Source organism: Limanda limanda, chromosome 20 (assembly GCF_963576545.1).
Source record: "Limanda limanda chromosome 20, fLimLim1.1, whole genome shotgun sequence".
Lineage (NCBI taxonomy): Eukaryota > Metazoa > Chordata > Actinopteri > Pleuronectiformes > Pleuronectidae > Limanda > Limanda limanda.
In genome coordinates this window covers 18,064,157-18,136,245 of record NC_083655.1, presented here as the reverse complement: position 1 = coordinate 18,136,245, position 72,089 = coordinate 18,064,157, and the positions used below count along the sequence as shown (strand labels likewise).

The window sequence follows — 72,089 nt, the reverse complement described above, 5'->3', positions numbered from 1 at the left end:
AAAATGAGTAATATCTTAATTTTTGTGTCTCAGTGCAGCCCTGCTCCTGTGTCTGCCCTGCTGATAAGCTTTTTAAAGCTGACAGCGCAGGATCACAGCTATCTGTTAAATGGAAATGCGATGAAAGCTACCCACACTCAGTGGATTGCTTTGGCTTGCATCACTTCGCATCCTTGGCTGAATTAGTGCTTACTAGGTGGTAATAAAACAACCACGAGCAGCTATGTGGAGTTCAGGGTGAAGACGGAACAGTGTAGACCTCTGCAGAATGAGCCCATAGGCATGTTCACAGGTCCCGGCCAAGGCCTGACAGGGTATTATGTTCGTCAGATTCAGACCTGTCCTGGTTTTAATTTACTGCATCCTGGAAAAGAGCACAGAACATCACCTGCTTCTGGTTTGCACTGAAAAATCAAACCCAGTTGTGGAGGGAGGGCACGGAGTGAAACAAAATAGGCACATAAATCTTTTTTTTTGGGATGGTAGGAGTTTACAGGTTTTAAACATATATTTATGTGTTCTGGCTCAGAGGGTCTGAGGATAAATCACAGCGGTGATCAGCCACAGGCCACAGATAGGGTTAGCACAACAGGCCAGGTAGCAGGACCCACGGAGCAGACAGGAGGTCAGTGAGGACAGAGAGGGAGTGGACAGGATCGGGTTTAGGCCATAGTCAGTGTATATATTTCACAGAACTGCAGCGGGTGCGGAAAGTGAAAGACGAAACGTCATTCGATTTCTTAACTGTCAATACAGTGGATGTTGTTTTTATAGACAGTCAATGCGGTGACAATGAGAAGTGCATGTTACTGTAATCAGAACATGATGTGATAAACACTGTGGAGCGTTCAGGGACATGATGACTTCATTTGACGAGCACTGAGCGTTACGAGCTTCAGACCAGCTCTTGAGTTGAAGTGTGTGGGAAACTGAGAGTGAGGCTTTACTTTTTGCAGAAAATAGTTTACAAGAGCTCCAGTGTCAAAGTATGTACATCAAAATTCAATTAAATTGTATTTGTATTGCAACGAATCCCAACATCCATTATAACCCCATTTTACATTGTAAGGTCGAGACCCTATGAAGAGAAACCCAACAGCTCCCACAATGAGCAAACACTTTGGCAACTGGGGGGAGAAAAGATGGCCTCTTTAACTTGAATAAACCTGCAGCAGAACCAGAGTCGGTGTGGGCGGACGTCTGCCTCGACCGGTTGGGGTGAGCAGAGGAAAATGGGGGAAAAGAGGAGAGGTGGCTGGAAAAGAGGGGACAGAGAGAGAGAGAGAGAGAGAGAGAGGGCTCAGTGCATGATGGGAGTTCCCTCAGCAATCTTGGCCTATAGCAGCGCGGATGGTTCAGGGCTCACCTGATCCAGTGCTAACAAATGAACAACGGCGAGCTAGTTCTGGCAGGCAACTCGAGCTGCGCTGCGCCAATCATGTGACATACATCATGTGACATACATCATGTGACATACATCATGTGACATACATCATGTGACATACATCATGTGACATACATCATGTGACATACCTCACTCTCCACAACCATCTATAATACACACCCACCTTATCAGGTGGTCTATTTAACCAGAGAGACATTTCCCATCAACCCCTCTTGCTCGCACTGCTGCTGCAGCATTGCCGCCTGTTGCTTCAGTCCCTCCACCACCTCAGCATCCACCTGTAGGCTCCAACGGGGGGTTACAAGTATTTGCTCATCACTCCCATCATTCCTGTGTACCATATGGGGGAGTGATTAAGTTGGAGCCTAGATACCAATTACTAAATCTGTTGTAATAAATATATTACATGTTCTAACGTGAGTTGTCGGACTGAAATGTTCTCATATGGTCATTCAAGAACCTAGATGAGAAGTAAGCGTACTTTTTTTACATCACATAAAATCTGAATCATTAGATATGTATCATTAAACACCAATATAATCTCCTGGTTCTAACAGCTCTGAATAAACTGTTTTCACAACTTTTTGAGGACAGGTGTAGGTCACACATTTTATCAGTGTGATCAGACGCTGCTGATCCTCTGACTCAGTTCATTTAGCTATTGACTTCTGAAAGTAGGCCCTTATTAGCCTCTGTTATTATACTATAATTATGCTGGAGACAGCAGCCAATTGTTTGAAGACTGCAGCTCTCCCTCCTGGTGGTGTGCTTATGTCTGTGTGTGTGCGTGTGTGTGTATGTTTGTGTGTGTGTTTGAGACCTGTGCCATAGCTGTAAATGTGATGTTTAGGGCCCAGGAACTTTCAGCTTGTCTGCCCATCACTCAGAGCGAGCAGTTAGATCAGGACACACATCCCAACTGGAGCTGAACTAAAGAGAGAAGCAGTGTTTTTGTTTCCCCCGCTTTGGGTTTTGGAGCACAACAGCCAGCGAGCGACTCCCGAGCCTGAGTCACTCTCTCCTCTTGGTTACGCCACTTTTTGTGTTTTTGCTTGGATCCTTGTGCGTCTCAAATTATACACCTGACCCGCCTCCTTTCCCCTGCGAACGCACACCAGCTTTTGATGTGAAGCTCATTTAAGCTCTGACCAGCACATGTTTTCTACATGACACAGGAAACCTCTTCCTGCTTTGCAAATCCAAAAATCCACCTATGGCTTACTAGTCTATCAGAAAATAACTTCTGCAGCGAGCTGGTGAACGGAAAACAACCACAAGCTTCACATGAACCATGTCAGTGGAACTCCGCTGTAATTTCAGCAAAGTGCCCCAGCCCCCTCTTCACTAAACCTCCAAATCCTCCGCCACCACCCAGCTTGCTGTCTGCAGAGGAGCAGTCGTGTCTGCTCTCATCGTCACCCACCTGGTTAGCAGCACCCTCCCCCATAGTCCCCACCGAAAAAACACCAAGTAGTCTGCTCTCCACAGCAGGCTGCCAGGCCCGGGGCTGTGCCACAGGATGGAGGGATGGAGGGGAGGATGGATGGAGGAGAGGGGTAGGGAGGGAGGGAGGGAGGTGAGTGTGTTTGTTGGTGTTGATTAGAGGATCAGAGCCTCTAATGATGCCAGGTGGCAGGAGGAGGGCAGTCGCTCGACTCCAGTCCAAAGGGCCTCGAACACACACACACACACACACACACACACACGCACACACACACACACGCACAGTTCGTGGCAGGGGAGCTCCTCTAAAAGGCTAAGATACTTTTGATTGATTCTGTGATTGGCAGATTCTTGAAGCAGCAGTTTCCTTCTTCAGGCTGAATGGAGAAAATAATTTGACCCCAAGCTGCTGCTTTGAACAGTCATTTAAATTCCACAGTAAATACTCAATGTACTTGAATATGTTGATAAAGTGTACAGAACTTAACCCGAACCCTGAACAATTCCACATCCAAGACCCAGCTTTTGAGTTATGTGGATAAAATGAGGGCGATGTGGCCCTTTAAATATATAAAGACCAAAGTTTGGCACACGATACCTGTAACTGCACAAATACGTTAAGGTTCAGTGTGTTAGATTTAAGTGAAGGGATCTATTGGCAGAAATTAATATAAAACCGGACTTTTTTGTTTGTCTGGTCATGAATAATACACCTGTGTATCGATTTTTTTGAAGATCGGTCAATGTGAACACGTTCCGGGGGTCTCGGGGGGCACCGTTGAGCCATTTTGCGACGCCCATTGAAAATTCCTCCAGAAAATGTAAATTTTCACCACTTTCTAACTTTCTGCAAATTTTGGTAGGAATTTATGCATGTTAAAGCCCTCAGCCAATTAATTTGCCTGAATAATAGTAATTATAATAAAAATCCTTACAATTTCAATAGGGCCTCACCTGTCAGTGCTCGGGCCCTAATAATCTTAGTGATGTTTTCACTATTGTGTTTCATCTAAATTATATGACTTGTTGTTTTTTTTACCCTGGGATGTAGCCTTTATATTTAAATACTTATTATTTACATGAGGAACAGGGCCTCTCTACGGAGGTCGCCATGTTTTTTACAGTAGCCTAAACTGGACAAACTGAAAACCTTTTGAGTTTTCACGACGACTGAAGGCTACCACAGGTTCTCTTTCATGTTTGGAAGGGGAGGGTGAGGTGAAGGGTATTCAGCTGCAACATGACACTTTACCACTAGATGTCACTAAATTCGAAACACTGAACCTTTAAGCTACCTGCTTGCTTAGTAATGAATCAACTTAATTACTCATAGGGAGAAAAAGTGAATAATTGTTGAGAATCAGTACGACACTTTTATTTAAATGTACAATTGTCAAAAATTTGTTGATTCCAACTTTTGACGTGAGGACTTTTTTGAGTTTTGTTGTATCCAAACAAACTTGATTGAGTTTGTGGGACGAACAAAACAAGCAACCAAGACAGTTTTATTTTTGTTTTTGTTTTATAATCATAATGAAGATACTTACTTAATGTGAAGGTTCATTGCAAAGTAAGTCATCAGTGATTTACAAGGTTTTCTTTATGGTCTTCGGCAGGGGTGGACTGGGACAAAAATTCAGCCCTGGCATTGTCTGTCCAGACCAGCCCATAGAAGTCCACAAATCTCGCGGCGTCTTCTCTCATGCATACTACTGTTACCACCTAGCTTAAAGATGGCAACAAGAAGGGAGGCCACACACAAACCTGTCAAGCCCAAAGTAAATTTATTTAACTCCAAATCAAGATAGCTCTAACTACGTAGTGGGATGTGTAAAATATGTTACGCGTCAGTGGTGTTAACAGTGTTTGGATGTGTGAAAATAAGGTGTGATGTATGTTGTAAGGTAAAGAAGCAAAGAAAAATGTGTCTGCCCAAGAACATTAATAAACCACAGTATAACCACTATACTATAGGCACACAAAATAAGACACTATCTCTTATCCTATTCTAGAGGAAGTAAAAGTCGTAACAAGATTTCTGAAGGTGAACCTGCGGAGGGATAGACCAACCTCTCGCGCTGCACCCCCCCCAACGGCAAACACGCCACCGGACCTGCACATCTCAGGAGGGAGGGGGCAGCGAGTGAGAGAGAGAGAGAGAGAGAGAGAGAGAGAGAGAGAGAGAGAGAGAGAGAGAGTGAGAGAGAGAGAGAGAGAGAGAGGTGCGCCGTGGGTAGAGGCGTGCGACGCCAACCTCCGCTGCTCAAGTAACGAGCCAGTATTGAGAATGTATTGAAAATTGAAAATGCGCGCTCACATGTCTGCCTCCACTCGCTCATCATTGTCGAGTCCTCCTCGCTCGTCTCCCGGCGCACCTGCTGCTGCTGGGCTGGTGAACCCGGCACCACATAGGTCCGTCAGTTTGGCACATTTAGCAGCCTCCACCTCCAGAGACTTCAGCTTTTTTTCCCGATGCTTCTCAGCGCCACCCGGGCGTTTTTTACTCTTATTATCCATTAAGTTAAGTTTCTGTCTCAGCAGCAGCCAGTCCCGCGACTCCCCCCGCCAATGCCATGAGGTCCCGCCCCCCCCACCCTGGTTTGTGTTGTGATTGACAGCACTGTCAGGGCTCTCTGAGCCTGTCAGCCCATGATTGATTGACAATGACAAACAATAGACCAATAATATGTGTCGATGCTGGCAACACACTGCTAGCCCTCTGTAGCCAATTGGCCGGCCCAATTGGAGGGAATTTAGAGAGGAAGAAGAGAAAAAAAACAAAACAACAACATAGCGGACCAGACCGGCCCACATTGGGTCAACGGCCCACCGGGATTATGCCCGGTATGCCAGATGGCCAGTCCACCCCTGGTCTTCGGTAGATTGGGTAAAGCCTGATTTTACAGGTCTGTAATTTCCTGACAATTTCCAGTCAAGCTTCCTGGATGGTAAAACTCAACATGTTTGTAATTATAAGAAAAAGAGAACCAGATCTCAGTCAGGACAGTTCAAGTTAATTACTTCTAATTAATTGGCAGCATTACCTAAACCCTCAAAGTCTTTTGTCAGAGCACAGCGGTCAAGTGAACAAATATTTGTCTGAGAGACAGCATACACACACACACACAGATATGTACACAAACAAAAGAATAGTTTCCAACAATAAATGAGTCATGAATGAATTTGAACTTTGGATGAAAAGAGGTTGAATATTTAAAAAGAATTTATCCATTTTACACGGTTCTAAACATATTAAAAATGTGTGAGGTTTCTGATAAATAAGTAAAACCGTTCAGGACACTAGAGACATTACATTGGAAGTTTTTCTCTTGGTATTGTCCTTATTTGGGAAGAGACTTTAACCCCTTCATTGTCCTGATGGCTGCTCACTAAATATACTAAAGATGTGTGTGTAGCAAGTGTTTTTTTATAAATGAACATCTGTGTAAAAAAAGTAGTTTTTAGGAAACTCCCCAATGGTTCTGTTTAGTTCAAGCTGACATCTGAATGTGTTCATGCACATTCAGATGGAACAGGCTCAGATTCTAATGCAGGGCGTGTGAGTGGACCTTGAGTTAAGATTATTTTCTCATAAAAGAATCATTAGGCCCACCCTCATCTTACTCCCTTCTTTATATCTTTCCATCGAAAAGTCTAAGTGGCTGCAGAGGAAGAAGGTTAATTCCATCATAAACCTGTGGAATAAAGTCTAAACTCCAGTTCCAGTTCAAACTGAAGTGTGTGGTCTCCGTCTCCCTCCAGCTTCGGGTGGTGCAGAGCCTCCATCCAGGTCGCAGCTGGACTGGGATCAGGAAAGACACAGCCAGTGAGGGGGACCTGAGGCACGTGGCTGCGCTCCACATTATATAAATCCACACCACTTTTACGGGCTCCATCAGGGTACAGATCTAAATCTGGGTTAACAAGCGTAGCTTACCACTAAAAGCCCAGGGCACCAGAAAAGAGAAAAAAACTTTTCTTTCTGAAATTCATTTCCCATAAATCATCTCAGCCCCGAGTCTTTGAAGTGGCTTAGACCTTGGACAGGAAGTGTTGAGCTTAGAGCTTTTTTCCAACCTGGGGAGAGGAGAGGAGTGGAGGAGTGGAGGAGAGGAGGAGAGGTGAGGTGAGGAGAGGAGGAAAGGAGAGGAGGAAAGGAGGATAGGAAGAGGAGGAGAGGAGGAGAGGAGGAGAGGAGGAGAGGAGGAGAGGAGGATATCAGGAGGAGAGGAGGGGAGAAGAGAATAATAGGAGAGGAGAATAGGAGGATAGGGGGATATGAAGAGGAGAGGAAGATAAGTGAGGAGGGGAGGATAGGAGGAGGGGAGGAGGAAAGGAGGAGAGGAGAGGAGAGGAGAGGAGAGGAGAGGAGAGGAGAGGAGAGAGGAGAGGAGAGGAGAGGAGAGGAGAGGAGAGGAGAGGAGAGGAGAGGAGAAGCGAAGAACACATAGCTCTATTGTGAAGCCGGGAGCGAATGATAATCCACACATAAATAGAAACTGTGAACAAAAAGGAAACACAGCATGCAGAAGAATATGTGCTAAGCCTTATTTGGACTCTCATTGTTCGCTGCTTGTCATCTTCTGTGGATGGAGGAGAGGGGGAGGCGAGGGGAGGAGCGCTGCTGAGCAGGCACGCCGCCAAATGCAAATATTGTGGAATAAACGGCGGTGAAGCTCAACTGTGCCACTTTGCACCTAAGCCTGTGTTGAATTAACACTGTTATCATAAACAAAACATTATGTTAGTGGGCTGCACGCGGGCAGATGGTTAAGAGCATTAGGGAGATACCTGCCAGAGGCCACTCCTCACCCCTGTGCGAGCTATTAGAAGTCACAGCGAGTCATGACTGCGAAAGCACCCGTGGCATATGGCCCGGTAAATATTGACAGATATTATAATTACCCCTCGCATAATCTAATAATTAATCACAAACACCACAGTTTCCCCTTTGGCCCGCACTCTGTGGACGCTCAGGATGAAGCACTGTTCTGATCACAAGTGTACAAGTGTGTTTCTATTCTCTGTGTTTTTATATTTCTGTCCAACTTTCATTCATCTCCATGGCACAATAGAAGAAGATCTCAGATACTTGTTTGAGCAATGAGGAATGAAGTGCTGTATTATTAGTCATCAGGTGGAAAACCTCTTTTATGGTGTTATATCATTATTTTATATCATTCGGGAGTGTACTTCACCTTTTTTACTCCTTTATATACTGTTGGGCTGGTAAGTCATATTATATTTTACGAGATGAGCTTACATGTTGACTGTAAAATCCACAAAAATCCAAAGTAGATCCATTTGCACACCCTACTATTTTTATAAATGTTTTATGTTTTGGTGGTGGAGGGAGCTATATTAAGCTCTGATGATATCATCACAGTTACAGACTTAGTGTGTACTTTACATGGGCGTTTGTGGAGGGTCAACACATTTTGCGATTGGTTCCCAGGGACTGACGGTCAGGATTTTCTTGACTCAGTCTCTAAATCTATGGAAGTGCAATGCTAAATCCCGGAAGTAGTTCCTAAAGATTCCCTCTGATGTTTCCGACCAGTTGCCGCATCATAGAGCAAGGACAGTGCCATCCACATCCTTTTATCAGTTTGCCGTTATTTCACAGATCAGCCGTTAGTGGCAGTAATGTGGCAGTAAACCCAACAATGTGCCAAAACCAGCAAGACACTATACAGCAACTGGGATACAATGATCCATGACTTGAAATGAATGTGGGTTGGGGGTGTAAAGTGTGGGTCCTCTTCCTGTATAAACCCCCTAGTTATGGTGTCCATGCCCAAATTTGAGTTTGGCCTTCATTTTGAACTCAAGTACACATCAGTAAAGTTTTAGTGACTGTATCTCGTATGGATGTGATACTATTGTGGTGGCAGACAGACGTATAAACACCTGTCAAAGTACTTAAAACCACCTCAGTGGAAGTTCCCCTGTCTCCGGGACCACATTCTGTCACGACGACACACACCCACAGACTCACAAGGTGAAAACAGCACCAGCCGTGCGGTCACAGCTGCTGTAGAAATACCTGGTCGCTGATTACAGTACTGTCTGAGCTCTCATGTCATCAGGTGGTGGTTTTCTATCCGTACCTTGAATATCATCCAAATCTGCCGGGGATGGTTTTCATCACTTTGTTCCTGGAAGAAAGTGGCTGATAACCTGAGCTCTCACAAGTGTGTTCACATTCAAAATCAAACTGTAAACTGTTTTCACAAAGTTAAAATCACGTGTGGTTGTGGTTTATTTCTTCGGGATGGATGTGGGTAAGGTAGGTGTTTCCATATGCTTTTCCATTCAAGCACATGTATTTTACTTGTAACTTAATGCCCTATATGCAATTGTGTTGCCTATAGCTGCCTCAATTATAGAAATATAAAAACAGACAGAATTTCCCTCTGAAATGTGGAAGAATAGAACATAGCATGCAAAGCAAATAAGTACATATCTCAAAACACTTCCCTACTAATCTAGTAAAAACATCCAAGTTTAACATTAAACTTCACTTGTTTTCTCATCAAAACTGCCTCCAGCATTTGAAACAGATGTTATTTAGATGGACGACATGACTGCGCCAAAAAAGTGAAGCCAAAGCTCTCCCATGTCCTATGGATGCAATTTGGTCCGATATAAGTCAAAGTAAAAATCAAATCATTTTTTCTCAAAGATAGTTTCTGTCATTTTAAGGTAGTCCAAGAATACATCTTTCTGGTAAGCTTGGTATTAATCAGTTCTTTGCTGTTATAAAAACAGTGAAACATCATAACTCGATCCCCTGATTGCTACTGCACAGATTCTGGCTAAAAGGTTCATATCTGGAATAATTTGGTATCATTTTTGAATGGTGGGAAGAAGTGGAGATGCGTCGTCCATCTTAATATTCAGTCTATGATTTAAAAGCTATGTCAGTGTTAATGTCTTCTGCCGAAGTTAGCATGCTAACCAGCTAACCCCCGGCCCCGCTTATATATCACCCACAATCAAACACGAGAAGATGAGGCCTTACATCAACCTCTTTTTTGGTGAATGCCACTATGATCAAAGTTAACAGCTCTTGAATCTAACGCCGTTGCGATTGCAAAAACGTACACGCTGCACCTTTAAAGAGTTGGTATGTAAATACATGCATCCCTCCATCGGCAGACAAACTCCTTCAAACTATTTCACAAAAGGTGCCTGTGAGCGGTGAAATTAACTGCAGCAGTGTTTTACTCTGCTTTATGTGACACATAAAAGTTTACAAGGGGATTATTGAAATTATTTGAACCAAGTAATAAAATGTCCTGTCTCAGGGGGAATTTATGGCAAAATGGAAATACTTAAGTAAAGGAGGTATAGTCCCTTTGCAAACAGTCGATACAGATTTTTATTTTTTTAAATGTACTTCTCAATGCTGCTACAATTAGGTATTACGAGTATTACTGTTTGGAATTTAACATTGAGTCAGTCAGAAGAGGACAGAGAAAAATACAAAAAATTACTTTCCGTCAAACAAATGCAAATAGATTTGGCTGACCTCGACTTCCCTTTCTATTCTTTTATTGCTTTCATTTCATCTACTGTAAACATAGGAATATAAAAGCAGCTACTGTGTGTATGTGTGAGTGTATAAACAGATTGTTGTGTACAGGAATGTGTGTGTGTGTCAAGGTGTTTTGCATCCATGTCTTTGCATCCGGTAAAAGGGATTGTATCAAAAGAAAAGCTGGTTGGAGCTCAGCATGGAAACTGGGCTCCGAGTCAAAAAACCGGGTTCAGAGATACTACACAACACCTGGCAGTGTGTGTGTGTGTGTGTGTGTGTGTGTGTGTGTGTGTGTGTGTGTGTGTGTGTGTGTGTGTGTTGAGCAACGCAACTGTACATCCTACTGTCTTCCTGGAGACAGAGAGCGCAGGGATGGAGAGTGTTGGGAGGGAGGGAGGGGTGGAAGGTGGAGGGATGGAGGGAGGCTTGGAGCTTGTTGCACCGGTGTGCGGGTGTGGACGAGTGGGTGGGAGCGGAAACGCACTGTGTCGCACATCAAAACTCCTCGAAGGCCGGAGGAGGGGTTCAGAGGAGCCATGTGTAACGGAGTAATCCAGCACAGGCTCGGCATCCAACAACTTAGCATGAAAGAGAGGGCGAGCAGATGAGAAACAGAGAGCACCACGCAGCTGCTTGCCAACCTCCTCCTCTGAAAAAGGCAGCAGCAGCTTCTTCTCTCTCGCTTGTTGCTGTTTCAGAGCGGGCTGTCAGCAAGGTTGTGAAAATATTGAGCAACACTCGAGCAACAGTTGGATGGACAGGAACCCGCTGTGTATATTGTTCTACTGTGATTGCATGAAACTCCCCTCTAATTGCTCTTGTTCCTCGACACAGGCCAACGGCTGATATTGAGAACATCTGAGAGGTTTCAGTGCAAGTGTGTGTGTGTGCGTGTGTGTGTGTGTGTGTGTGTGTGTGTGTGTGTGTGTGTGTGTGTGTGTGTGTGTGTGTGTGTGTGTGTGTGTGTGCGTGTGTGTATATGTGTAATGTTGGAGGAGGGCCTGGAAAAATGAGGCCGTGAGGTTTAATGGCTGATTGCAGCTTTCACCTGTGTGTGTGTGTGTGTGTGTGTGTACGACTTCACGTAGGTAACTGAGCTTTTAACAGAATTCATAAAGCTGCCATATGGAGAGAGCACACACACACATACACACACACACAAACACACACACACAAACTAAATGTAGGTTGTTAACCGCATATCAAAACCCAAAGGAGCGCCGGTGATCACAGCCACTGTCAAGAGGTAATAAGAGTGTAACATCAACACGTAGTGACTTTTTAATTACAGTTTCCAGTATTAATGCATGATTCCATGTCCTCCTGTGCCAAAGTCACTACATTTACACACAGTGGGTTTTTCCCTGGGGTTCACTGCCTCAACCAGCAGCTCCCAAACCCCCCTCAGTCACTTTCTTCTGTGAAATCTTAACATATTCTCCACTCCCTGACGTGCTGGGTAAACTACTTACATTTTATTAACTGCTAACATTGGTAAAGACAGATAGCAGGGTTCAAATTATTGCTTTTGTCCCAACATCTGCCTCATGAGGTTCTGTTGTGCAAATAAAGAAGAAGAGGCTGCCAGTTTTCAGAAGTAGTCGTTTTTAGTAGAAGTCCACTTTTAGTTTTGTAGTAGTATGCATCTTGTTAAATATTCCCCTATTTGTAGTGATGTGAAAGTATAAAGTAGAGCAATTCATGGAACTACTCAAGTACAATAACTTCCACTTCATACTCAAGTAAATCTACTTTGTTACATTTAACCTTATTTTAAATTCACAAGGCTCTGCCACAACACTTTAAGGATCAGACAGACTTCATATTTGTTCCTCTAGATAATGTATCATCTAAATAATTCCCACTGGTGTGACAGCCTCGCTAGCATCAGAGCAATGTTGTTTCTTTATCGTTTTCCTTTTTGACAAAGTGAATTTATGACACCTGTGCAGCTGGATTCCGGGTAGCAGCTTAAGTTTCAGGAGGCTGGTACAGTGCATTGTCATAACTTACACTGGAACAGAACACATTATAATAATATTGATAATAATATAAAAGACGAACTATCGTCTTTGAAAAGCCCTATAAATCTGATGAATTCTACTTTCATTCCGCTCCAGGCTTTTACTCTATGATCAGGCGGGTCTGGTGGTGATCCCTGCCCCCAGTTTGGGAACCATGATCAAATCAGTATTTTATTTCCTAAAGAGGTTGACAGAAAATAACACTTTTCCTTGCAGAATGTCCTGGTCAAGGGACAAATTACATCAACATCATCCCTAAGAGGCAAAGACATCTTGTAACCTACTTTTTTGGCTTCTGGCCCAAAGAGCGATTTTTTCACGGTTTAATTCTATTTAAGAGGAATAAATTCATCGTAGACTCAAGTAATTCAGGTAAAATCCCTCAGTACTTTAGAAGAAAACAAGGAAAGAGGAAAGTTTGGAAAATGAGGCATAATTTAATTCACCGGGACTTTTTTGTCCTGCTTACCTATTCTATTCATCCCCATTTCCTCACAGTTGAACTCCATCTGGACAATTTATTTAAAAATGAAACTGTCGAACATTGAAACCAAACTCCACGTCTAAATGTCTTAAGAAAACATATGTAAACATGTGCTCCAGGTTATTGACCGTTATGTGATGCAACTTAAACATGTCATGTAACCCACTGTCTGAAGTTTTGCAGCTGTCATGTATTCAGTTGGTAAAAATAGACCTATAGCGCCCTCTACTGGGTTAAAGCTGATGATGCTGATGCTACAACACCACTAAGAAAACAGCAAACTGTGTTAAATAATGACCAACACAAGCTTTTCACATATCCAACTTTCAGGGTTTATTTCTCTAATATATCTTTATATCACAAAGAGTCTTCAAAATGCAGACTATGACCTGTATATAAACTGTACACAAAGCAAGGCACTATACACTGTGGTACTTTAAAATCAAATATCACTCTTTTCCTTAAATCAAGCCTGTATCCTTTTTACTATAAGTGAGACAACAATGACACTAAATGCATCCAGATAAAGCTGCATCATTTGATCTGTAAATGGCAAACGGTGAAATGTACAGCAAGTTTCTCTAATATCCAGTATTTATTAACATATGACACAAACCTCCCCCCAACACGTTCATTATACACTTTATCACTTTAGTTCAGTAAATATTCATGAAGGCTTTAAAAATCCTTTATAGATTTGATATAAATATAAATTATTTGTAATGCATTAACATACATACAGAGGGTGATGTGAAGTGTGTTGAACAGGCTGACAGACCTGCTCCCACTCCAGCACATGGCTGCATTGCTGATAATGTAAGGGCACTGGTTGTCCTGCGTATTGTACATATGTACAAACATTAACAAAGAATACATCTAAACAAAATCGATTGACACATTCACTCGTACGTGCATCTGCTTACATTTGACAAACGAAATAAACAACACAAGAAGCAGATGAGAGGGAAATCTGCTGCACCGCTTTCGAACCCCCCCCCCCCCCTACTCCAGGCCTCGGTTGTGCGCAGACGTAAACAAATAAAAGAGACGAAACAACATCTTGGTGGTTTTTGTGACGTCTTCACGTCGCCTCCTCTGTTTCAGCGATCTAGAAAAGTCCTTTGGCTTTCTTCAATTTCACTTGTTTCCAGACGGGCAAACTCCCATAATCCTCTCTGGTCATCTCCAAGCCTTTCTGTGGGACGAGCCACACACACACACACACTATCAGGGTGAAGCACACAACACTGTACCAGCAGTTACATTGTAGTTTACACATTGTTCAGGGTTTCAAACCACAAACATCCTGCAGCTTAGTAAGAACTGGGCAACCTCTCAACACACTCATGCATCAGTGAGATTAAGAGCAAACAATATTCTTGTATTCCAGTAAAATACCATCTGTGTCACGTTTGTGTAAAATCGCATATCTCCAGGTGTCCACGCCAACTTGTAGATTGTGAGTGAACAACATGCTGATCAAATAAATCTTTAAAAAAATAAGAAAAACAGTAGTGAAGCCGAGTTGGGGGTGAAAGAGCAGAATAAGAAGTGAGGAGGCTGTAGTCAGTAGTGTAAAGAGTCCGGGCCGTTCCATGCTCAACTCAGACCACTCACCTTCCCATAAGCCCCTACACCCTGAAGAGTGGAATGAATGAAAAAGCAAAGTTCACAAAGAGACGAGAGGATTGAGAGAAGATGACAGAACATAGATAGAAAAAGCAAAGGAGAGGCATGAACGAAGAGAGGAATCTTAATAGACTCAATAATCAACTAACAGCAAACATATACAAAATTCCTGACTTTTATGGGAAAGGTCAAATCATAATTCCGAAAGACGATTAGGCTCAGATGTGGGTCCAAATTTAGTTGGTAAGGCGAAAAATAGGGCAAAAAGTCTCGAAGTGTGAACATTACCCGAAACAAAACCCAGCCTTACCCTAACTACAAAACCTGAAATTGTATATTCATGATTCTTTTCAAAAGATTTCTATCTCTAATAGGAACCAATGGGCTTGAGGCTGAGAGCCACAGACAGAACGGGAAAGTCAGAAAGTTTGAGAGTTTTCGAGACATGGACCAAGACATTGTGTTTGTCTTTTTATGAGAATTGTGTACTGCTGCACATTAAAATCTTAAGTAAAACCTACATATACAAAATTCAAATTGTGGCATTTTACTTTATTGGCCGCTATATACAGGGTTCATACACATTTTGACCAATGGATTTCCATGACTTTTCCATGACTTTTCCATGACTTTAAACCAAATTTCCATGACCGAACATTGCGTGAAATCTCGGTGTATACGCGAAAAAGTGACAAAATGTAGTATTCAAACTAACAATGAGAATTCCAAGGCATACAGCACACCTTAAATGACACAAACCAAAGTATGCCTGCTTATATTTTGAGCATATTTCTTTAAAAATGTATGAATTATTTAAAACTCAGCGTAAATGAACTAGGGATGGGCATTCGATTAAATTGTCTTAATCGATCGTCGGAAGAATTAACGATCAATTTTTCGATTAATCATTCATATTTTTATATTAAAATTCACTATTTATAGCCTATATTAAAATGCAGTGAAAATAGAAAAAACAGCGTGTTTCCTCATTGAGATCTTTATTACAAGATTAACAACTCTTGTTGCAGTTAAACGGGATCCGTTCAATGTTACACTTGTAAATAAGCGCTGCTGTCCTCCTAAGCCCCGCTGAGAGAGCAGCTAGCCGCTGAGAGCTAGCTCGATCTGACGGCTCTCGACCTCTCAGTCCGGTCGTTGTAACGCCCTCACTCCCGGAACCCCTCACCCAGACCCGGGTCTGTCCGGGTTACCCTCCGCGTGGACTGAGGGTCCGTGTGCGGACATGAAGCCGAGCCGCGGAGGCTTAGCTCCGGGCTGCTTCCTCCAGCTGCTAACAGACACGCTGTGCTGCGTTCAGGGCAACTCGGATATTCCGACCTCCTGCCACATAGCGAACATGCAATAGTTTATCGATGAAAACATGTCATCAATGAAATTCTTAATGATCAATTAATCAATAGTCGAGTATTTATGCCCATCCCTAAAACGAACGACATGAAAATAAGAATATAACAAATTTCCATGACTTTTCCAAAACTTTTGGGAAATTATTTTTTTCCATGACTTTTCCAGGCCTGGAAAAACACATTTTAAAATTCCATGACTTTTCCAGGTTTTCCATGACCGTACGAACCCTGTATATATCTTAAAGCTTTATGCATCTTTCCAGTGACATTAGTCTGTAGCCATCGGGTTCCTACCTCAAAGTCCTCCTCCGACAGGTAGACCTCCAGCCGAAGAGGGTCGACTCCCTCAGGCAGCGGCCGGGCCAGGATGTCTGCCAGTGGGTAGGTGGTTTTACACAGCCTGGCCAACACGTCCTCCACCAGGATGATCTGGTTACACACCTCTGCCTCCTGAAAGCACACAACACACTGGATTGATCATTTCAACCCAGAGAGCTGGAAATTAAATAATCAATTTACCGGGATAATGGTGTTTTTTGTACAATAAGAGCATGTACTTTAGTATATGAGAGGACAATGACGTCTACACTGTGAGCTTCATATCAGATAATGTATCTGGTAGTAATCAGATAAAGTGATTCGATCCACGCACCCTCTCAGTGATCTCAGCGATGTCCTCTCTGTGCTCCCAGCTGGGGAACATGTTGGTGAAGGTGAGCGGCTCCAGACCAGCGTGGATCAGATACGCTTTGGGAGGCTTCTTCTCATTCTTTTCTGAGGATATAAAGAAAGAATGGCTCACTGGAAATCAGGTTACAAGCATTTATTGCAATTTTGGTTTTCTACTACACTGAATACATGGCCCAGAGTGGTAATAGAGACAGATCATGTATTGGATATTCACTATGTATGGTTAACAGAATAAGGTGTTAACACAAAGTATATACCAAATACAATGGAAACATATATGATTTCTCTTTTGGTTGGTGGATTCTACTATTTTCTGGGCAGCAACAACAATATGTATCCCTACAGTGAATCTGTGGTGTGTGTCCTCCATCACAGACTCAACACATCAGTTAAACATTATCCCAAAATAAACATTTCTGTACATGACCTTAATCTTATCATTCCATTTTATTCTTACAATAATATAGCCTATAATTCTTCATTCTTTTAAGTTGCATATAATCCATGCTTCCAATATCCATTTAGCCAAATGCCTACCAGCGACAGTCCAACAAGAAACATGGCCTCGATATAAATAAATTCATTCCTCGCTATGACCACTCAAAAATATTATATCCATCAGTGTTGGACAGATGTTGTGATATGTACAGACATAATAAGAATGAAGTGGGATACCTCTGGAGTACTGCAGCACAGTCTCCATGGCACACTTCCTGTCCGAGTCCCAGCGGATCTGGGCTGAGCCGGTGCTTTCACTGTCTTGAGGCCACCAGCCCTGCCACAGATACACCTCGTGGTGGTTGTCCACCAGGAACAGGGCTGCACACAAGAGACAATACAGGGCACTTACACTTCACTCACAGTACAGTAAACATTTCTCAGAGGTGACTTCACAAACACTAATCACTGGACTCATGTTTTTGTTTAATGTTTTTTCTTTGCACTCGGAAGATGTTAAACACATTCCAGGCTAATTTTGTGTGCTCTTGAATTTTTTTGGGGTCAAGTCGCTTCTCAATTGTTTTTCAGGAAAGCAAAGTTAGTATTTGGTTTTATGGAAATGTTAGAGCTTAAGAAATTAGTCTATTAATATTATTTACCAGGCAAAAATATATTCCATCCTTTTGTTCAAGCTTCTCTATCATGAGGATTTGTAGCTTCTCTTTTTTAAGTTATTATCCTGAATATTATTGGGCTTTGTTATTTAATTAGAATGAGTAAAGTTGATGTGGAAAATAATCGTAGTCGTAGCAATGGTAAGAATAAAGTGCTGAAGAAATACTAAACATAATTAGGCAATATAGAACAATATCGTAAATCATAAGTGTTTCATCTCATAATTTACCTCCTTAATGTAACTGAATAGCATTTGTGTGTTTGTGCGTGCGTGCGTGCGTGTGTGTGTGTACCTGGCTGGGAAGCTGCATAAAGGTCCTCCTGTAGGAAGGGCATGGAGTTGACCTGTTTGGGGTCTCTGGCTGGGTAGAGGAACTCCACGGCTGCAAACTCCCCTGAGCTGCTGCTCAACTGGTAGAGACGCGGAGTGAAGTTAAACCTGCCAGGGTCTGAGGGTCAAAGGTCAAAAAGAGCACACAAAAAAACAAGGACATCAGTTAAATGCAATATAAACACCCTGCGTCTATTTATTATAAAGAAAAGCAGAGAGTCAGGTTCTGAGCTCTGACGTTCCCCCACCTTGCAGCATGCAGTCGTACGCTTTCCTGTCCCTCCTCCCGAGGGCTTCCCAGAATCCTGTGGGCTCTGATCCCTCGTCACACTCCCGGATGCTCACCTTGCTGCTGCTGTGGAGGCCTGCTTCCAGGGGACAACTGCACAAAGACAACAGTGTCACAGCGGCAGATGATAGCACCAATATTGCAGCAAATCAGAAATGGCTACTTGTAAGTATGGTTCAACAGATATTGGAAGTGATCTCTAAGTAATAAAAGTATCCCCTCACTGTTCTTTGATTCTGTTGGCGGCGGTGCGTGCCACCTCCCGTGTGTGTGTCTGAGACTTGCAGCCGTGCCACAGGTAGATGACGGCTTGGCTGACGCTCAGCATCACCATGGAGACTCTGGAGCGCAGGCTGCTGCAGTGACAGGCCACCTCCAGCAGGTGGCCCTCCACCTCCACCTCTCCCCGCACGCAATAGAGACGCCAGTCATCTGAGAAGGACACGAGCACAATGAGGAGGAGAGGCACACACACAAGGTAGAAAAAAAGGTTTTACCTTCTAGGCATTTAACTGAAACTACAAAAGACAAAAACTTCTGAGCTTAAGTGAGACTTTCGACAAACGCTTTGGTTGATTATCCTCTGATTCCTTTTTTAACATCTAAATCTTCTCTAAGCTACAATTGCTGTTCTCCTATATATGAGGACATGACTGCTTTACAGGCAAACTTGATATATTTGTTTTTCTTGACTAATGACTGAATGAAAACTTACTTTGTGAGTTTTCCGCCTCCTCTTCTCTCTTCCCTGAGTGAACCACCATCCCTCCTTTAAAACACTGCAGGAAACATGGAGGCTCCTTCCCCTGCTGGACTTGAACCTGGACGAAGGTGAGACGGGAGAAGTTATGCTCTTTGTCCACACAAAGTGCTGACTACATGAAAACAAATGCACACAAATGGTACGGTACCTGTGCTCCTCGCTCTTCATCCAGCTCCACAGTCATCAGTGCTGACGTTCCTTTCTCGCTGACGGTGGAGTTGCGGCCCTGCCAGAAGAAGTAGCAGCACTTCTCTTTCCCCGGCCCTGCCGTCTTCACCTGATCTGGGTTCTGTCTCTTCCCAACTGATGGAATAATGGTTTAGAAATGGTAAGAAAGTAATGTAGGGGTATGGCACACTACAAGCCTGGAAAACTGTTAAATGTAGAATATTGCAAAAATTTTGTAATTCTGTAACCCAACACTAACCTGCAGTGCTGACCATGTACTTCCACTTCACCACGTAGGTGTCGCCCTCGTGGAACTGGCCGATGCTCTGGTGCGGCTGACGGCTGTAGTCGAACTCCAGGATGTGCCACACCTCCACCGCTTGAGTGCTGATCTTGTAGCTCCGCCAGTCCTCTGCCTCCACCAGGCCGTAGCCCCGGCCCACATTGAAGCCATCCAGTTTGGAGCAGACCGGTGCCTCATGGGGATGCAGCATCAGGGAGGCGTCATACGCGTGGCGATGATCGGCGGCTGACGGCTCCTGCGGCGAGGAGAGGAGGGATGACAGAGGTACAGATTTGGTATCATCCTCTATGTCACATTAAAGACATGATTCATGCTTTAGAGTAAAGTACTTTTGGTACCTTCTGATCAGTGACATGGTTGTTGGTGTTTCTTGTGGGGCTGGGGGTTTTCCTGGAGTCGCTCCAGTCCACAAACTTTTCTTTGAACAGAGTGGTTTCATTGTGTTGAGTCAGCCTGCCGAACACTGCCCAGTCAGGTCGACCCTGACCTTTCCTACAGGAGAGGAGGAGACAGTGAATCAATGACACAATACCAGAGCTTCAATCAGCAAAAATGTTCTCAGTATCCATTCATTATTCACAGTATTCAGAGCATTAAGGGAGTTTAGAAAATAAATTCAGACTAGTCACACTCTTATTGATGGATTAGAAGTTTATCCAACTACTGCATTTGTGCATTTTTTGTCATTACTGCCAAATGTCAAATTGTGACAAATTGCATTGCAGGTTTAATATATTTTTAAGAATTAACGGTCAGTGACAAACCTCTGTCATTAAAGGCGTAGAGGAGACTACTTGTTACTATCTGGTATTTCAACTTTAGATACAAACACACTGACCAAAATCATGAACAAGAAAGGATGTTTTCTTCTACGTTTGTTGGTTTGTTAGCAGTTATACACAAAAATAACAGAGTAGATAACCACTTGATAAAAGGATGAGGTATCGATCAGAAACATTTGGTGCAGATCCGAATCAGGGGGCGGATACAGTATTTTCCCTTTGAACTCTTTGTTTATTTATCAGAGAATGGTTCTTGGATCTTGATGAAAAAAATCTGGAATTTTAAGAGGAATGATACTTATCAGTGTGTGCAATTTGGTGCAGGTCCAATAAAAATTTGAATCTAGTGAGTTTAAATATGGTTTATGTGGACGGAGAAATGCGCTCTATTGAGCATCATTCTAGTTTGTGTTTTTATAGTTCTGCAAAGGCAACAATGACGGTGTGCAATTTAACATCCAGTCAAACTCTAAGTCTATTCTGAGCTGTGGTGTGTGTTTCCGTACTTGGGTATGAGTGGGTTGCACTCTCCTGGGTCCAGCGGGTTGATGTCACAGTTCGTGAAGTCAAAGGTGCCGTTCCACAGGTGCTTGGCCAGCTGGAACGCCACCTTCCTCTGTGCAAGCGTCACTTCCTTCCCGTGCCATATGTACATCTCACTGCCAAAGTCAAACACCAAAACCTGCGCAGGAAAGAGTTTTATTTGTATGACCACTGGGGGGAAGCATTTCAACATTTTAAAACACACATACGGACTTTAAATAGTTTTGATTTACATGTCCACCTATTTTAAATGTTTAGGGTAATCTATGTTGTCTGACCTCCTTGGGTTCGAGGAGGGAACATCGAGGCATCTTGGCCCAAAAATCATCGTCTGGGACCAGTTTGTCGTCCATCAGGCGGTAAATACAGTTTGTCTCCACGATGGCGCCCTCGTACAACTCATCTTCATCTGGTGTTCCTGCAGCTGCAAGGAGAAGGATGTTGCATTTCAGTAATTCAAGTCCGGTTTTCTCCAGTTTCAACCCACGTCTGATATGAATCCTTACACTGATAAGTCGACTGTCCTCCCAGAATCTTCCAGAACTCCTTGGCAGCGTGGCTCTGAGTGTTGACAGCCTCCTCGATGAACTGCACATGGTTGGCACGACAACCCAAATCTCTCTTGCTCTGGATGAAGTTGGCCAACTCTGCAGCCTGAGAGGAGAAAAATAGAAAAACATAATAAGTTTGTTTCATACGTTTATGATGGATGTCTTCCTGTTGAAGCAAATATAAAATCTTCAACATGGCCCCAAGAGGAAACTATTTGTTCAATTCTCTCAAGAATTAAACTTTTGTCCCTAATATGAACTAAACTCTAAACAAAAGCTTTCCTCTCCTTCAGATTGAGGTCAGTGCTCTGCTCAGCCAAGGTCATCAGTCGGTCTGGGACAAACAATTGTCTTGTGTCAGTTTCCTGCCACAACCCCACGATACACACACGCACACAGACACACACACATTAACGCTCTGCCCTGACACACTTCTTCCTCCCACAGCTGCGTTTACATCCTGCAAGTGAACGCTGCGACACATCACCACAGCCTCGCCCCACTTACTTATTGATGTGACTCTAATGAAGCGTGATCAAACCAGCCTGTTTTCCAATGTTTTGTGACCAACCTTGTTCCTCTCGATGACGTTGGCAAACTCTCCCGTCCAGATGAAGCAGTGGTGCGGCGTGATGAGCAGGAAACAGTCGCCGCTATTCAGGGAGGACGCTCTGGGCTCCACTAGCCGGGTCTGGACGTGTCTTCGGCCTGGTTTTACACCAACACACAGACCGGTGGCTCATTAGTGACAGCTCAGACGATCACTGTCACCGTGACTGGGTTATTATAATAGTGTGAGCCAGCCATCACCGTGTATGAATGTCAACGCATCTGCTTTGTCATGTACCCACCAGTTTGTGTTAAAAACATCTTAATATGAAACTGCCAAATGTTCAAATATACAAATGTACTCTGAAGTAAAAGTGCTACAATCGACCTCCTAGCACATGTGGCCTCCCCTGTTTACCATGGATTTGTTCCGGGTTACACGCTGTGGTGTTTGGGAGGAGAGGATCAGTCCAGGAGGGTGTGAGGTGACCCAGGGGGAATGATTTAGAGCCACAGCTGTCACCACCACACTTGCAGAGGAGGCGCACAGACACAGAAATAGACCCACTCTTGTTACTTATTTTAGATATCCTCTGGAAAGGACGGCCTTCGAGCACCATTTGAGTAAAACACTCACTGTCTGGTTTTCCGTATACTCGAGCAACTGAATAGAATCACTAGAAACCAATTCACACATACTGCACATGTCAACAAAAAAACAAGGTAGTACTGAAGAGAAGCTGCATCCTAAAACCTGTCTATTCATGGTGGGTGCCCTCAGGACTTGGAGGATTGCAGTATTTCTTACAGTACAGCATGACAACCTCTAAATGTGGTCTCTGAGTTGTGATTTCACCTTTGTCCATTTGTTTGTTAGGCAACATTACACAAAAACAACAGGATGGATTTCTATGAATCTTGCTGAAAGGATGTGGTATGGGGATAAGGGAAGAACTCATCAGGGGGCGGATCGGTTTAAAAGAAATACATTTTGGTTGATTTCTCAGGGAATAATTCATGGAACTAGAAGAAAAAAAAGCAGGCACGTTTAAGGCACTTATATCTATGTGTACGAAATTTGGACCAGCTTATTTTATTTGGAGGGTCTGTTGGGCCTTGGTGGAGGTATGAGCTCTACTGAGTGTCTAGTTCAGACATGGGCAAAGTACGGCCCGCGGGCCGTATATGGCCCGTTGGGCTTCTTAATCCGGCCCGCCGAACTTGTCCAAATAATAATTAAAAAAAAAAAATAATAATTTAAAATTATTATTTTTTTGAAACTAACAATTTTGAACACTTAAATGACACGTACTTATAGAACTTTGTAGTTTTGCTTTATTTTTGAAGAAATCTTACTTTCTTGATTTTTGTTGTTCTGGGTTTGAACCCTGGGGGTTGAATGCACTTATTGTAAGTCGCTTTGGATAAAAGCGTCAGCTTAATTAAATTTGCCTGGGAGTGTGGTGTATAGTGCGCGAAAGGGCACATGATCTCCCTTCACTTTTTCCCTTTGCCCTGTGAGCCCTTCTGTAAAATGAGAGGATCAAGGAAACGAAAAGTGGACAATGAGTGCAGAGGGTTTAACACAGAGTCGACAACAAAATACTTTTTCACTGATGTCCAATCGAAGGCTGTATGCCTGATATGCCGAAAAACTGTCGCAGTTTTCATGGAGTACAACATCAGCTGTCACTTTGCTACGAAGCATGCTAACTACGCTAGCAAGCAGTCAACGCAAGAATGGGTGGCTGCAGCTCAGAGGTTGGCAACTAATTTACAGACTCAGCAACATTTTTTTTCACAGATAAACTGCGATTAAAGAGTCATCTACCAAGGCATGTTTTTTGGGGAGCATTCGAAATAGCAAAGGCTAGCAAGCCTTTCTCTGAAGGCGTTTTTTTGTTAAATTTCCTTGCAAATAAGGGCTTTGCTACTTGGTAAAGGCCAAATCCTTTCATGTAATGATACTTCCATGTCATTTATATTAGTTCACAAAAACACTCCATCCATCTGTTCCTGGCCCGGCCCCTCTGTCAAATTTTGGAACCCATTGTGGCCCGCGAGTCAAAAAGTTTGCCCACCCCTGGTCTAGTTTCTTCATTTTGTGAATTGAAATGTAATGTTAGCACAGGAGTTAGCGCTGTCTCTTCAAAACAAGAAGAACATTGGATTCAAATCCACTCTCAAGCCTAAATTTAGACATGGACCCTGAGGTTAGACTTTGGCTGGTTCCTGTTATCTTTGAACTCCAACAGCTCATTATCTCTTTTCATCCAATCACAGCCTGACACCCTCTACTTGAGCCAATCACCTGCAAGCTGTCAAAGTTGAAAACACACTCTCTCCCTCCTCTCATTCAGCTGTGAATTCAGTACCAGGATCAACGAGTGACCCACCTCAACTCTAGTCATCTACTTCAAACCATCCAATCAGGAGCCTTCATGGAACTTCATGCTTCATCCCTCATCACCAACCCTAGTGTCATGGCTCTGCTTCCACGCGATATACTTCCCTGCTGGTGTCTAGGCACCAACGTTTATTGTTCTGTTAACAAATGTAATTTCAATCTAATTTACTCACTCTCACTTGTTTCTCTACAAGTCTCCCCTGATTGAAATACCTCTCTCTCTACTAGTCAATGCCCAGAATAACTTTGCTTTAATCTAATATAGACCATCCCCAAACTACAGATACTAAAAGACCAGTGTGGTGAGTGCAGATGCACCTGTTACATACTATAGAAGAAGGCTGCCCATGCAAGCAACTGACCTTTGACCTGCAGCAGCATGAGCTTCTTGTAAGGCACAGCGCTGTTGTTGGACATCTGCTCGGAGATGCTGACACTGCGCAGGTTGACATTGCTGAAGTTCTCCTTGCTGGCGAGACCAGCCAGAGCCACCTCAGAGAAACCAGAGTTTTTATTCACTGAATGGAACAAGACAAAGGGAGAGACAGGGGGGACAAGAGACAGAGAGAAGGGTCATAACACAGAACATTAAATCTTTATATTTAGCCCATACACAGTTAAGTCAAAAATAAAACAACACTTTCTGTCAGGCATGACAATAAAGGTCTAAATGTGAAAGCAACAAATAATACAGTGATAGTTTGAGTGTCTCCCCCCCCCAAAAAACACATGCAGCTCAAAAACAACCCTGATCCTATGAGGACTGCTCTGCACAATGACAGGAAACAGTCTGTGGGTCAGTTTTAGAGCCAGTTTTCAGTGGATTCATTTACAGCACAGAGAGACTATTTATAGATTGAATAATACAGTCAGGCATAAAAAAGACCAATCAGTTTTTTTTTTTATCTCTATCCTTCAATTATTATTTTTATTCCTTTTCTCCGTACTTTTTTATTCTTGTCTCACTAACTTTTCAACATATAATTTCCTCATTCGTATTTTGCTCTGAAACCACCACTTCCCCCATCTTTTCCATCATTAAAGTAACTCATCTTTACCCACAATGATTTCTTCTATACTGCGCTCCATCATGACTGTTCACCAAACGTCCATATTTCTGATTGATTGTCTGTCCTGTCTGTTTCCACCCTTTCTATCTATATATGTTAATATACAGCAGCTGTGGCTCAGAGGGTAGAGCGGTCGCCCTCTAACTCGAAGGTCTGGGGTGTGATCCCAGTCTTTCCCATTCAGGCAAGATATCAAGGCCCAAAATTGCCACTCACTCTTCTCAGCCTTCATCCTCTTGCTCTCCAGCAGGCCCACGTTGAGCCTCTGCTCCGTGTACTCGTGTCGGATGTCCTCCCGGGCAGCCAGCATCTTCAGAGGGTTCCTGGACGACGGGACATTACGCGTCGGGCGCACCGCTCGCTTGTGCTGCTCCATCTCCGAGGTCAGCCTGGGAGGGGGTCAGAGGTGAAGGGTCACGATTGACAGGAAGGAACCTCAGACTCATGGCTTAGTCAGGGTTTCTACTTAAAATTGACGTCTGGCAGCGAGAGCTTACGTTGGCACCTGCGGACCAAAGATGGCATCAAAGTCGTCGTCTATCTCCACCTTGTTGGTGACCGAGGGGAACTCCTCCACATGGCGGTAGAACTTGGAGAATGTTTCATCCTCGAGGGTCATCACTTCCTTCACCTTCTTCTGTGTCACTGAGATGGTAGCTTCTGGCAGGCCACACACTGGGAGGGGACAAGACTGGGTCAGGATCATAATTATCACTTCATCAATTCACTTTAGTTACTGCTGCAGAACATATGTTGAAGCCTGTGCAAACATCACATAGCAAATTAATAAGATCTATTATTGTTTTGATGGTCCCTTAATGTAACTAGTAATAGATAGTATAGATAGTAAGTATCTTACTTCTGTGAATGCATTAAAACATGTTTTAATTATAATCAGTGAGTCTTTTTTAGGGTTTCTGTAGTTTCCTAGAATTACTGAAACTTCCCCGTAATAAAAAACAAGATGTATCAGCCTAGTAGATAATAACCCTCAAAATGCTACATTATCTCTAAAACTACAGGTTAGCAATCTGTTATCAGTTCCATATTGATTCTGTTTGTAGTTTTATAACAGTGAGCTAATATCTGAATCCTTGAGGAAGTTGACGTTTCGCTGTAAAACAAAATAAAGAAAACTATTTAGTTAATTTTAGAAGTAACATTGAATAAACATTAACATTTAGACTTACCTTAATGCATAGGACCTATAATGCATTATAAGACCTAGCATGCGTTATGTTAACTTTGTAAGTAATAAATTCGGATTATTATATGTAAGACTTGTTGAATCCCCTGTGGAAACCCTGCTTTTTCTGCACAGACTTTAAATCGTCAACAAACAACCAGTGGATTTGCAGGAAATGAGTTACATGTACCGGTCACAATGTGGAGGACAAAAGCTGGTGCATGTCATGTAATGGAGAGGTTGTACGGAAGTCCAGCTGTTGTTTACTTCCCTACTTCTACAGAATTAGTAACAGAGTGCACTCAAGGGGTTTTATTTAGACCTGACGGGACCGTTAAAGAAAGAGTGAGATGATCACATGATATTTAGAATCTGATGTAAGAGAGGGAGCCTAGAGTTAAAGCGCACTCACATAAAAGAAAAAAAAGATTTTTGGTCTCAGCATCACTGATGAACTTGAAAACTTATTTTGCAGTTGGAGCTCTAATTAGTTAAACTCTGCTGGAATATTAACCAATGGACAATGATAGGACATTAATATATTTTCATAACAAGGTTTCTTACCTGAAAATGTCATTCATTCATAAGCAGGGACTCTTATATACTTATTATTTAAATAAGCAAAATATGAAGTCATGCAATATCTGCCTAGAAATGCACTAACAGATTGTCTCATCTCTAAATGAACTGGGGAACACTTTATTCAGTTCATCGAGTTTGGTCTCAGTTAAAGATGAGCCAAGAGTGAGATGTGATTCCTTAAATGTGGCCTCCTTTTTCTATTATTTGAACAGAGCGACCGGTCGGATTCCCAAGCTGAGACCTGATGAACTTGTCGACAGTATGATGAACAGGACTGACCTTTACTATTGAGCTTGCCCAGGAATGACTCTAGATTATCCAGCTTCCTGTCCGACTCCAGGTTCAGATCGGGTATGGCCTTGATCTCTGCAACACACACACAGAGGTGTTAGAGCCATACAGCTAGGTTGTATTTTAGGGAGCCACTCTGATGCTGTTTCATATGGGCATGATGATCATACATACAGTCACAATGACGTTAATGCAAACAAAGCTAACAGTCACTGAACATGAAATCCTCTGCTACTCAGACTCATGCATATTCACAGTTAACACTATCCCATGGTGTAAATTCTATTAGGCTTTGTAACCTAATAGAAGTATCACAGCAATACGTGTGGATGAAATTTGTGGTTTTGGTGATGATGATGAACGGTGCATTCAGTGCAACATAAAAAAAAAAAGTAGGAATAAACCTTCAGTATCAGACATCTCCTCCATGTCTTTTGAAAGAGAAGCAAAGGAAATCCATTACAGATCTGACGCAGAATTCATTCAAAATCTAAATTTAGCATGGGTGGATAAACTGACAGTTCAATAGTTCAGAATCAGAAATCATACAATACTCTGTTCAGAATTAGATTACTGTTATCTGTGTTTGGGATTTGTGCGTGGACTCAGCTGAGGGTGTAACAGAGTCAGGTCATTATGTCGAGATCAGATTTGAGCAGCTGCTGAACTCTCCAGTTTTCAATAGCCCAAGAGTGTCATATAAGTTATAACAGCTAACCAGAGTATTTATGAAATTATTGAGTTTGGCAATAAAATAATGTGAAGTAACAAAAACAAGAGCGCGACAGACCTTCCTGTGGTTTGGAGATGGCAGGGCTGCTGTTCTTAGGTTTGGATGTCGCTTGAGACTGGAGGGCGGAGGGGGAGGCCAACCCTGATGAAGGAACATAGACAAACATAAGCACTCAACCACCCAGAGAGCATGACATGCTTACACTGGTTACTCTTTTGCAACTGATGAATTGTTGTTTTTTCATTAGTCATTAGACATAACTATGGACTATACTAAAAAATGGTGTCCAAAAACACAGACATGAGTAATGACGGAGCGGTAGCCAAAGTTTCTTTACATCTGTAACATTGGACAACACAAACACTGTAAACGTGGATCTAAAGCTACTCTACAGAAGCACTGTCTATGATGCCTGAAAAGTTGGATACGGCCCCTGTTTTTAATGTGGCTCCATTAGCTATAATCTGGCTAAACCCACAATTCCCCCAAAACACAAATCAAACCCTCCATCAACTGCAGACAAAAACCATTGAAGTATTTTCTGCCTGAGCAAAGGGCCTCTGAGCACTGGTCTGGTGTGTCTGGGCCTGATGGCGGGAGGAGACTCATTTTCCTCAACCAGCAAATCGAGGCTCTGGAGGATTCGGAGCATTGAGCCGAGACTGTGGACTTACAGACAGTCCAGCATGTGTGTGCATGTATATATGAGACAGAGAGAGAATGGTAGAGAAAGCATGTGGGTTCAGTTCGCCCTCTCACCTTTCTTCACCATGCGTGCAGCCACGGTGAACTGGGTGGAGTCATTGGCCGCCCCGTGGCCTTTGCTCTTCCAGGCTTCCTCTTGGGCCACTATAAGCTGTTTCCTCTCATGGATGGACATGTGGGACTCGATGCTCTGGCACTCCATCTCAGCCTCGGCTATTCTCTGAGAAAAGAGACGAGGAAAGTTATGATAAATACTTAGTCATCGGAGTAATCTACCTTAGGATACTTGAACACTGTTATATAGCCTCAAACAGTGATGTCCGATGCATTCCAGAAACCACTTTGTGCAATTTATCTTTAATGTGAGCCCTGCAGCAAACAGATAGACAGAGAGACCCGTCACCCTGATTATCAAACAAGACTGAAGCTGACCGGAATAATTTGGACTGTTGAATGTCGAGTTTGTCCCAAAATATTCTGGTAGATGTTTTAGATTAATTATACAAGTACACAAGCTCTGTTATAGGTAAACTAAATCAAAATGGAACCAGGACTGCATCTTACTGTGTTATTGGCTGTGTTCAACCGTGTTAAAGTGTTATCCACGGTAATTAAATGTAGTATTTTGCCCAAACAAGGGGCCACATTCACAAACACACAAGCAACAAAGGGATACCAAGGATACCAAAGGGGGACAACGAATAACCATGAAGCACATTAATCCTTTTAACAACATCCAAAGGAGAATAATTCATTTTTATTCTCTTCTTCTGGTTGCGTGAGAATATGAGAGCAGACGTTAATCCCAGTAATTGAACTTTAAAATATTTTAGTATCTTTCATAAAGTTAAAATGAACAAGATGTTAGGTAATACAATGAAGCAGAGGGTAGCAGACCATTTTTTTCAGAGTATCAAACTATTTTGCGACTCGTTTGGTGTTTTCAGAAACTTTGTTCAGCATGTCCACTTGGAAGTGGGTGGTTGGGGTGTGAGGTATTTGCCAGAGCACTGTACACTGTATTGACGAAGTGAGTCACCTTCCGTCTCCAGGGGTGTCTCTCATCCACCTGCATGGGTCTGGGAGAACTGGGGGCCTTCACAACCAGAGGAGGAGATGACATAACAGGATGAGGATCATGAGATGAAGATGGAAAAAATAAGAAAGCAGCCGTGTATATGTCAGAAAAAGTTTTCGTAAAAAAGCTGCCGGGACTGCCATGCTGTCCTCGTGGGCACAGTGATGAAGCTTTGGGGAAGGGATGGATATTGAATGGATACAACAGGGGCAGTGTGGCTTTAAAGGACTGCTGGGCATTATTAATCAAAATGAGCTCTGGCCAAAAGACGCAACGGAGGCAGTGGAGAGGTTAAAGTATTTGTAGTATTTGTCGTGAAACTGTCCCAAATAACAAAGGAATGTCTTAATTTTAAAAATCCTTGCTCCTTGTACATTTAATTTGATAGATTCTCTCTTGCAATACATTTATAAAAATTTTTAAAAACATTTGCCTGAATGATGGTGTTTGTGATTTTGCATTTGGATTTTTCAAGTTGAAGGGAGCAGGGCGGTGGCGAGGCAGGCAGAGGGATCTGGAGCAGCTTCGTACCTGACTGGTGGAATCAGCAGGGGAAAGGTTATGAAAAAGAGGCTCGGGAGAGAGAGTCAAGGCAAAAGCTGGCTCCTATGGAGGCCACAGATAGAGGAAACACACACACAGGATATTATCAAGAGGACAGCAGCTGTGGGGCTGTAGGGTGGAGTTTATTATTTCATACTGAGGTCACTGGAAAAAAATAAATACCAGAGTGAACTGTTTTAAAGGGTCAGTTCACTGATTTTAAACATGACGCTCGTCGCTTGCCAGAAATGTTTAGGGAGATGGTGGTGAAATGCTGCGTTATAAACTGGGGCTGGAGAGTTTGAGCAACATGGTTGTTATCCAGTCTTTAGGATTTGTACAAGTGTGCATTGCAGTAAGGGCCCATTGAAAGACACTATTGAACTTCCATATTCAAAATGTTGCCTTCATTGTTTTTGGAACCTGACCCATACAAGAAAGTGTGAGTTAAGATACTCTTACCTTGGCTATTCCTATTTTAATCATTATTTTTAAATCAATATCACATATTCCTCAACATTATGGAAATAGGACATTAAGCACTAAAGTACCCCTTCAAAATAAAATCACACTTCACGTTTCTTATATCTAATTTGGACGGAGAATACAACATTTATTTATATTTATCAGGTTACCTGATTGATTTTGGTGACTTGAATGCAGCAAACCAAACTGTAGATACGGATATTATCCACTTATAAAGTTGCTATGGCAAACGTTTGAGTAAATACTTACTTAGTTATACATCCAGTAAAAGTAAATTTTCATGTGTCTGACCATTTGTTGGGTATTCGCCTACTATTCATTCGGCCTTCAGCTCCATTTTGTTCTCCACCAACAGGCTGCTACATGCTCCAAAAGTATAATTAGAAGATATTTAGTATGCTTGAATATTATAATCCGCTCTAAAAACCATTATGTGCAATATTTTCTCTTCCTGTTATTACCCTGCATTCAGAGAAATATGACCAGGGACATGACCTCAACTGTAACAACAGACCTGAGCAGAGGAAGTAGAGAGGAAACAGGAGGCAGAGCAGAGAAGGGAGGCAAACTGTTTTGAATTAAATGTCAACAACAGTTCCCGTCATTGATATTTCAGTACAGGGATAGTGATTAGAGTCCTGCACCAAATGTAATTAGAGATGAATAATTAAACGGGAAACTTTAACACACAAGCACCAAGAAAACATCCACAGTGTGAGAGAAATCCACTGAAAACCACTGAGCACAGGCGGGGGGGGAATTAGAGAAGCACACACCATCACTATACAACACCATCACCATGACTGTAACACAGAGCACCATCACTAATACCAACACATGAACACATGAACACACACACACACAACAAAAACGGTGTATTCATCAAGCGTGTAAGGAGTCAGGAAATTCATTTTAAGATTTTCAGCTAAGATTACTAATCCAATGTAAATGCATTTTTTTTGTAAACACCACCGCATGTTTGTGTGTGTGTGTTTGTTTGTGTGTGTGTGTGTGTGGTTCTGGCCTCGCACACTGGCCTTACCCACAGCTGGTCGGACACAGCAAGCTCATCGATCATCATCAGCGCTTCATCGTCCTACAGACAAGCAACCGCAGGTGAGAGGGGACATGGTTTCTGAAGGTCGTGTACCGCGGCCAAATCACATGACCCACTAGATAAAAATCTTTAAAAAACATTTCTGACACAAAACTTGGACTTTCTGAAATGCTCCTCTCAGCGGAGGAAAATATGAGGACTACAATATGTGTGGCACTCCCGGTGAAATCAGTGATGGATTTCTATTTGCCCTGATGTTGGCATTTGTTTGATGCTGCTCATTTTTTAAAATCTGACTTTATTGAGTAATGAGGGTGCGGCCAAGTTTTGAATTCATTTGGTTTGGGCTCTACACTGTAGAAAACAAACCTGAGGCTGTTTAACGTCTTTGTACCATGCAAGTGCAGTATAACAAATCTGTGTGTCATGTCAAATTAGTTTGAACTTGATCTTTGAAAAAACTGACAGGCCTTCATATGTGGGACATCTTTGCTAGTCTCTGCCTCGTCTTTAATGTTGCTCAGGAACCAGACTGAATTGTGTCCACTGACTCTGATGAATGGGACAAAACCAAGATAAAACAAGATCCCCTGTCCTTACTCCTGATCTCCACTTGGAAATCTCTTCAACTCGATCAGAAATAATTATTTTCCGTGTTGTTATAGACAGAAATCCAGAAAGTGACTCAAAAAGGCATCAAAACCATCGAAGCAAGAATCTGCCTGACATTACATGAGCTGAAAGCCAGAGTTCAGATACAGACAGAGCTGCTGAGTGGAGCTGAACAAACACTGATAAGCAGTTGGAAACATGGTAGCTGTTGTGGATATGTCTAAACAGAGAGGCACATGGAGAGTCCCACCTCAACCCTCCCTGAAAAAAACACAGAGGAGCTGGAAACATAGACACACTCAGCATGCAGAGGATGAAATTACATTTATTTCAGTTAGAGGACATGCAAGTGGAGACAAAGGCAAACAGAAGAATGAAAGGTTACATGCAACATGCAGTTCAGTGGAGAGAAAGGCTGAAGCCAGACACGAGAAAACATAGACAACACATTATAGTGGACAGTTGTTAGTGTCACTGACTCTCACACTTAAAACCAACAGGTGCTTTTAGAAAAAATGAATTCAGAGTAAAATTTGCAATAAGAAAAGGAAAAATATATTTTAAAGTTCAATTTCATTATCCTTAGGGCAGTGTTACGCTCAGTAGCACCGGAAATAGTTTGCAGGTCGAGTTCGTATTCATAATTTTGGTAGTAAATTTACAATTTCAATTACATTTGTTTTTCATTCACTATTACTTTGTATTCAATGTTGTCATGTTTGCACACAAGTGGAAAATCAAATTTGACTAAATAATTCCATTCAATATTGGCAGCCTTACATTTCTCTTTAGAATTTAATCAGTTTGCACCATGAAAACATGCGTAAATGATCCAAATACTAAAGTCCATATAATATAATCATGACTGGAATAACTGCAGATGAGATCTCAACACCTTTCAAACCTCCAAAAACATGCAGCAGGTGTTAATGTCACAGAGAAGAAGAAAGAGACAAAAAGATGACAACAGAAACACGGACAATACACAACCTCTCTGTCTAGAGATATCCTGAACTGTTACCATGTCTCTCTGCAGACCTGATTATTAATGGCTCTCTCGACTTTGAACTCAGTGTCAGAAAAAGAAAATCAGAAATGACAAGAACTCTTCTTAAGACCAAGAAAATACATGTTGTCATAATGTGAAACCTCAGTGGCATGTTGCTGATTCCATTATTAAAGTAATGGAATGACAGTTACAGGCTGATCAGTGAAGGAGATTGTGTCTTCAAACTTGTTTAAAGTCAATTTGGGAATATGAAGCAATATTGTTGGGCCTCTCTATCGTCCTTTTCACAGGAAATGAACGCAGGCGGCATTACAGCATCTCAGGCTCGTCTGTTGTGTTCGTTCAGCAGTGAGTGTGCACGTCAGGCGGTTACCTTCTTCTTGAAGCTCTGCTCCACCTCCCAGAGCTGAGCCTGCTGCTCGTCCATGGCCACCTTCGCCAAATCCTGCTTCCTATTGATCCTGTTCCTCCAGTCATCCTCGCCGCTCTTCTTCAACAAGGCCACTCTGCGGGAGGAAGAAAGAGGGGAACAGTTCATTAAAATAATAAATGAAAAAATTGGGGATCTCAAGAGGAAGAAACCCAGCTCATATATTCACCCTGTGCTCTACAAAGAAATTGATGACTGATTCTTTCAACCATAACCAGTAATGGCTACCAAAAAAGACTTTAATTTAAATGGATAAATTCAATAAATAGATTGGAATATGTTAATGTGCAAAAAAGGTGTAACAGCTTTGTAAAATGTTGCTTATCTAAAACTCTAGAATGTAATATAATAATAAATGTTTATTTTGTTGTTGCTAATATTTAATCTTTTCGCTGCAAAGCAACAAAACATTGTGATACCATTTTATACTGAAAAATATTACTGTGGTTAAACAGAATTTGGAAAAAAGGTTGCGGAACTGGTTTGAAAGATTTTGACATTTTGAGAGATAGGATTTCTTGAAAAAATTGAGTAGGGAAGTTTGACACCACAAATTTTTGTGCAATAACCTTGTTCAAAAGTACAATGTAGACAGGCTCACGCTAAAGTTAAGAGCTCAGCAAAACTTCCGACCCTCTGTCACAACACTGAGGCCAACACAAAACAGGGATGTTCCCACGCGGCTTTTAATCCCCGGGTCAGTTTGCAGAAAAGACAGCCGACACTAAACAGAGGCAGGCAGTGTGTCATTTCACAGCCACAGTTAGACAGAGGTCTGGATCGCGGATAAACACACTCGAGACTTCTGGAGTGCAATTAGACATAAACATCACTTAGAGACGTTAGGTTGTGTGACTGGAGCTGGGAGAGTGAAGTGTAGAAAAAGGAGCTAGATGCTGGGGAGGCCACAAATCATGTAAAGGAATTCACATTTTGTAGGGAAACCAGGATACGGAGTCTTATGGTATCACAAATTGAAGTATTCTATAGTGTGACGAGAACAGACGTTCGATTATGGAGCTCTAATCTCCAAACAGGGCAGAGACGGGGGGGTCAGGGTGTTGGGCAGTGCTCCCTGCCCCTTGTTACAACCACCCCTCTGTGACCTAGTGAGGCGATGTCCTGTTCGGCCTCAGAGTGAACGCAAGCCAGCAGCTGTAACTGGGATACAGACCATGCCTCCAGTGAAATGCTTTGAAACTGGAACATATTCAAAGACGGCGTAGAGGGGTATGGGTTGGGGGGGGGTTGGATGTCACAGAAAGTGCGACGAGCAGACTGGAACACAACCCTTTAACAGCAGTTTATATGTGATTCCATTATGTCATCAGTCAATTGTGTGATCGCTGCCCAGTGTTTCCCAGTCACACCAGACGACTGTGACAGCCAACACAATGTGACATAACCAGACTTATGTAATCATTTATTGGTGGGAAATCCAATACTGGGCTCATGGTGAAAACTGACTCTGTTTCAGGCTGTGAATGGTAGAGAGAAATTCACACAGAGCTTCTAACCTAATGCAAACTTAATGCACTTTATACTACCTGTCCAATACACAACCACACACACACACGCACACACAGCACTTGCTGTACCTGCTCCAACTCCTGAGCCACAGCTATGATTATACTACCTATCATCAGTAGTTTGCATTACTTAAAATGATGAGTCTGATGATTTTCCATAGTTTTTATGTAGTGAATAAATTCCATTAAGGACAACACCAACTAATAATGTCTCCTGCCAGTAAGTACTGTGAGTATATCCAGAAGCTGATGGATCATATTCCTCTGTGCCATAGAGCTCCATTACAATAGACATCAGTGTGAGACACTGTTTCACTGGCAGCCTCTCTACCATGAACACACACACACACACACTATTATTTATACTGACTCACACGCCGTCCTGCTGCAGGAAATGCTCTCCAATATGCTACGGATGTGTATTAATACTCAGATGAAAGTAGTTCCCAACCGAAGCGCTATTTCCTCCTGCTTGAAAAGTATATATTTACTAAAGGTTTCCAGAGTCCAAACTAATAAATAATATACATTTATGACCCAAGTAAAAAAGTCAAGCTGAGAAAAAACCATCAGGCTCTGTGTTGAAAGTGAGAGAAAAGTTAAGTACCTGTGGACAATCCAACATTTTGTTGATTGTGCTCATTAGTAGGTTTGTGGACATTAAATTAAACCTTGAACATCACAAGCCTTAACAACTTAATACAAACAGAAATGCATGAATACATTCTGTAATATAACTTTTTCCCCCTTAAAACAAAGTCAAGAACTAAAAATACTAAAAAGACAGTTGGAAGCCTGTTGTGTTGTTAACAAAGTGGATTGCAATGTGAAGCTTGTGCGTCCGTACAGGACTGCTTTTGATGATATCTACGTTTCTCATTAAATTAGCTCTGGTAGCCTCATGCACTGACGTTTAATGACATTTAAGGGCATCAGTGTGAATTAAATGTAAATTGATTCCACATCCAGCACAGTGCTGCTCTTTTATTTCTCTCGTTAGTTTTGAGAACTTAGCAGAGCAGCAGCAGTGGCTGAAAAATGAAAAAAATCTAACAACTCACCCTGTCTTGTCCTCATGATCCAATTTTCTGTTTCCATCTAACTCACATTTGAGCAGAGAATGAAAAAGGATCTTCTTTTTCTTTAAGTGGCTTAAGAAGTGGCACAAGAAGCATATTTAAAGCTAAGATTATATAAATTGCACGCAAATGAAATTAAAAGTTTGACAGTAGTTGTATATATAAAGAAATGTCCACAAACTCCAAGTCTAAAACATGGCTGAGCAGACTCACCTCTCTCTGATGGACATTTTTTTGGCGGACATCGCGTTGCTCATTTCGTCCCCGTGCTCGGACAGAAACTCGATGTCGTCGTTGTGTGTATCTGCGGCTGGAGGCTGACACGCCGTCCTGAGGGAATCTGATGCTGCTCTGGATGTTAGCATAGTCGACTCCAGCCGATCTGTGGAGCACAAGCAGTCGAGCGCGCACAAAAGGGAGAGAGTCAATAAGTGGACAGCAACTACATGGGTGGGTGCCGTAACAAGGTTCTCATGGTGGATTAAAGTAAAATATAGAGCATTTTGATATAGATTCTGCAAATGGATCTAACAATCAAACTTTCTCAGATACACCCTGTTAATTAACACATTATTCTGGAAAGTCCAGGACTAAAGGAGTTAACATACATCCCAGGCACAGCTCAGCAACTCAGCAGCAGAGCCAGTGTGACGAAGGGGCTTTACTGCTGCGGTGAGAAGCAGAGCAGAGACTTTAAATGTCCCTGTCATAGTTCTAATCTAATATAATAAACAACACTGGAGCGCTCTTGTCGATACCGTGACACTCTGATCTTTGTCTGTGCATCCATCCTGCTCCATCCCTCTGTTCCCATTCGACACACAGGCAGATTTTTATCGGCTTTTCATAAAACACTTTTCTACTCTCTCTGATCAGATCTACCTTGGGTCAGACAAAAAAGATGGCTGGGCAAAACACGACGTGAATGTAAGACGTTCACAAACCACATATGTTAGAAATGTGTTTGACTGAGAAATGGTTGTTGACTGAAATGGACACCACATCTTACAATCTGCTCTTTCAATATTTAAAGTCTGTTTCAATCTTCATCAGTGTTGTTTTGTTTTAGAGTTTGTCACTCATCAAAACTATTCCTCACACACATTTGTGAATAACATTCATGAATGACATGACTTTTGCAAAAAAGAAATCAACTTTTGCGAGTAGAATAAAAACATGTAGTTAATATATATTTGAGATGTATGTCGGACTGTACCCCGGGAAAAAACAGACCAGTGTTGTTCTCTTTCAGTCTGATTTTGTAAAATTGTATATGGTTTAAAAGTCTTTGCAAAGTATGATACTATGGAAAAACATAATTGTTATTTTTCCAAAAGGAAAATGTAAGTTTACACTAGGAAAATAAGAGAACATGGAAGGAAAAAAGTTATACATCTCCAGCAACAGAGTCGTATGAGTATAGGAAGCAGAATAAAAGTTTCAAAAAGGCTTTCAGTCTCACCTTCACTGACGGTCCTGCTCCTCTGGCCTATGGGGTAGTGTCCGTCCTCCCTCAGATACCCCCTCTGCTCCTGCCTCTCCACTAGCATGTGGCTCTCTGGGCTCTTCACAGCGCCCTCTGCCCTCGCTCTGGTCAGCCGCTGCTGCTGCTCCACCTCCTCCTCTTCCTCCCTCCTCCTCTCCCTTCCAGGCTGGGGCAGAGCCAACTGCCTGACCGCTCGGTCGGGAGAGGGCAGCTTCCTTTTCCCTCCTCCCAGATCTACCCGGACTTCTCCCTGGGGCAGGTTCCTGTGCGTCAGGTGGTCCCCGGAGTCCTGGGGGCGCAGGGCCGGGCCGTCCGCCTGGTGAGGGGGCAGAGACCTGTCGGAGCTGGGTGGGAGGTTTTCCAGACGGCCTGGTGCTCTGGTTATGTGGATGTCTCCGGCGTGGTCTGTGGAGACGGTGCTTCCTGCCCTCAGAGCAGAGGAGGGCGATGAGGAGGGGAGGTGATCTGACCGAGAGCCTGTACCGTTCTGAAGCTACACGAGAGAGACACAAAGAAAGAAGTGGTTCAGAGAGAGAGATCAGACAAAGTGCACACGCACACTAAATGGAGACAATCACGCTGACTAATCACCGCCTGCCGGACTCACTGCACTTCCTGCGCATCAAAGGGCAGCCTCTATCTCCCTGGTCACTTACAGCCCACATCACAAAGCCATGCCGGCAACCACGCCTGCACACAATGCAACCAGCTGTAGCCAAAATACACACAATCATACAAACGTAACTTCACATGAAATACATGTGAAGTTTTTACACACGTGAAGAACTGACCTCATGCGTCTGCTGGGTAACAAGTGAGAAACAACAGTATAACTCCATGGAAACGTCGAGAAATCTTGTCTCCGTCCTTAAACCTCTTTTTCTTTCCACTTCCAATTTTCTCTCCCACATAACACCCCCCTGAAACTGTAGCTTGTTTCCAACAGGCTGCTGACAAATGGCTGCTTTCAGTCCATGTGGTGGCAAACTGTGATTGTCCTCCTCTCTCGCACTACAGAGGCGTCTTTCAAACCCTTGCACTTGCTGAAATACGGTCGGTGGTATAATCCATCCACCCACTGCAGCCTCTTTAACTGACACGGCCTGATGATGCCGAGCTGAGTCAGAACTTTATCAGAAGCTAAGCCATACACTGTACATTCATAATGAAATCACACAGCACGGAGATGGGCTCAAACTGCGATGGCATACAGAGCGGGATGTTCACAGAAATGTAGAGCGGTTTCTGGGAAGAGTGCGTCAGCCGGCAGCGTCTCAGGCAGATGCACGGTGACTGTTCAGAGGAGCCTTACTTGCAGATGCTCTACTGGGCTGTCGCACAGCTCCTGTTCGTCCCCCATGTCTATGTCTGAGGACTCCTGGAGCAGAAACATGGTTCATGGATTTTCTATTTAACAGAGGATACTGCAACTGCCTGCTGGCTTATTGCACCTAATATTTTCTGATTAATAATAGAGGGTAGTTTCTTTATTTACTTATAATTGTCATCCTAAAGATAAACTAAGGATGGGAGATGTATCCATTACGGCAGCAGAAAGTCAGAATGAGGTAGACAAGAGAATATGTGAAAGAATATAAATAGAATAGAATATATTAAAAAATGTAATCCAATAGTATCCTTTACTAGAGATGGAAATATCAATTGTAGAGAGACATCCTTGATTATGATGGATAAAAACAACTGAGTAGATCTGCATAAAGGGGCAGATCCAGGATTTTTTAAAAACACTTTCTTTAACATTGTGACTCTTGTTGTTCTGGGTTTGTACCATAATGGTTAAATGCACTTATAGTAAGTGGCTTTGGATAAAATAAATTACATAAAATTAAATGAAATGTAATGTAATAACGCCCTTGGGGAAGGTATGACCTCTAATGAGATGCTTTTCTGGTTGGAAAAAGAAAAGCCTTCTGAGACCAATTTCAGAATACGATTTTTAGAACCTGAACCTAACCCTAAAGAAATTAGAAAATATGAGTAATTCTATAATTTTACTGGATGAATTGTACATTCTAGTGCTCCGCCCCTACCTGCTCCATATCTCCCAGCGTGATGGGCTGCGTCTGGTAGCGAGCGTTGGCCCTGCGCTGGCGCGTGTCCCCTCTGGTGCGGGTTACCCTGGACGGAGGCTGAGCCAGCCGGTTGAACAGTGCCATCTTTTCTGCCAGGCTGAGGGTGCAGAGGTCGGGCTCCTCCTGACCGTGACTGTGGGCTTTACCCTCCATCGTGGACACCGGCTTGGACACACAGGCCTCCTTTGTCTCCTGCACCAGCCGCGCCTCCCTTGCCTGCTCGTGGGCAGTGGTGCTCTGCTGTAAGGACGCCTGCAGGCTGAGGGCAGGATGATGGAACCGAATAGACAAAGAGGTGGGAGAAAGGGAGACTTCTCATAAGTGTGGAAAGAATTTGTGCAAAGTGACATGCTGCAAGACGGACAATGTTGAGGAGCTGTGGGACACCCAAAGTTTAAAAAAGAGCAAAAAAGAAAGTTACACAGGCAATGAGTGAGTCACTACAAGCAAAAGCATGACATAACCTTCCTAGACTCCTGAGTCATTCAATCATTTACTTGTGTAGTTTCCTCCAATCACACAGGAGGGCACCAAAACATCACAAACACCTTTACATGACAGATCTTTTACATCCTGTGGGTTCAAACCTACTTGTGAGAACACCGCTCTGAAATGTAACTGTGCCGCAGTGAATGAACAGCGACCATAAAACATGTTAGTCACACACTGGAGGCTGGCGTGAGCATTCAGGCCCGTGCACACACATGTGTTGCATTTACCATGTACCTGTATGGTGGGACTGAGCCGCAAACAAGGGTGGGGCTAGGGATGCGAGCTACAGCGGTGTGAACAGTCAGCGTTTGAGGCACATGAGAGGGGACGCTACAGAGGTCAAGGAGAGACATGAAGACACACATTCGACAGAGGGAAGGTGATTAAGAAAAAGAGTTATTCAAACTAATGGAGAGGAGTATGCAGCATGTTGACAGTGAATCGGTATTATGATCGTCCAGGAGGATGGGTGGTGACTCAAACCAAGATTTCGTTTCAGAATTCAGGGGGAATAATACAAACAAATAACATTTTGAATCATATCCAGAGCAGAAAATGTGATTCAGATGTTAGGTTGAGAAAATAAGACAATATTCCCATTCATTAGGTCTCACACCCCTGGTAATGTGTAACCACGCAGAAAATGTTTTATAGGGAAATCTGAGTCAGACTTCTGCCTCCACCCAGTGAAGTACATATAAACAGAATTCTATTTAAAATACTCTTTTTTTTTTTTAAACTATAAAAACCTTCCCTTTACAGAATTTATGATCCACAATTTTACTGGATAACAGATCTCTGAAAATCTGCACAAGTAAAACCAACGATTTGACTTGAAAGATACAGCTTAGACCAGTGAGAAAAATGTTTTGTGATTTAGGTGAACTGACCCTTTATAGCATAATACGGTGTGTTGAAATAAGTGAATGCGTTCTTGAGATTTTTCAAATCAAACCAAGTAACTTACGTAGCAGCAATGACGACTTCCTCAGTGGTGACGGGCTGAGTTCTGGATCGGTCTTGTGTCCGTCTCAGTCTCCTGTCCACAGCAGCATTCCTGGATCGAGGCTTAGGAGCTCCGCCATCGATGCTCTTCTCCAGTTCCTGGATGGAAACATACAGATAAACATGGAATACTATTATAAATCAGGGGAATATTTCACCTCACCTCAACACCAGTGGGATAATCATCATAACAGGGACTAAATGCAGATGACTAGGCTCATTGTGATCATATCAAAGCGCTCCATTGACAAACAAGACTATAAAGCATGTGTGGGGTCATTTTCACAATTGCGGAGTGAAATGTTCTCAATTAAATCTCTGCCAGAGATTAAACTGAATCAAATCCACAGCTCTAAACCGTCACAGTGAAGATTTGATTTGACTCGGAGCACAACTCTCCAGAATCTGTCAACATGAGAGGACAAACAGACGATAGTTGAAGCTCACCCTGAAGAGAGTGCGTTTGGCTGCTACGCTCAGCTTGGCTCTTTCATCGAGTTTCTCTTCATCAGCTGCAGAGGGAAGGACAGAAAGAGACAAAGACATTTGAAGAGGAAAGACTTTGGATGACTTCTTCATGAAAAATTAAGCCCCTCAACAAGCAGCTGCACAAACTCATGCTGATACGATTTTAACTAAAAAGACTTCATTGCAACATTTAAACAGTTTAAAAATGTACTCTTGGAGCGAACGTGAAACTGGATAGCTGGCTGGCTGCAGGTGAGGAAATATGCAGCAGTCATTTCAGATAATTGTTAGAAATGAAACTTTATAGTCTACATCTTTCTGGAATCCAGGACCCGTTGCAAATACAATTACTGAGAATTTTAAGAGGTGACTTTCATTATCAGTTAAAAGTAAAAAATGTACTGTAGAAGGACAAACAAGGGAGACAGGGTTTAGTGAACATATCGCCAAAATGGTGAAGAATGTGAAGAATTATAGTTATTATAATTATTGCTGCTTTCACCTTTGGGGAACAGCAAATATACTGTTAAAGGGCAAAACGGCTCTTTTTTAAAAACAAGATGCAACCAAATAGCGTTTGTGATGTGTCGGAGATAATACATCTATTAGATAATCTAGTTTATATAAAATAATATATAATCTATTGCAAAAAAAGACGACTTATTCATCAATACATTTTCCTCCATTATTATCACCACCAGCTCCATCTGGTTTTATCACTGCAGGTGACAGCAAAGACAGCCAACTCAACCATGTGACTGGCATCACCAGTGGTGGACAGGTGTGAGAGACATTGCTTGACGCACACACGCTCCCGCCCTGCAAGTCACGTGACATGACATCACCAAGCAACTATTCCCTATGATTTACGCTGCCCAGCTGGGATCTGCTGCCTCCAGTTCACGTCAGTGCAAATATCATCCCGACTGACTGTGTGCTTATAAGAAGCAGATGAGGGGTCTGCCCTCAGAGGCGCTACAGCAGGAACAAGACTCAAGACTCATTTAATGTTGTGCTTTTCCATTAAAATAAAAGCATCATAAGACCTAAAAGGGGAGATTTGGGATATTTGGCCTCTACCCCTTCATGTTCGTCCTTAAAGTTCACAGCAAAGTCCCATTTCCATCATCTGTTGCTGACTAGAGTTGTGAAGCTGCAGATAATTATCTTGGTTTTGTTGTTGCTCTTGTAAGTGTAACATCATTCATTCAATACTGCTTGATATAGTTAAGAAAGAGGATCTGTCTTACATGCAACTGAGGAATAAACTTTCAAGGGGAATGGCACATTGGCACTTACAAAAACTTTTGAATTGGTCCAGTAGATTGCCTCCTCCTGCCGCTGTGACACTGTGGCAGTGCATGAAATATCCACTAAACAGACATGTTGATGAGCGAGACAAGTGTAATGTTGTCAGACTCTGTTGACATCAATTTGAGCCTTTTATTGGTGGTTTATTGGTTTTATTGGCACTTTAAGGGGCCTGTTGCAATTGCCCCATAAGATTACATTGTAGCTTTTGTTGCAGCTTCCGATGAAAGTGATCTACTGGACCGATTCTAAAAGTTCCAAAAGTACCGTTCATTTCTACCCAGATTTGTAAACATAGTGCCTATGATGAAAAGTACTGAATTCCCCTTTACCAGGTCACCATGAACTCTTCGACTCAGCCCATCCCAAGAAAAGAGACTGAAGAAATGAAATTTACTCAGAGAGCTGTGCTGGTATCTGTGACACAGGTCAGTTTTTGGTGATATTCTTTTGCTTTATAAGCGCTTGCTGCAGTATTTTAGGTTTGTTGACTTTCAGTATATAACTCATAAATCAAAATGAAGCATCTAACCTAAAATTGGAACACCCCCGAATAATCCATTATCCCCTAACAAAACTGCTTTACTTGTACCATTGCAAATCTGAACATTATATCCACTGAACATTATGCAACATAAGTCCCAGCCGAGCAATCTCATTAGTCAAACATTCTGATAATTCCACGCTGATAGTTCCACTTCCACTAACCATGTTAAATCAATTATATTTCACCAACACTTTAGTCAGAGGCTACAGTAGAGCCTGAGCTTTACTTTTATATGATGAATGGTACAGGACATTTGATTGTAGATTTATTATAGACTATATAATAATATACGACACAATAATATACTCTGATCAGTTACAACATTGAAACCAGTAGCTGGTTTTAGTGCTGTGGTTGATTTAATCATGGAAGTTAATTAAAAGTATAGAATAAGATAATGATGAACAGGCCACAGATATTACAAGTACATGTCACAACAATAAACCAGTAACTGTTTTAATTCTATAACAGATGGTCCTGAATAACTCTGAAAATCAACTTCTGCCATAAAAGCTTTACCAAGACAAGTTGCGTAAATAAAAAAAATAACTCCTTACCTTCAGAGGAAGCAAGATCTGAACTCACACAGGACCTTCAAAAGGACAGAAAATAGAGTCAGAAAAATCTCCTGATATCCCTGCAGCCATGCATAACACAGTAATATGGAAGGCTGGTGAGTAGTCAGTTACATAGGTGGTGAGGGGATGCACGGAGAGGCGGTCGTCACTGGTATGCTGGAAATGTGACAGCCAGTGTTAGAGAAAGAAAATGGAAATGGTAACAGTACGCACAGTAAGTTGGAGTATTAGACGGCATTACAGTCTGTTCAGTTCCATGGTCTCAGTGAGTGATTACCAACAAAGGGCAATTCATGCTTCTGTAATTGGTCACATGTGATGTCCACTGCCAAGGCCCAGTTGAGGACCTTTGGCCTTTAAGCCTCACTGTTTGTTAATGTTGTTAGAGTCAGAGAGGAAATCAAGGAGAACGGGACTTTGCGCTTGTGTGTGTGCGCTGAACTACGATCCACCTCATGACATTCATGTGCTCGAGGAATTCATTTATTGTAGACTAAACAGAATATACTTTTTAAGCACAAGTTTACAACTGCATTATAAGATTAACATTAATTCAGGATTTCTTCGACATGCATGGTCATGTGGTCATTTCCCAGCATTCATGCACTCTTGATTTCAGAGCAGTACCTAGCAGTCTCCTGGCGCTCAGCAGAAGTGATGGGCTGCGTCCTAAACCTTTCTGAGGTCTTTCTACTCTTCCCCGGATCGATATACTGCCGGGGCCTGCGCCCCCTGTCCCTTTCCCCTCTCCATGGGGCCTCGTAGCCCGAGTGCGCCCGGTCCCCCTCAACTTCACTGGAGTGACCAACCAAGGTAAGGGACCAACACCCCAAATATATACAAAATACAGCAGAGTAAGAGAGAGAGAGAGAGGGACAGGAAGCAAAAGTTTAATTGTTTCAAAGCAGAGGCACAGGTTTGACTCTTCAGTCACACCCGTGGTTTTAAATCAACTATGTGAGCAAGGCCGTGCAGATTTATTAACAGTTGAAGCATGCACATGTTCATTGGCCCCAGGTAATAACTGAATAAGCCACAGAGCCACAAAAACACAAACAATGTTAGGAGGCTTAGAGGTTTAGAGCTGAGCGATTAATACATTCATTTCCTTTTCTACGCTGCAGCAGCGTCATTGTGCTTTAATGCAAAGGTTCAGTGTGTAGGTTTTAGTTCAGCATCTCACGGTGGCGTTTGCGACCAACTGAAAACTCCTCATACCTCGGGTAATGTTAAAAAAAGTGAGAGTGAGCAGTTGTTTTATGAATTCTGGACTACAGTAAAGACATGGCAGTGCAATTGGAGCCTCAGGAGGTACAGCGGGTCGTCCACTCAAAGGTCGGACAATCAATGCCCTGCTCCTCCAGTGTGCTTGCCAAAGTGTCCTTGGGCAAGACACACAAGGATTATCAGTTTCAGGTGACACTGATACATATTATTTTAAATATGATATTCTCTCAATAGATTCCCCTCGAGTCCTACACACTGGACCTTTGATGTTAGTCAGTCAGTAGCCAGCAGATGTTAGGTGACAAGCATCATTGAGTTCCACAGCAGGGAGCCAGTGAGTAGCGGCGTTGCACATTTTACTTTGCCACCTACAGCTCATTTCTGCGGCCAGTTGGAGGAGTGGTGCTCTCCATGTAGGAGTGCCTGAGCTGGGACACAGACACCCGCGTGTCTTGGAGGACCTCTCCATTACTGAAACCTTCACCCTGCTTGACCTCCTGGAGGTCGTGGTTCTGTTGCTGCAGGTTCACAGCTGTGCTGGAGCTTCCTGGGGCTGCATGTGCCAATCTAGGCTGGATATTGGTTGCGGTCGCCCCTTTGTGGGTATGAAGGGAACTTTCCCTCTCTCTGGGCCTGCTCTCGACTGAATGCAGACGGGAAAGGTGCTCAATTTCCTCTCGTCTGCCTCTGCGTCTGCCTCTTGGAACATCCTCTGCCTCGGCCTCCCTTGCGTGGCTGAGGCTCTGCACCTTGGACATCCCAAGGTCCTCCTCCCCTCTTCCTCTCCGTGGGTCCTCGGTGCTCCTCTCCCTGCGGCGGATCTCTGAGGGAAGAACTGCTTTCCTACTTTTCAAGAGGCCCTCTGTCTTCACATCCTCCGTCTCCTCAGGCTCGTCCTCAGGAGCCTGCTGCTGCTGGCCGCCTCTGGACGCGGGACCAGAGGCCATGGAGAGGTAACTTGGGTTTCCAACAACTTCCTGTTGACCTGGTCGGGGGAGCTGAGCCTGGGTTTGAAGGACCTGAGGGAGGCCTGGTGGATCTGTGTGGTAACATGGGGTCTGGTGCTGATATTGTCTGCGGTGCACTGGCGCATCTGTAACATTTCCCAGTTCTGGGCTCCTCTGGAGGCCCTCTTCCCTGGCAAGCCTCTCCCTAACTCTGATTCTTCAGGGAAACAAAGTGCTGGTTAACATTAACACTACAATAATAGATACAGCCTGTGTGTGTTACAATCTTTGCAATGATTGCACTCATAGCTAACGTAGAATAATCTTTCTGTACAATCTTTCCCCCATTTTACTGAAATGCAATGTTATTGTATCTGTTTCTGCTGAAATTATTATTTTATTATACTTTTTTTGCTCAATTTTCACTCCCTTTATTTATGGGGCTATATGCCTTAAGTTGATAGTTTCACAATAGTTTGGGCTTGAGGGAAGTTGCATGTAGTTATACACCAAATGTTTATAGGACAGTTTCTACCATCCACAGATTTTCAACACAAGGCCCATAAATCCTATTGCTATTTTTCAATTTTACTTTTATTTTAGGATAATCATGTTCTTGTTTTTCAGGTGGAAGCCGAAAGCATAATGCTGCGAAGAGTCGTTAACTTAGCTGAAGGCTATTTTTTTAACCTATATTTGTTTACACTTTTCAGCATCAACATAATACTGTATTTTCAAATTAAAAGCATACCAATTTAGGTGTTAGCAATTCCTGTTTGCAATATAACCATGGATGCACAGACAAGTATGACTGGATTACTTTGAAAGAGCAAAAAAACTTCCAAAATGTTATGATTATGAGACAAAATATAAAGTTATAAGACTGCGTGCAGATGGTGATGGATACCAGAGATATGAATATGAGTCAGATTGCATCGAAATCATCTCAATTGTACTTAACTCAAGTTAAAACATTATCAAAAACATATTATAACTAAGAAGAGAACTAAAGAAAAAACAGGGTGAAAGATGTAAACTTTAAACACAGGCTCCAAACCCAAAGTCACTGATGTAAGGTCAGAACATTTGTTTTCACAATGGGGATTACATTGAACACAGCAATATGTGCATGACAAATGAAGTTATGGTCCAAAACAAACGTGAAATTAGCTTGTGACCATGAGGAGGAAGAATGATGGATGATGCAAGGTCAGCTTAAAAGCTCAATCACTTCTTATCAATGCAGGACCCAAACTGAGTATGTTGAATGTAAGTTGATCTTAAGAGATGATTATTAAAAAAAAGGGGAAAGGTTGATGGGTTTTGTAAGTCGAGCGAAATGGCAACATGGAGGGTGACATTGCGGAGGGGACACAACCAGCCTGGGTGTATACCTCGATGGCCAGTTGATGAGGGAGTGTGTGTCGCCCTCAGCATCAGTCTGCAGGAACCAATCGGAGCTCAGTAACGCCCTCGCACTACACCAGTGGAAAACCCAGCAGGAGATAGAGAGTGAGTGATTGAGTGGGTTGGTAATAGTCCAGATTCTGTGTTTCGGCTCTTTTCTTGGAGCACACACAGTCGTACCACTACATTACACACACCACTGACTTCACATGTAGCTTGACCACAGTGAGAATGGGCTTGGCCACATTTCATTGCTATTATGGTTTTGGGACACCCAAAAAAAACATCAGAGATGAAGAGCAACTGCTACAAAAACCAAATTTACATGTTTACTCGTTTATGTTTATCAATGCATCACTGGATCTTGAGCAACTGACTGTCTAACTGAGGTCTTATAAGGGTCTTTACTGCAGCAGATATTGAGAGGAAATGCCATCTCACACCACTGGAGTCTAGAGGCAGATTAGTCATTCTTGACCTCTGACGGTGGATAAACACAAACAGCTTGAAGTGTTTCATCAAGCAGAGCTCAACAAAATCAAGGAGAATGCTCCTCAGTCGTGACCACAGAAAGAACAGAGGAGTAGAGAGTTATACTTGGATTGTTGTGTTTTTACATTACATGTCATTTACCTGACGCTTTTATCCAAAGCGACTTACAATGCATTCAGTGCTAACAGGAATGGTGTGTCATAACGTAACATATTCAAAATTTGACCACGTTACTTCTGCTTTGGCCCAATTCAGTCATGTGGAGACTGGGTCTGTAAGTCTGCTTCTTTGGCAGAGATTACAAGGTCAATTGTTCCAAGAGCACAGTGGTCTACATAATTCTAAGAAGGCAAAGCAAGTGTATCAGAAGCCTCTCCTCAGTGAAAGACACATGACAGCACTTGACTCTCAGACTAAAAGAAACCAACCTATCTGGTCTGATGAAAGCACGATTGAACAGCCTGGTCCCAAGCAGGGACAGGGAGGGAGAGGGTTTGAGGGATATCGGCCATTCTGTGTCAAAGCATCCCACTTTTAGACCACAACGTCACAGATCTTGATGGAATTTTTCATGAACAGAAATGGCCTGTGTCTCAGATCCTTCTTAAGAAAATGTATGGGCTAACCAAGTTTGAACTTTTGGGGGGGGGGGGACCTTTCTCTCTGTGACCTTAATATACGTCACAGAGAAACTGTTTCTGTGTTGTTTTGAAGATATTTTCCAGCTCCATGTTTATCTAAACAGGATGCTATAGCCCAAAAGTATGATTGTTTGACATGGGGAAAGCTGAACAGAGCAAAGTACAGATATAACATTAATGGAAACCTGGTCCACAGCACCAAGGACCTCAGACTGGACATCAGGTCCATCTTCCAAAAGGACAGTGACCCTGAGGCACGACACAGGAGTGGCTTAGGGACAACTCTTTGGATGTCCCAGACTGAGCACTTACTTAAACCAAATCTCTTTAGCGAGACCTGAAAACAGCTGCTCTTAGACCTAGACTATCTGAATACTTTCTGAATGAGCTCTCATGTCAGAACATCCAGTGTAGTTGTTGGTTCTCTTCAAATTATCAAATCAATGGCAACAGCCAATCATAAAAAGACAATTGTTCTGTATAAAATATTATTATGTCATTCTAAAAAAAAAGAATGACCTTTTTTGGCCTTGCACTAAACCCTAACATTTGCCAGTTCACGTCACACTTGTCTGAGGACTCATACCCTGAGAAAAGGTAAAGCCACACGCTCTCCTATTTACTTCTCTCCTCTCCTCTCAGGCCTCACTGGTCTTGATCAAGCCCAGCTGTGGGTCAGAGATCTGACTGTGGAGTCACACTGAGCCGCCCGGTAACACAACACCTTCCCTGCACCAGAGAGACACAAACACTGGCCAAGTCTTAAAAACCAGAGGGACAGAAAAACAACGAGAGAGGGCAATGCAGACAGGAGCAGAGAAAGATTGAGAAGAATGGCCGACAGATCTAGAATCATCTTCATCTGTTCTGTAGAAATAGCAGACTACCACAGCAGGGTCGAAATCTGGGCTGGGTTTGTACATCAGGCTTAAGGAACAGAGATATAAAGATGTGCATGTGCTGCTGATACTATCTACACTTTCAATAGTTGAGCCAAAACACTCCTTAGTGCCAACCCTCTGCAGAAGCAATAACCACTCATACTTTTCAAAGAAAGCATCTCAGGATCTATAAAAACAGATGATTGAAATACTCAACTGTTCTTTTTGAACAATATCATCTTGATCTCTGGCTTTATTTTAAAACATTCTGTTGGGAAAAGGCCAATTTAACAATAAGCATACATCATGTTTACAATCATCTACTAACTACTAAGTACTAATGTAGTCATGCTACTTAGTATTGACTACTAGATCAATGCAAGGATAATTCCAGTTATTAGTCCAAAAAAATGTGGTCCTCTTTGTATTTTGCCACATCACACAAAGAAAAGAAACTACTGCGATCTGGATAATGAATACCACTGCTACAGTGAAGCAGTGTATACTGGTAATAAATGGCCAAATGTAACCAGTGAACCCACACACATGCTTGGAGCTGGACATGGACAATGGGAAGACAAATCCTCATCACATGAGCCCTCGCAAACATGTGGATGAGAAAATTTTGGCTTAATCCTTCGTTTGCACAAAAAGCTGTGTGTTTGTGAGTGTATGTGTCAAGAACAAATTAAAACACTAAGATCCTACAAGGCAAAAGTGAACTGTTAATTACCCCTCCATAAATGTTCCTCCAATGGAGTTGAACCCTGAACGATAGGTCTTCATGGGTCCACATGAACTGTCCACATCCAACCCAAGACACTTACAGGTTTGGATCCACGTCAGTTGAACCGTGGGTCTGTTTAACATTATGTGTGATAACCAAGTAGACCTGAGTCTTCTTAGGAGAGTGGCCATAATATTTTGTGTGAACTCTGCCATAATGTTGTAAGAGCCTGTCAGTCTTGGTACTTGGCTGAAGCCACTCCTGAACAGGTACTCAGCAGTGGTCAGAAACCAGGATGTATATATATATATATATATATACACTAATGGAGTACCACAGGCAGTAAAATCAAGTTTCTCAAAACTGGGATAAGGGCTCATCCAGGATACTGAAATGACATGCTTAAACACAAAAACAGAATACATAAAAAACGGATAATAACCAGGATACTAGAGCTCATGTAAAAACAATCATTAGTGAACTGCTTGAATAGATACAAATCCTCTTTAAGAATGTGGGGTTATCTACAGAGCTGGGGCTTTACTTCATTTGGAAATCCCTCATCCTAACAAAACAACAAACAACTTGACCAAATTTCCTTTGGGAATTTAAAACAATACAGCGATTCACTATTCTCGACAGATCCGCCTGAAACCTCTGGAATCGAAACATAACAGACCAACATACTATATTACTGTATTATTCTGCCTGTGTGTTTTGAGTGTGAGCCCGGCTGTGGGTCTCAGAGGGAGTTGGTGTGCGAGCTCACAGATTGTTGCAAAACAAGCTCAGGTTGCCTGACCTGCCACAGTTGTTGCAACAGGACGACCTTGGACATGTGGGGATGAGAATAGAGACAGAGATAGAGGGTGAGAGAGTCAGTCCGATGGATAACGCTGTCACAGCGAATCCATCTCTTAAGAGAATGATACAGCAGTGTTCTGACCCACATGGACACTGTTCAAACCCTGTGTATATGCATTTGAGGGAAGCTGGGGTCGTGACCCAAGCAGGGTAAAGCCTGCTAATGAGAAATCAAATACAGAACAGAATGATTTTTACAGAACAACCTCATATCTCCTGTTTCTTAATTTCCAAGATAGAGGATATATACGCATATAAAACATTGAGGACAAAAATAAACATTAAACCCACTCACCCATGTCTGGTGAGGATGGTGTGTGCCTGCTGCTCAATGAACAGGTCTCCAGGAGATGTAGCATGTTTAGGTGAGGAGAGGGAACGGTGCCTGCTCAGCTTGGGTGAACTGGGTGGCATTCCTGTGACTGCATTGTCCCTGGGGGGCACCCTGGCAGCTGAGGATAATGGTGTCACATCCATGTATGAGGAGGATGGAGGCTCAGGAGGAGGAGCCCTCCGTTGATTCTCCAGGTTCATCAGCCTCTCCCTCTCTGAGAAAGAGTCCACCCTGGTTCGACCCATCTCATAGCTCGGCTCAGAGTGGCTGTGGTGTTGCGCTGTGCGTCCAGACCTTGGGCTGGTGGCAGATGTGCCAGTGGAGGAGGTCAGGGTGATATCTCTCCCCTCTCTCCCCTCACACTCCCCTCTGTTTCTCCTCTCCGAGCCTTCTGACTCCTTCCGGGTGCGAGTGTGGCGGGAGGGATAGTCCAAGTCGGGCTCCTGATCCAGGGAGATACCGTAGCGCTCAGCCAGTTGCCGACGCCGTTCTGCCTTGTAACGGGCGATGCGTTCAGCCTTGGACTCCAGCTCGGGACCACTCGTGGTGGTGCCTGAACTGAAGATCGGCTCTGCGTGGATGGAGGTTGGTGGGTCAGGCCGACATCGAGCTCTGGACTGTCGCTCGGGAGCCGTCAGCTGTATCTCTGGACTTTCAAATTCCTCTACTCCATATCGCTGAACTGTAACTAGAAGACAGAGAGTTAAGCCAACGAGGAAGTTATACCCATACAAGCACAGAGAGGAGACAGATAATGACGCAGGTCTGAACATGTCTCACCACCACAGGGTTCAAAGGGGTCATTGGCCCTGGTGTATCTTGGTGTATCCTCCTCTAAAAGCCGGTTGGCCACCAAGCTCGGCAGCAGCGACGGATTGACCTCACCCTCTATGCCCTCCATCCGCCGAGCAATACGCTCCTTTCTACACACACGGACGGAAGGAAGGAAGGAGTCAAACTTTAATATATTATTATCTTCCTCACGTTTTTAATACTCATATCATCACATTCTTACCTGTTCATTTCCCAGTCACTTGAGCTTGTGGTAATGCCTTCAAATCGTTTCCTCAATTCAGAGACTAAAGGAGAAATACAAAACAAGATGTTACAGCTCAATAAAAATATCTTATTAGTGGCTTCTACCACTACAGACAATTAAAAAGAAGAAAATGGAGCAGAACCAGAGATATTTTCTTTTTTATTCCACACCTTCTTCTTTGTCAAAACCTGCTGCTTACATTACCCACAAAGCAACCAACAGTTTGGTGAGCTACAGGTTTTACTTTTCAAACACTTTTGATACAATAAAAGAAGTCTGACCACTGACCTGGCATAGGAACATTCAAATTCATGCAACTATGTTTAAACATCCAAAACGTTTTCACAGGAAATGGTAGACCTTTTCAACTGGGTTAACCGCACACAAAATAAAAGCTTTGAGTTTTGATTTCATGATTTTATCCAATCGTCCCTTCTTACAGCAAAAACTCATAACTTTTCACACACTGATCAAAAGTGGCCTTCAACACCTCATCAAACTATTTAACAGCCTCCACCACCCAGCAGGACTTGAACGACTCACAAACCCCAATAGCACCATATCTCTTTATAAGTCCTACATTGTAAATGAAATGGATCCGGTAGAGAAAGTATAATCCATAATGTTCAACATATCAGAACTGGGCTTATAGAAAAATTGTTTTTATAGAGGCTGACATTATGAGGGTCATTTACAAGCAGGCAGATATAAAAAGAAACGTGCTCACCTTTGGGGAGATTGGCCAAGAGACTTACATCTATATCCTTGGTGATTTTGGCAGGGTCGTCTTTTTCGCCAGGGGAGAATTCTTTCTGAAAGCTGAGGGGTGCAGGAAAAATACCAACTGTTATGAAGCATAACTAGGCCTAAGGGAAAATACATTTGTTTACAGACCGACAGTTGAATGGGTCCCACTGAATGAATCTGAATCTGATCAAACAGTCGTTCACATCATTAAAACACTGCTGGGTTTGAATGATGCTCAAGAGTCTCGTCCATCAACCAGTTATTTATGGATGAGGACACATACACAAACAATCATCCAAGCAATGCATCAAGATTTTGACTTGTTTAATTCATCAAGTTTAAAATCCCTCTCATATTTATCTAGACACGATGAGCAGGTTTTGAGCAATCACATCAGCTGCCTCAGTCTCATACACCACTCCCTCCCAGAAACATGCTGGAGTCGTTTAAGGATTTGATTCAAAACCGCTTTGTTGCAACACAACTATAAAAGAACTGGCAGCGTATTACTGATACGTAGAACTGCTCAAGAATTGGGAAAACATGACTTTGTGGTTTTGTTCATTCCGGCGCCCACAGTGTTTTGAACACACTAATACACATAGTAGAGCCTTTTTTATCATAACAGCATATGTTGTTGGGAGTAAATATCTACCAAGAATCAGATGTGATCTCTAAACACAAAGTGTTTCCAAGTCAAAGCCACACTTGCTCGGATTGGCACTAACTAGGTGTTTCGATATCCTTACTGCTGTAAATGAAACTTCCCAAATGGAGACTAAGGTGTGTGCATGATGGATTATTTGACACACAGCCAACAACATGATGCGGAGCAATCCTGCTAATGATGCAGCAGAGAGGTTCTACACTGCAGAGGAGCACAGTGAGTGAGCCAATCTGCTACTTTCTCAATAAGCTTATTAGCCTTGTGAGAAACACAAACCCCTTATCGGTTTGTTTCCATAATCACAGTACTGTTCTTAACATGTGTAATGGTTTCACCTTGCAGTTTAATCCAGGATATGGCTTTATCCCTAGATCAAATCTACAGTAAATAGATTTATGGTTGTTATCTGTTGTCTTGTTTAGCATGTGATAACACTTCTTAGGGTTACTCTCATACTCTTTTAAGACATTTTCAGACATGAACTCTGAAAAATGTTTAGAAAATTGGGTCCAGGCATTCTCCAGAGTTTGCCTTTCAGAAATGAAAAATGCAACAGGAGATTGTCAGAACCAGACGAGTTCACAACAGCTGAATAATATCCAGAACATTCAGGTGAGGGATGGTGTCTGGGTAGAGCATGTAGGAGGCAGGACATACCATATAAATTCTGCTGTTGAAATCACATGTTTTTGTAGCACATCACCAAAAGCTCTTAAATCACATGTTCGTCTGTGTCTTCTGGCCCAACTTTTTCATCTACGCAATTAATCAAATTCCCTAACAATTCAGATAGGTTACCACGCTGCATCAGAAGAATCAAATGTGGAGTATTCAAATCTTGGTCACATTATGTAGACATGTTTGTGTCATAACTGCGTAACATCCTATCTGAGTTTTCCCAGCATTTTGCGACATCGATATATGGCTATTTACCAACTGCTTAAACAAAAGTAGCCAAAAGAAAACTGAGAATGCTAACGAGGGTATACAGTAGAATTGTAACTATTTCAGGTTAGGGTTTTTAAATTCTGGCAGGTATGTTGGACGTAATGTTGACGTGACTCATAACCAGGCTACACTCTGTAACATGTGAAAAGGAATATGAATCATTTAAACATCATCATCAGGTCTTAGTCAGAATAAGATCAATAGACAATATTGTCGGCCTTGTAAATATAGTATCAATGTGTCCACCCAGAGAGGATCTCATTTGATTTTGGCATATACATTAACATCTTGAAAATCATCCAGATGCAATAGATTTTTGTAAAAACAAGACAACCTTGTTGGAAGAAATGTGTCGTCTGCACCACATCATGGTTAATCACAGCAGTGTCGTCTTTCAGTCTGCTAAATTTTCAAATGCACATTTCACTGCTCCTTTGATCTGATGTCAAAATCGTACACATGACATCATTCATATTCAGGGTTTCCCCCAGTGCAAAACTGTAGGTTTAAACTAGCAACTCCAACGTGATAAAAATAAATAAAAAAGAGGGCTTATAAGTAAAGTCAGCAGTGCAACTCAAAAAGATATCAAAGTATCTATTTAACCCCTTTTCAAAATAAAAAAGTTAACATGTATAGAGTATAAGAAACAATGGTGTCCAGCTCAAAATCCGACTCAACACCCCCCCCCCCCCCCCCCCCGCGGGTGCCTTCTAGCAGCCCTACCACCAGGCTTAGCAAGTTTTCTGGGGGAAACCCTGATATTGAAATACTATTATAAAGACCAAGGTTGTTTTTTACCTGCCAGGTCTTTAGCAAAATGATCTAAGACAATTGTAATGGAAATCTGTGAAAATGTGTAAACTAAAACAACAAGTGTTTTAGTTTACATTACCTCAAAGCTCTCTTCTGTAGCAACCTGGGATTCCTTAGTTTTATAGGGGACTCACTCCCAAGTCCTGTGGGCAGAAGAGAAGAGTAAAATTCAGTCATGTTGCACGGTTCATTCATTAAATCCAGCAAAACCTTTAACTTTTAATGACCAGACAAACATTGCAACCAGGCATCTCACGGTGAAGCAGCCAGCATGTCTGCAGGCCTCTGGCACAGACCCACATTAATTAAGTGGACTTCCACAGAGAAAACAAATGATGTGGAAAACAATAATCTGCCTGCCTGAGTAAATCACATCAAACCAGAAGTGATCTGTGCAGTTAAAGGGCTTGTACCCCTCCAACCTCAAACCTCCGTCCCGCCCTCCCACACAAACAGCAACAGACTCCGAAATCATCTCGATACTTACAGCCAGAGACACTGACTGTCTCCATCTTAAATGTCATGTCTGTGTGCTGCGCATGAGGTCATAGCTTGCTTGATGGAGGGGTGACAGCCTGTGTGTCACTGCCTGAAAGCTGTAAAGTCTGATCACACGTCAAGGATGCAGAAGCAAAGAAGCTGGAAGGGCGCCAGGAGGAGCCAAGCACATCATTAAGGCTGGGCAGCATTTACACCCACCATGAATACAGATGGGAGACGGCACGGAGAGACAGAGACTTTCCAATATCCCAAAAAACACTTTTCTGCAGCTATGCGATAAAACTCAATTAGATACAAGGCTTTAAAGTCTAATAAATTCTGGTATCTATTAGGAAAATGGCCCCCAGACCGTTAAACAAGGAAAAAGTGACATAAACACCTGCCTACAGAGAAATAAAGCCTCATTACCAAGAAAAGAGGCATTAGTGGGTATTAAGCATCATAAACAGTCTCAGGAGGAATTCCAGTTCTGTGGCGCATCCCTCTCAGGAATGTTGACGCCTGCTTCGCTTATTGACTCCAAACCTTAACTGTGCGGTTTTGGCTGCCCTCAGACCTCAGCCCGGTCAGAGCTGTGCGATTTCAGGACAAACATGTGGTCCCACTTCCAGCCCCTGCGAGTTCACCTCAGGGCCACGTGACACCCTCAGATCCCTGCCCCGCCCCACCCAAATCCCTAACCTCTCCCTTGAGGTCACCCACCCATAACCCCCCACAAGTTTCCAGACTTGTTAGTCCTTATTAAGGATGTTTGGGTTGATGCTTTAAATCCCTTCTGCTTAAGCAAAACACCATTGGAGAAGAAAGACGGCTTATTTGCAGAGGGCAGTGTGCCTGCATGTGTTTGGGGATAGTCTCATATTGTTTCAGCTGGGTGAAATACGGCTCGTGAAAACACAGCTCAATCCTCGCAAGCCTTCAATGGCGATCCTGAATATCTGAACAAGTGAAGGTGTCATTTATTATAGACCATGGCATATTAAATTTGCCATCAACACCTACTGTATCCATATCTGCACCTTTAAACTGGTTTTGTTTGAGCTTCGTTTAAAAATTTAATCACCACAGAAATAAGCATATGCATTTCACCTTCAGCTTCTCATCCTATACTCCAGTTGGGTGTCAAGAATTGTGTTTCTCTTCCAGATAAATTAAAATGGTTTTGAAAAAACTATTAAACTAAATGATAACATCTGACATTTTTGTATTATTTCTAAGCAGATTTATACATTAATCCAAGACTGAGATCTCAGATACTTTCACTGCAATAGTAAGTTATCGTGATTCCAACAATTTGTTTATGGTGCGTTTAGATTTCAGGAGATCATGAATCTGATTGGAACAAATTTAGATGGAAATTGTATCAATCTGGTCCAAGGGCAGAATAAGATTCAAAACAGACTTGCAAAAGAAGGTCTGGTATTCATCGGCCTTGTTCTCATATTACTGGTCAATGTTAACCATTAATTGCCATTGATTCGCTAGTTGTCAATCAATCATCACAACGTGGTACTCACAGCATCCATTGTAAAAATACTGTAAATTATTTTTTTCTTCCTATCAGGCTGTGGCTCTTCATAGATATGACTGTGCTATAGAAGTAGTAGCAAATGTGACAAGATGGTGAATGTGTGCAAGTTTTCGCGTGGCAAAAATAAACTGATAAAGTGCACACTGGTGCAGTTTTAAGTGAATGACTCTACATGATAAATGAGGGGTCCACTTATGGTGTTGTCGTTGTAGTACAGTTGTATTACAGTGGGCTATAACAGTTACAGGGTTTTCCTGTGAACTAGATCATGTGTGTTTTAGGCCAAACAAGTGACTTCTTCTTTAATCTCAGATGTTTTGGAAAGTCTGCAAGCTCCTGACCCAAGTCAATGTATCTTTGCAAGAGTCCGCATATCTAAATTTCTACAATGCTGGTGATGAGTTAAATGTTGTCCTGACCATTAGTCATTAAAGGTCTAATATGTAATGATGGTTGTGTGGAAATTGAGATAAAGCACATCACAACTTCCATCCAGTCTGGAACACGAGTGGTGCTCCGTTTATTTAGCATCAGTTAGCCTTTTATCAAAACAAACAAGATGGCGTTAAATACCCCCCAGCATGCCCCGGGGTCCCGGACGTCATTACGTTCCCGTCGCGCCGGGCCCCTGACGTCATCACGCCACCCGGCATGCACTGGGGTCGGCGTCATCACCCACGCAGGAGCCTGACGCCGACCGCATTAAGTAAACAATGGTGCGAACACAAACTGAGCGCGGAGGTTGAATTATGTAAGTCCCCCACTCACTACACACGTCCCCCCAGAATTCAACATAGCAGACAAAAAATATCACCACACAGGTGGTTGTATTAACCGGCCAAAACGACTGCGTTTTACAGGGGGTGGAGGAGACACTACCGTGGCAGGTATCCCGCCCTGACAGGAGTGTGGGGCATGGAGTGTGGGAGGTTTGATAAGGGGAACAGGGGGTGGATGCCTAACTGGAGGCCGCCCGCGTCGTGGGGGCTGGGCTACTTCAACGGGCTTAGCCACGTCCAGATGAGCTGGTTTGAGGCGGTCAATGGAGAGTCGCTCCGGCTTGCCTCCCATGTCCACCACAAAATGTTTGTCCCCCTTCTCCAACACGCGAAATGGGCCCTCGTAGGGCGGCCTTAGTGGTCCCCTATGAGCGTCGTGGCGAACAAAAACGTATTCAGCCTTCTGAAGCCCAGCGGGGATGTGCGACTGAGGGAGGCCGTGCCGGGAAGTAGGGACAGGTGCGAAAAGCCTCGCGTTGTCCAGTAGCGTGGCCCGCTGGGGAGCCGCAGACCAAGGGACGTTGGAGGTAGGAACAAAATCCCCTGGGACCCGCAGAGGCTGGCCATAGACAAGCTCCGCGGATGAGGATTGCAGGTCTTCCTTTGGTGCAGTTCTGATGCCCAGCATCACCCACGGGAGCTTGTAGACCCAGTTGCAGTCTTTGAGGCCAGCCCGAAGTGAAGCCTTCATCGACCTGTGAAACCGCTCACAGAGTCCGTTAGCCTGCGGGTGATATGCAGTCGTGCGGTGGAGTTTCACTCCGAGGCTCTGGGCCACCGTGTTCCACAGCTCAGACGTGAACTGCGCACCCCGGTCAGAGGATATGTCCGAAGGGGTGCCGAAGCGGGCAACCCAGGTGCCGATAAATGCCCGTGTCATCTCCACGGATGTCAGTGATGTCAGTGGCACAGCTTCAGGCCAACGGGTGGTCCTGTCAACCATGGTGAACAGGTAGGTGAAACCATGAGAGGAGGGTAGAGGGCCAACCAGATCCACGTTGACATGATCAAACCGCCTCTCTGGCACCGGAAACAACTCTAACGGGGCTTTAGTGTGTCGGTGCACTTTGGCCCGTTGGCACTCCAGACAAGTGGCAGCCCAGTCTCTAACGTCCTTTTTGAGGCCGTGCCAAACAAACTTCGCCGCCACCAGTCTCTGCGACGCTTTTGACCCAGGATGGGAGAGGCCATGGATGGCATCAAAAACGCGGCGTCTCCATCCCGTGGGCACGATCGGCCGAGGCCTGCCTGTGGAGACGTCACACAGGAGCGTGGTGTCAGCCTCCCCAAACACGACGTCCTCTATCCTCAAACCTGTAGTCGAGGTCATCAGGGTGTGTAAGTCTGGGTCTGTGGTCTGGTCCGCTGCCATGCGGCCGTAATCCAGGCCAAGATGGACTGCTCCTGCCACAGCCCGTGACAGGCAGTCCGCCACCTGGTTGTCCTTACCGGCCACGTGCTGTAAATCCGTGGTGAACTCGGAGATGTAGGACAGGTGACGTTGCTGGCGGGCGGACCACGGCTCAGCCACTTTGGCCATGGCGAAAACCAGCGGCTTGTGGTCAACGAAAGTGGTGAAGTGTCGACCTTCCAGCAGGAAACGGAAGTGTCTGATGGCGAGGTAGAGACCCAACAGCTCCCGATCGAACGTGCTGTATTTCCGCTCGTTGGTGCGCAGTTGTCGACTGAAGAAAGCAAGCGGCTGCCAGGCCCCGCCTACCCACTGCTCGTAGACAGCCCCGACAGCGTAATCCGAGGCGTCTGAGGTGATGGCGATGGAGGCTGTGGCAGAAGGATGTGCCAGCATAGCGGCGTGCGCAAGGGCTGCCTTAGTGTCAGCAAAAGCCTTATCCCTGCCCTCAGTCCAGGCCCCAGCGTGCATGGGCTTGCCTTTCAAGGCCTCGTGCAGGGGCTGCATGAGCTGAGCGGCTCGAGGGATGAACCGATGATAAAAGTTCACCATGCCAAGGAATTCCTGCAGGGCTTTCACGGTGAGCGGGCGTGGAAAACGTGTGACCGCCTCCACCTTTGATGGGAGAGGGACTGCGCCGTCCTTAGTGACTCTGTGTCCCAGGAAATCAATGGTGGAGCGACCAAACTGGCACTTAGCAGGGTTAACAATCAGGCCATGTTGGTTGAGCCGCTCAAAAAGCATTCGGAGGTGCGACCGGTGCTGAGATTCGGACGTGCTTGCCACCAGAATGTCGTCCAAATACACAAAAAGAAAAGGCAGGTCACGTAAAACAGAGTCCATGAGGCGTTGAAAAGCTTGGGCTGCGTTTTTAAGTCCGAACGGCATCCTTAGGAACTCAAAAAGCCCGAACGGCGTAATCACCGCTGTTTTTGGAATGTCCAGTGAGTGCATAGGCACCTGATGATAGCCCCGGACGAGGTCTACCTTAGAAAAAATCACCATCCCGGCCAGGTGTGCTGAAAAATCCTGTATGTGCGGGACTGGGTATCGGTCAGGCGTTGTTGCCTCATTAAGCCGCCTGTAGTCGCCACATGGGCGCCAGCCACCACCAGGCTTGTGCTTCTACCACGAGAAGTTTGGACCGAAGGCTTATAGATGTCGGCCGCCCTGCAGGTTCGGCGGGTCGGGAAACGCCAGGGCCGGCGCTCAGTAGTGGCCATGAGTGTCGGCCACATCGGCAGGCTGCTGTTTATCCGGGACAACATCTCCGGACGACGTTTCCTGTGCGACACGGGAGCACAGAGGAGCGTCCTGCCTGCATCCCGTTTGGATATGGTGACCGACAGCCACGGGCCCCCTATGGAAGCGGCTAATGGGACCCCCATCCGCACGTATGGACTGAGGTACGTCGAGTTGTGTTTCGGGGGGCATCGGTTTGGCTGGGAGTTTGTCACGGCAAAGGTCGTCATTCCCCTCCTTGGCGCTGATTTTTTGTGTGCGCATGGACTGTTGGTGGATGTAAAGAACCGCCGTTTGATCGACGCCGTCACGTTCTGTTCTTATACGTGCACACTCGGCGGGGCTGGCTCCATAGGACTGTCTAGCATGCTGTCCACACCGGATGACTTCCACCGTTTACTGGCTAGTTTTCCATCACTCACTCAGCCCACTTTCTCCGCGTCTGCCGTGAAGCATGGTGTGGAGCACCACATCGCCACTACTGGTCCACCCGTCTACGCCCGTGCTCGCCGCCTCGACCCGACCAAGCTTGCCGTGGCTAAGGCCGAGTTTTCCAACATGGAACGCCTGGGAATAGTCCGCCAGGTTGCTGCCGACCTGAAGACTGCTGGTAGCCTGAAGGTAGCTGCCGACGAGAAGAGGTTGCTGCGATGAGTGTGGAATCCTCCATTGTCACTGTATCGCCGTGCTGTGCCAGAAACGCGGCCATTACATAGCGCTCTTGACTCGCCACAAAAAATTTATCAGCCTCTTCAGCCAGTTGTCTACAGTCGGTGATTGTGGTGTTGGCCAACGCAGCTCTGACTTGGGAAGGCAGCTGACGCAGGAAAAGCTGGGTGAAAAGAAAATGGGGGCTGTGCTCCCCCAGGAGATCCAGCATATGGTCCATGAGCTCAGATGGTTTGCTATCACCCAGTCCTTGGAGGGAGAAAAGCCTGCTGGCTCTCTCAGCGTCTGACAGTTCAAAAGTCTTTAACAGGTGAGCTTTGAGTGCCTCATACTTGTCCGTAGCTGGAGGGTGTTTCAGCAGACTCACCACCCGGGATCCTGTTGAACTTCCAAGAGCTGACACAACGTAGTAGAAACGTGTTGTGTCAGCTGTTATGTCCCGCAGGGCAAACTGCGCCTCCGTCTGGGCAAACCATGCTGAAGCTGATGCTTCCCAGAATTCGGGGAGTTTGAGGGCCACCGCGTGCACAGCCATGGTCAGGTCCCGTTTGTGAAAAACGTCAATCAAACGAACGTCAGGGTCACCAGTGTGGAAATTGAGATAAAGCACATCACAACTTCCATCCAGTCTGGAACACGAGTGGTGCTCCGTTTATTTAGCATCAGTTAGCCTTTTATCAAAACAAACAAGATGGCGTTAAATACCCCCCAGCATGCCCCGGGGTCCCGGACGTCATTACGTTCCCGTCGCGCCGGGCCCCTGACGTCATCACGCCACCCGGCATGCACTGGGGTCGGCGTCATCACCCACGCAGGAGCCTGACGCCGACCGCATTAAGTAAACAATGGTGCGAACACAAACTGAGCGCGGAGGTTGAATTATGTAAGTCCCCCACTCACTACAGTTGCAGCTTTCTTCCTGAACTTAAATTGACCTTCAGTAACTGAGCTGACTGCTGCAGAACCATGAAGCCACTGCTGTTCACCTGTTCACTCAAAGTTCTGTGAAGCTTGACTCATGCGGTACAAGAAAATCAGTTGTAAATGCCTTTTTTGTCATGAACATAATATTGCTGTAAATGACATCACAGAACTGTTACGGCACACTGGTTCCCTTTTTATTAAAATGTTCATTAATATTAGAAATATTGCGCTTTCCAAAACGCACCAAATTTGACACTAAACTTCCTTGGCTCCTTAACAATCAATACACATGCCAAGTGTGAAGTTGACAAGAAAAATAGTTCATGAGGTATGTGTTCCACATACATACACACAGGCAGAGATTCCTGGAATTGGAAGATACATATGAGTGACACCCAAGTTGACATATACCAGAATTGACCTTAAAGTAAGAATGTGAAACAAAACCAGATGCCAATGTTAAGGTATATCACCTGCTAGCATGAAGAAATGAAAGCTTTAGTTCCCTGGGGGCAGCTGTCTGAGGCTATTGTTGGCTCCAATATATTGAGTTCTCAACAACACAGACCTGGACTCTTTTTACACCTCATACAGCCTATACATAGTGGCATGTGCCCCCCCTCCCCTCACCAGACACAGGCATAAAAGCCTCCACAATGATCCCAGGTGTCACCGAGGCTTTGATGCTGGCTGTAATCTACAGAAACGCTACGGCAGCTATAGCCGTGAGGGCATGCGCCAGGAATTCCTCAGCAACATGCCCTGTGTGTGTTGATGGGGCTGTAAAAGTGTCTCGATGCTTATAAAAGATGGGGATGAAATGTTTTAATGATTCAGTGGAGTGTCATTGAGGCTCTGAAGAGAGGAGAGCATTTTATGTGAATGTATCAAAGGTGTGAAGCAAAAAGACTAACTCTGTATGCACAAAAAGAAGCGGAACCTTTGGGAACGCTCCACTCTGGTAAACCTGACTTTAACCGGAGGCTAAGGTCCAACCTCACAGCTTCAACAAATTACAAACAAATACGGGCTCAGATGAAACTTGAAGTGGGTGTCAATCAAGCAGCAGTGCTGACATCATGTCTCAAGCACCCGGTGTGTGTGTGTGTGGTAACCAAAGTAGCATCAGGGACTGAGCATGTGTCCAAGTTGAGACACAGGATTAACATTGATTCCTGGGATTACAGCATGCCCAAAAGGAAGCGTGTCACTCTTTAACTGTCTACATTACGTCACACCACATACGCATGTGTTGGCACGCATGTGTGAGGCTAAACACCCCCCCCCCATAACAGACGCCCACCTACTCTGCCGTCACGCCGCCTGCTGGGAGTTGTAACCAAGCCTCGCTGAGAGGGGCTTAAGAAGTACAGCTTTAAAAACAGATGGACAGTCAGAAATTAGGTGAGAACCAGACAACAAGGCAATTATGCTTTTAACACTAACATTAATGAGTATTCAATTCTGAGCAAAGTCCCAATGAAACAATCCCTAATACACACACGCACACACCTTTCCTTAAAACCAGACTCCATGCTCACATAAAAGCCAGAAACTGTGAGCCACCTGTTGTGGACTCCAAGCCAGTTAAGTGGAGAAGCCAGTTCTCAACACTCGGCTCGCACTCAGAAACTATTACAGATGAGTGTGGGAATGAGAAACACTCAAAGAGGAGCCTACGTGGACCTGGTGCACAATCACACAGCTGTGCACGCTAGGGCTGGATTACATAATCTATGAATTGGCCAATTAAGAATACATTTAACCATAAGTATGTTTTATCATAACAAGTGTTCCCTTTGCTCATTTAGACTCAATGTTGTGTTGTGGACTAAACACAGTACAACTTGACTTAAAAATGTGGGCAATGACACAGCAAAATAATGAATCAATGGAACTGGTGATCACACTATTAATCTGGAATGCACTGCTCATCACATATATCTAATCACAATCGTTTTTTATTTAATGTTATCTCAGCCGTTTATAGGATAATCAGGATTGTGCTTCATTTCATTCAAGAGGACAGAGAACAAGGACAAAAATAAATATTGAGCTTTAAGGCATGAAAACAGAAAGTTTATGCTCACCGTCATTTAGCAATTTGAAAGTAATAAGGTTTGTTGCTAGGAGGAAAATGAGTACAAGCAAATTAGATTGTAAGGGCTGATTTGATTTTCTCTGGACTCCAGCTCTCCATTTCCTCAAGGATGCACTGCCTGGTTTGCCATTGGTTAATGCATGGTGCAAATTGGCATCTTAAACTCATTCGACTTAAACTCGTTCTGTGCTTTCACCCCCTCGGAAATTTTATATGCCAATGTGAGCAAAGTCGCTGATCATAGTAATTCCATTGCAATGAATGAATCTCACTGCAAAATGTTGCCCTTTAAAATTCTGCTGTAAATGGGCAGTAAGACTTTGGGCTGCCTGGCTGGTTGAACCTCCGTTTATATAATCTGACATTTGGTTACATGAAATTAAAACAATTCATTGATTGAAAGCTGTGATTAAATTACGTAATGCTGCTCTGCACATATCTCATCAATGACAGCAACTGTAAATATATATAAATCACATAAAAGACTGAGTCCAAGTAGCTGTGCAAATAGAAACAGCACAGAAATAGCTGCATCCCTACAACAGCCCCCCCGCACTGTTAAAGAGTCCGTTATCTGTGCTACGTAGTGTCCTTGGAGGCTACAGCTGCAGTGCAAGGACAGCTGAGTGGAGAGCAGGGCAGTGAGCACAGAGGAAGGGAGTCTGCAGTTAGTTGCTTGCCAACTTTCAACAGCTCAGATTCCCCACATCCACAACCAGTCCCCCAGTAACCTGTCCCCATGCCTCCAGTCCCTGTTTCAAATCTCAGCTCTGCACTGAGCCCCAGAGCCCCGAGAGTCGCTGCCTTACCTTGGCCGCAAAACTTGACATGAGTCAGGTAATTCGAGATCCACGGGTTCCGATACATTTTGGCAACAACGTGAGGGGGAAGAGGGTGAGAAAGGAAAGAAAGAGGAAGAGATGAAAAGAGGCTAGAAAGAGGGACAGCTGCTTAAAAGGTGATGCAGCTACAAAGACACTGTGTCACTGCTCCAGGACAGAGAGAGAGAGAGGAGGGAGTCAGGTAGTGAGGCAGAGGAGGGAGGGAGAGAGGAAGGGAGTGAGAAAGAAACGTCCCAGCCGCAGTGTCGGCACAAGTCGAGGTGGTCCTGGTAGGCAAGCAGGAGAGTGGTGAAGCTGTGGCTGCAGCTCTGCCCCCTTCCCAGATCCACTCCTCCGCTCTGGTTCCTCCCGCTAACCACGGAGCCTGAGCCAGCCGCCACTACAACAAACCTGCAGGGCTAAAAGCTGCTCAGCACTGACTAAGCTCATTAGCCAAGGCAAGCAAATTAGGCCCCATCCTAAGTATACAGATGGGCGCAAAGTGTCCTGCTGCATGCTGCAGAATGAGCCTGCCAGGCACAGAGAGGAGGGGAAAGAGACAGAATAGTTCTAGTGTCCCAGGACAGTGCTGCCTTCCCTTGGCTCACACAGTCGAGTGGGGAGCCAGAGAAAGTGTCGTGGAGCGTCGGAGAGAAGTGGGGGGAGAAAAGCGTGCAGGCTGAGTGGATGGGAGGGGGAAATAAAGGGAGCAAGGGCAGAAGAGAAAGTTAAAATCCCTCTCTCGGCCAGATGAGAAATTCCAGTCATCTCTCAGCAGGGACAAAATAAAAGGATCAGCATGCGGAGAGAGAGAGGGGAGGAGGGAGGGAGGGAGGGGGAGGGACAAGGAGAAGGTAAGAAAGATGAAGTCAAACAAAATCAGGGACCATGCAGTCAATAATGAGGGAAAGGGAGAATGTGAGCGTCGCTGAGGCCAATCGGGTTTGGATTCTGCTGAGAAGGGAAATGCAAAACACTTTGGTTCTTCTCTGAACAGCTGAAAAGAGGTGCAAGGGTGAGTAAAATAGGTCGCCTGGAAACCTGCCCAATCAGAGCGCTCATGTTTATTGGGCAGGGTTTGCTTCGATGACTGACAGCGCAGTGGCCCTGAAGCATTTTCGTTAATAACCAGGATGGCTGCTGCTGATATGGAGAGGTTTGTTCAATCAGCTATTGCGACATTATTAGATGAAGTGGATGCTTTTTCCGCTGGTCACAGAAAACCCATGAACCCAAACTAACATCTGGTTTTTATCTGCGAATGGATTCAATTGGCATCCACTCATGGGTCAAATGACTCTGCAGTGGACACACGTTTTTATTGGCTTCAGGTCCAATGGGCAGTGATGGATACGTGACATCCGGGTGAACACGCTAATTTCTTCTTTATTTTGGCAGTCAAGACGCACCTTTCCCGGCACAACGTTATAATGCACATTGAACTTCCTGGTGTTGGCGTGTAGATAATAGAGTGTTTTTGCTACAACGTCGAGGGTAACTCACCAGAAACACAAAAAGCGTAACTCCTCTTATGGCAATAGAAAGGAGTCATTGGTCTTTCTTTAGAGGGTTTACCCTTGTTTAAGAAACCTGCGTATACTCACTAATTATGGTGTATAAAGGTATAAAATAAACTGCAGGTTATGTGTGTCCAGTAATTTTTAATTTGCCCATTGTCAAACATTTCTTTGCTCTGATTGGTTGTCTTTCCATTTGCATCCAGAGGCCTTTTGGTCTGCGACTGTTGAAAATGCCCCTTGGAAATCAAAAATGACCAGAGAGGTTTCTAACCCAATAACAGGTTTTAAAATAGTGTTTTATTCAACAATCCCACAATTTTCCCTTTAACACACTCATCAAGTGTTTGTGTGTCTCAGAGCACCGATAAACCGATATTGCCTGTGAGTCATGGTGTGTATAAACCCCTTTGTGTTTGATTGTTCTATGGGCCAGTGCCAATAATGAAACAAAGGCACATGCACACGCATGCACGCACCTAACTTATACGTCAAAGTGACGATGACGTGCTTATCATTGTAGACAGAGGGCACTGCAGAGAGGCTGGCGCAGAGCCCAACCCGCTGCTGGGAAAAACACTGAGCAGTATCTTATCTCTCTGCAGCACACAGAGCTAAACTGTCGCCACCTATAACCCGCAGGTGTCAACATAAAGCAGATCTATGGATGGAAGTGGTCGCAAATGCTAGTTTCTCAACTGGGTGACTGTGGATTGGCAGGAGAAGCGATTGGAAGAAGCCTGCTGCCTTCTTCCAGAATATGTGAATCTCAGTGGAGTTTTTCTAAACTTTCTCTAAATCCAAGCCAGGTTGTTGAGCCGTTTCAAAAGCACCAACACAGAACAGGCTTATCACATCATAACATTTGACAAATCACATAAATCTGTCCGGCCTCACCATCAAGGTCGGCACAGGTGTGTCAAGACTCAGCCCGACTGAAAGACTGGGTTGTGTAAACTTTAGAGGTGGCATGTCTTTGGATCCGTCTCGGAGATGAGCTCATCAGGCTCATGCGTGTGAACTGCACACGCGCACACACAGACACACACAGACACAAATACATCACAAACCTGCCAATTCACACCGGGGGTGAGGGAATGGGAAGAGCAGTACCTGCAACCAACATTTACCTGTTTTTTCCAACACTAGCCTGGAGGGTTTAACAGACTACTTCCAGACTGACAGCTGATGATTCATAATGTATTTAAATAAAAAAACGTCCATTAAAAACAGCAGAGGAAATATGTGAGATAACAGAGCCAGACCATTTGAATTCCACTTGCTTCCTCCGTTCAACTTTCCTCTCGCACCTGGAGTATTGGTCATAAACTCAGTCTCCTCCATAATTGTGTGGGCCTAAATACAAAGTTAAAGTACACGTCAAAAGACTTTCTTCTTTCTGGGCAGAAATTTACAAACGCTCCTCACTATACTTGCACAACGCATGAGCATTAAATTGTTATATATTGACTCTGTTATATAGCCCTATATGTTTTACTGATGGAAGTACATTACTGACTATTTACAGTCTGCATACTAGTTTCAAGTATCTCTAATATTTCAGCTGTTGTTGGGTGCCACAGTCTAGCATGCGACCAATACTTAACACGACCGACACTTCTATTCTATTGAGAGCGTTCACCTTAACTGACTTTCGCCTGTGCTTGGCGTGAGCAGCAAACCGTAGATTTTGCTTAGACACAAACCAAAACAGGTTTTTACTCTCCGAGCTGTTATCACCTCCCTACCTACCACATCCAACCTCTGGCACTCACAACACATTTAATATGTTTCTTTGACTCATCTGCTACAGGGATGACCTCACACCTACACAACCACCTGAAGGTTACTACCCTGTTATTAGCAATGAGGTGTCTTTACTGCCAAGAATGGGCAAGATCTCACAAGTCGTTGTAAGGATGCAACACTACTCTTGTTCTCTAATCTTTGCGCTGATTCATCCCCTGGGACAAGAAGAATTCATTTAAACAAACATGCATGCACAAGTTGTTCCACATTATGAGATAATTAGTTACTATTCTGCAGCAGATATGAAGCATCTGAGCATGTGTATTATAACATGTGCTATTAAAGCTAATTTGGAGTCAAATGGAACTACACATCAACCATGGGGAACAACAGCACAGTGCTTACTTGAAGAGAGTCTGTGATAAAGCTATTAAAAGACTTAAATGGTGTCACTCTATATTTAGACACGTCACCTTCGTCAAAGAATCATAAGGGGAACATCTACTTCCAGTAAACTGATTTAAGTTTCAATCCCTGTAAGCTTACGAAACTGTTTAGAGAAAAGACAACACAAAGATCTCAATATATTGCAAACGGACTGGCACTCAGTCGAGCACATACCTCGGCCGAGGCCCAAAAGCCCCTTTAAATTCAATCAAGCTGCATCAAGTTTCACACACTTGTAATAATCCAATTCCTTATATATGCCAGATTCAGAAAATGTCCCAAAAAAATAATTGTGCAATAGTAAAAAAAAACAACAAAAAAAAGGATCAGATCCAATATTTTATGGATTCTTCTTTTATGGACGTATTTGAAGCATATGCTTGTAAATAGTGAGCGCCAGTTGGTGTGTTTGCAATCACATGAGTTGAAATGTTGATTGAATTAACATGTAAAAATCAAAATGTTAATCACAATGTCATTACTGGTAAGTGAGCGGTGAGAAAGCCACTTCAGGATGTGGATATTCAACAGCGCTAAGAGTGAGGCAGATCGTGTTTAACATCATAATAACAGAGACACACCTCTCCACCAATCATCCTCCCAGATGTTTGCTCAGCTATACAATCAGAGCGGCTGCTATTTCAGCCTGGACAAGCTCACATGTGCAGCCAGTCAGTGGGTCATTATTAGATAAACACTTCCAGACAGTCCGTATTTGCACTTAAAATGACCTCCAGCACACAGAGGCATCCTGACAGGTCTGCTCGGGGAGACGTCCTTAATGGCTGCATCACCTTCACGGTCAGAAAATCTTTGAGAGGTAGAGCAAACGCTGAGAGATGAGGGAGAGAAATAAGTTTTAGCAAACGCTGGTCTCCCGCTCTGGGCTCTTTCACAGCACTCTCAGAAATAAAGTCCAGATTTATGGCGTCCCCTAGGAAAGATATTTGTCTTTCCTGGCGAGAGAGAGGCAGAGAGATACAGTGCGCACGGCTTTTTGTCTCTGCAGACGCATAGCAGAGCCCGAGCCTCTGCAGCGTGACCATAAATTCAGACGATGGGGGGGGGAGGAGGAGGAGAATGAAAGGTAAAGATATTCATATGCACACATAAAGTGGGTTGGGGAGGGAGACTCAGGTTGTAACTTCATTTGGAATGTTGTCTGATGTCCTTTGCAAGGTATGATGGGATATCAGTAAGAAGTAGACAGATTACTCTATGTGCCCTTTGACCTTCTGAGAGAGGGTGAAGAAACAAGTCAAGTCAGTCACTTGACTATGGAGTTAATGCTTTGAACCATAGACTGATGGAAGACACGTCTTCACTTTCTCCCACTATCCAGGAAGGAAGCTAAAATATCCCGGATATGATCTCTGCCATCTTGCACATTTGGAGCCATAGTTTGTGCAGAAGAGATTTGGAGAAGAAGCGAGGTTCCATTGAAACAGTCTCAACTGTCATTCATAACATTACATCGTGTTGTGATAGTATCAAATAACTAATTCCAACCAAACTTATTGGAAAGATTCTAAAAAAACTAAAGATTATATAAATACTTACACAGGATCTATGGCGTATACTGCAGCCAAAGATAAATTAACTCAATACTTAACTAAGTGACATTCAGGTGTCTTTATCCTCCTCTACCTCCTTGACTAATACAGCTGACTGCCACAGAAGATAAATTAACACAAGAGACAGTAAACTTTGAGAGTTTTATTTCTCCACAGTCGTCCATACATCACTGAGGTGCTGTTTCTTTTATGACCTGATTATTTATTCCATTCATCACAATTACACATTTATAAGCAGCTTAAAAGGGACTGCACCTGTCTTTTTATCATACAATCTGATATTCCATGATATTTCCATTGAATCTTGAATGATGCAGTCGTAAAACTA

At 43.6% G+C, this 72,089-nt stretch overlaps 1 protein-coding gene across 1 annotated transcript; it reads right to left on the bottom strand.

Annotated features, from left to right (window-relative positions):
* Positions 1–13,911: 13,911 nt before the first annotated feature.
* Positions 13,912–66,520, bottom strand: svila (supervillin a). The gene is made up of 44 exons (XM_061094145.1): positions 66,463–66,520; positions 56,575–56,638; positions 54,045–54,136; positions 53,294–53,357; positions 53,059–53,201; positions 52,240–52,966; positions 48,327–48,410; positions 46,358–47,149; positions 45,386–45,553; positions 44,738–44,772; positions 42,302–42,366; positions 41,817–41,953; positions 41,084–41,179; positions 40,316–40,616; positions 39,577–39,642; positions 38,241–38,757; positions 36,992–37,160; positions 34,114–34,246; positions 32,105–32,158; positions 30,565–30,639; positions 29,995–30,051; positions 29,010–29,175; positions 28,308–28,391; positions 27,922–27,948; positions 27,506–27,592; positions 25,956–26,133; positions 25,675–25,847; positions 24,751–24,906; positions 22,004–22,140; positions 21,388–21,535; positions 21,160–21,305; positions 20,845–21,020; positions 19,895–20,048; positions 19,512–19,791; positions 19,233–19,387; positions 19,037–19,142; positions 18,546–18,753; positions 18,281–18,414; positions 17,995–18,150; positions 17,261–17,404; positions 16,548–16,669; positions 16,190–16,345; positions 14,517–14,537; positions 13,912–14,094 (listed from the first exon to the last, which is right to left on the bottom strand). Exons 1-44 carry the CDS (start codon positions 66,518–66,520, stop codon positions 14,008–14,010), a joined length of 7,098 nt encoding a protein of 2,365 aa, XP_060950128.1. The 3' UTR covers positions 13,912–14,007.
* Between the last annotated feature and the right edge of the window lie 5,569 nt (positions 66,521–72,089).

What these genes read in the sequence shown, in the direction of transcription:
- svila (XM_061094145.1), bottom strand. Translation starts at nt 66,520, where the DNA reads ATGTATCGGAACCCGTGGATCTCGAATTACCTGACTCATGTCAAGTTT. An exon ending in GGGCAAGCTCAATAGTAAAG is followed by an intron (nt 26,134 to 27,505) that starts GTCAGTCCTGTT and finishes GTCCCCTCCCAG; the next exon opens with TGTGTGGCCTGCCAGAAGCT. An exon ending in TCGCTGAGATCACTGAGAGG is followed by an intron (nt 16,346 to 16,547) that starts GTGCGTGGATCG and finishes GTGTGCTTTCAG; the next exon opens with GAGGCAGAGGTGTGTAACCA.